At 40.0% G+C, this 72,089-nt stretch overlaps 1 long non-coding RNA gene across 1 annotated transcript; it reads right to left on the reverse strand.

Moving 5' to 3' along the window:
* Positions 1 to 4,935: 4,935 nt before the first annotated feature.
* LOC137447120 (uncharacterized) lies at positions 4,936 to 26,952 on the reverse strand. The gene is made up of 7 exons (XR_010988790.1): positions 26,879 to 26,952; positions 26,174 to 26,256; positions 26,001 to 26,077; positions 15,056 to 15,268; positions 12,438 to 12,572; positions 8,857 to 8,955; positions 4,936 to 5,586 (listed from the first exon to the last, which is right to left on the reverse strand). It is a non-coding gene; the product is annotated as an uncharacterized lncRNA (long non-coding RNA).
* Positions 26,953 to 72,089: the final 45,137 nt, after the last annotated feature.

Raw genomic sequence — 72,089 nt, forward strand, 5'->3', positions numbered from 1 at the left:
AATGCAGAGTAAAGCATAGCTTCACAAACTATTTTCTGAACATATGTAGTGGGGGCAAAAAAAATCTTTTTATGATAAGCTCAGAAATAGAAAAAAGACTTATCTGTTGGATACAAAAAATTATGAACCCAGATCTTTTAAGTGAACCACCTGAAAAGTCTTATAGTAATACAAAACTGTGATGAAAATGAACCTTTCAAATTGGGTCTCTGTTTTGGTTATTTTTTTCCTTCATGAATAAATAGAATACAAAGAGAAAAGTGGAGGAATAATTGCTCTGTTTTTCTTGGAAAATGGAATGTGAAGCATTATCTCCAGCATCTTACCTTCTCTCCCTTTCTCCTTTAGGACCCGCATAGCTCTTAAGACTTGCTGCAAGATCTGTGTGTCTGCAGAAGCGTTTTGCATGGTGTTGGTGTCCAGGAGAGGGTGCTCTTTGGTTGTACTTGGGGCTTTTTTCCTGTTTGTACAGAACGGCTGGTACAACTGAGTATACTTTGAAATCTCTTTCCACACGTTATTTTCTTTTAGGCTCATTAGTGCGAAATTCCATTTAAAATAGCACAGCCTAGCTCTGAAAACTTCAATGCCAGCATAAATTCTTGCTCAGCTATATTAAGCAGAACACCTAACAAGTTTAAATTCCAAAGGTCCTTTGTGTCTTTTGACTAGTTGCTACCTGTATCTTATGATATAAAGGTATCTTCAGGTAATACAGTGGCTGTTCCCAGGGGTTTTTGTATAATTCTCGTGAAAACGAGATGCACATCTTGCAAGGGTATTTCTGTGAATGCTCACAAAGGGAAAAAACAATCTCTGAACAAACCAAGAAATCAAAACATGTTGCACATCAGGATTAGCAGGTTTGCAATTTAAAATAACGTGACTCTCAGTAACATCTAATTAACAATCTTTCCCTCCTTGGAGATGAACATGTTTACCTGGATTTTGCATGTAAGGGGAAACAAGTAAAAGGGGACTGGGCAGTGGGAGTGAGGCTGGAGGCAAATGTCCTCCTCCTGATTCAGCTGCCCAGAGACATGGCCATTTTCAGGGTTCTTTCACCCTTCCCCATGCAGTGCATTTCTAGCTCCACCACTTACAACAGGGCAGTTGTAAATGCTCCCTAACCTGTTTCAGCTCATGTGTTTATGCACTTGATTAATTTTGGGTAGAAGGGGTTGGGAAACACCCAGCCAGCTCTGCTGAAGGGCTTGGAGGCTGTGGTGAGGGCAGGCTGGCTGCTCTATCATAGTTTTTCTGCTCACATAGCTGTTTCAAAGTGCTTTTGCTTACACTCTCACAGCTGCAGCTCAGATTTATAAAAGGACTGTCAGACACACACCATCTTATGGTGTCCTGTGGTAATTATTTAATAATGGGTCCTTAAGGAGATTAAGGTCCCCACCCTGGTTTTGTGGCACACAGTTCAGCTCCATTTTAATTGCTTGGGAAGGAAATAACTTGCTTCTTTCAGGATCACACCTGCTCATCCAGCTCATTCTCTATACACTCAGATAGGCATTTAGTTCCAGGCAAGATTTGTCCTGTGTGCTGGGTCAGCTTAAAGCTTAGGTACTTATGTATTGTACTTTCTTTCAGTCATGCTGAAATTCAAAAAGAGCTTGATGCCTACAATTATTTGGTACTAAAGCCCCTTTGTCTTCAACATCTTCAAAGTTTATCTGTGGTTAGTAACAGTAAGCAGCTACTGTCTACCCTGTAAGTATTGTTTTCCTCCGAAAGCCTGAGAAGTAAGCTTAAATTTGTAACTGTTACTGAATTAGATTGAGCAACTTCTGTGGGCTACTTATTTCATGGTATCTAAGCTGTGATTCATAAGCCGTGCACACACACATTTAAGCATAAAATGGTTGGTTGCCCTTCACATTTTGAGGAAAAAAAAATGCAGATTTTTCTAGCTGATGTCCTTTGAAAATCAGCGGAAGTTTGTGTGGAGTATTTCAGGCAGAAGTGATTAACATTTCCTGGAATTTATGGGAGAAACCAGCTTTGTGTAAGGTTCACATCAGTACCGTCTCCTATTTATGTTCAACAAAACCTGAACTTGTACATGTTGTGGTGCCTTTGCTTTTCAGTTTATGCTGCAGCTGTTCTGTGCAGTAGGTAAAACAAAAGGTTTTAATTAAAACTGACATTGCTGCACCTTGTGCTGCTGGTGACAGTCCTGTTGAAAAGTACCGTGAGAAGTGTGGAAGCCCACTGTACGAGCCTGCCCTCCTGTTTGCATCCCAGCATTAATGTGCTTCTCAATCTGGCAAGTGAAAATATCCCTTGAAATTCTTTTGGTTTTAAATGGAAAAAAGACTTTTCTGACAAAAGTCACTGTGCAAAGCATGCAAACAAATTCTTTTCGCTACTAATTTTTCACCAAAGAGTGAAGGAAAAAGAAGTTAGTCAGTACTTCTGAAATGATCATCAAATGAGGACGTTCTCTGTCCGTTCCCAGTGAAATGTTTCCAGCTTTTCAAGGAAAAATAAAACAGGTTCACAGATTTAACTCTTCCAATTAAAAATCAATTTTTCACAGAAAGCTATCCTGATTAGTTTTAATGAGAGGTAAGCAATCGTAAATGACATCCTGTGTCTACAAATTATGCATTTGGGTTCAGAGCTGCCCTGCAGCCTCCATTTAACACCAGAAGGACCTGGTTCACAGTCTTGTTTTGTACCACTTTGACATTTCAAGGATTCACAGGAGCTGGTTTACTGCAGGGCAATGCCCATTAACCCTGCCTGGCAGGGCACGTGAATTCTCAATTACATGATGCCACGTGCCCTCTCCCCATCTGCCTTTCCAGTTAAAGCTTTGCTGTTTTCTTATAAAGGAATTAAAATATTTACAGGCAACCACTGCACGCTGTAACCGTGCAGAGTCACTGCTGTGATTTTATGTCCTGTTGTTGTGTCCCCAGCATTGGGGCTTTGCTGTGCAAAAGGGAACCTAGTGAGGGACCCAGCAATCTGTAGCTGTAACAATGTCCCATGTGCACTTCATTAGCCTAGAGTTTCCTAATGTATGTCAGAGATGAAGCTTAAATGATCCTAAATTGTGGGGAAGAAAGCGTGGCTTAAACCTGCATTTTCTTGCCAATTCATTTTGTGCACTCAGCCACTAAAAAAAAATTCTATTCCTGATTACATCATTTCTAATTGTAAATATAATTATGACTGCATAAACTGAGCCACTGGGGCATGCATTTAATTCTGAAACCTGAAGGCAAATTTCTACCAACATATTACAGTGAAAAGTCAAATAGAACTTCTGTATCTTCCATTATTCTGGTAACAATCATTTTTGTTTACTGCTGCTCAAAAGCATTCTCAAAAAGCAAGCAAATTCAGAGAAGGCAAACATACCAACAATGATCTAATAAATATAAATTATTAGAGAATACTCTGTGCAAGTCTGTAGTGATTGACTTTTTTTAGTGTCACAAACTTGCCAACTATAAGGAGGGATACTGGACACAATGGTGAATGGACAAGGTCTGCCTGAAGATAGGGCAGCCTCTGGCTACAGCCAGTAGCAACATCTGGACATTTTTGTATGGTTTTATGCTCTTCATTGTGCAGGCAAAACCAGAAAGACAGTCCCTGCCTGGAGGAGTTTACAACCCCTGTAAGATCAGTGAAATGGTAGAGAGGAAAAAGAATGAGGTGCCTAAAGAGAGATTTCACATTTGCTTTCTATTTTTTTCCCCCCTTTAAAATTGAATATTCAACTGCCAGAAAGTTCTCCAAATCTGCCATTTTGCTCCCTCCCACCAAATCTCATCAGTTTGGAAACTGTGTAATCTGGAAGGCACATAACTCTTGATCAATCCTTAACCTAAAGACATTGTTTAGTCTGCAGCTGCCGCACCATGCTGCATGGTGAGAGCGCCTGAATGATTCCTGTATATTGTTCAGAGATCCCTCTGAATCTCTGGGATAAATAGTACAAGAGAAACCTCAGGGAGTTTTTTCATGTTAAATGGGAAGCCAAACAAAGCAGCTACTCTTCATAGATCAAGTGTATAACTGATGAAGAGAGAAAAAAGAAATACAAGGGCTGACCATCACCTATTATCACTTCATTACATGTTATTTATCTTACACGAGCATTTGGTGGCATCAAGCAGGATCCATGGCTTCACTGTACAAGGTGCTGAACAAATACAAGAGACAGTCTGTCTCCTAAAAACCTTGCAAAATAACTGTAAGATGGCAAACAACTAAGACCATATGGACATGTAAAGCAATAGTAGGAAGCAGGAATCAGCGCAGCAGTTCAGCATGACATGAGTTTTGATCTGCTTATGAGTTGAATGGATTCAGGCTACAGTTGATAAGCTTATCTTGAAGTAAGACAGAAGTTCAGCTGCTGAAATTCCTACCGTTTCACTGTCATTATACAGCTGAAAGTCAGGAACTGTCAAATTACATGAATAATATCTATCCATATTTAATACAGCGAACTGTTGACAATTGCCTCTCATCCTTCCCTTCAGTGCATGAGCCCCTCAAAACAGTTAGGAATGATCAGACTGAGTATAGGCAAATCTGTGGCCACATAACTGTGCTCCAGATAAGAAACTCACTGTGTCTAAAATGGAGAAAAAGAGGTGATAGCAGCAAACACAAAAACCTAGAGAGATAATTCTTCCTGGACCACAGCAAGGAAAAATGCTGGAGATTGTGCTGACACCACTGATGTTACAAATACTATGAGGCTAAGGATAATGCAGACTAGACTTTTCCCCCCTCCCCATTTAGAAACAATCACATTATGTCTTCTTATAAGATATGAGAAAGATTGTTATCTTGCATAATGAAAACCAAATGACAGGCAGATAAACTTAGTAGCTGTTTATAAAGTCTTGTACAGTATTCTCAATGGTATACAGATAAGGAAATCACATAATTGAAATGGCTACAAACAGCATTAAAAAAGCATATAAGAAGAAAATAAGGAGATCAAATGCAGAAGGCAGACAAATTTCAGATTACTGATGGAGACATTCCTTAAGGCAGTTTGGTTTCTCATGGGAGCTGAGCACCTACTTCTCCTCTAGGCATGTGTTGTCTGGTCTCCCAGCCCCATTGTACTCCTCCAGTGCATGTCCCCCATCATTCTTGCCCATCAGAGAACTCTGAGGCTTGATGATGTGGCTTTTGGAACAGCCCCCAGGTTTGCCTTTTATTTTAAACTCTTTGCCCTTTAATTTCTTCCCAGATACCTTTGCTCGGACATCTTAAGAAAGAGTAAATGGGAGGCATTGGCTTCTGCTTACTGTTCTCTTCAGAGATTTGAAAAAATCAAGTCCTTTCCTATCTAAGTAAACAGCACTGTATTTTAAGTTCCTCAAGTACAGAAATACCAGGGAAACATTTTTAATTGTGGGTAGAACAACGGCATAAGAGTTTCTGCTTTGAGGCAGATTTCAACTGAAAGTGCCTTGTTAACGTGAGATTTGCTGGAGTTCTCAGACCTCAGAGTCTATGTTGTGTACTCCACTGCAGCATCTCAAAGGAGCCAGAATTCAGGTCAAAGTGGAAGTCCTTACACTGCAATAATCTTCTCTAATGAGAGGAGAAAAAAAGAATTCAGCTGGACAAATGAGCTAAAACCAGGAGAATCTTGAACAAACATCTCAAGCATTAATAATTTATAGAGAAAGAAAAAGAAAATCATCAAAATAATTGAGCAATTGCAGACAAATGCCACAATGCCTTGTATTGCCAAAACCTCATCATTGGAAATGTATACGTCTGATTTCCAGGTTTATTAATGAAACAAAAAGGCATCTACAATGGATAAATAATACATCATATGGAATTCACACAGTCTATTTATAATAGAGATCAGTGACACCTATCAACTCATATTAAATCACATCATGCATATTTTGCCTAGTCTGCACTTTGTCAATCTCTGCTTCCTATTTCATTGCTGTAGTAGCTACAGTTAAGGGGAAAAAAGTAACGCACAGACCAGTTGAAAGAAGTAATTAAAAAAGATCCCTGAAAGAATGTTGGAAAGAACAGCAAAGATCAGCCATATTTCTCTGCTTAATGGCAATAGTGCTCCATCGCCTTTTACTTTTTACAGATGGGTAAGGAGTGAGTTGTGCTGGAAAGCTGTACAGCAGGCATTTAGAATGCAGATTGGCAAAGTGTAATGAAGGTCACACAATGCAAGGTCACATAGCGAGTCAATGTCAATTTTGGGACTAGAATTGGGGTGTCCAACCTTCTGAGCTGTAAAACTGACTTATCTTCCATCCCTGACCAGTGTCCTGGTGAAAAAAACAACCCATGGGATGAAGTGGGTTCTTTGAAAAAGAAGTTAATTTCTGAGTTCTTACAAACATCACCATTAAAACACAACTTGGGTTTAGGAACATCCTTCAAACCCAGCATAAATAAGTTATTTTGCAGAGGAATTATTTACCATAAGAAGAGATAGAAATTTATAAATCACTTCAGAGATCTGTAGGGGAAAAGTTCTTAGTTACATCATCAAAAATGGGGGCTAAAGAAGCTAAGAAACTTGGATTTTGCATGCAGCTTTTAAAATATAATTAGTGATCTAACATAAATAGACGTCACTGGCTGCAGTAATGTCTGTGGCAAATAAATAACAGTTGAACACAATAAAACTCCCTGTAATGTACTCCGTTGTAATATTGATGGCAGCATATGGCAAACATCTGACAGCTGTTAAACAGATGTGGCAATTAGCAAACCTTATGGTCATGCTGTTAAGATTATTATGCAACACGTTCTCCAGTAAAATTAGATGACTTCCTCCTTTCTGTAGCTTTACACATGTGGAGTGCTAGTCTAATGTCCCATTTAGACAATATTGTTAGCTAATGTCTCCTATCCCATATTTTTTTAGTTGATGCCTCATAGAAGATTTAGCGAAATCCAGAATTTAAACAAGAACAATATCAATTCAGCTGTGTAGCAGATACTTCAATTATAATAGCTAATGGACAAATTGAGAGATAAAAAGACTTTTCTATCATGTTGAAATTCAATGAACAGTTTTCAATTAGGCTCTGAGTATAAAAGGGAAAAAAGAAAGATACTTTTCCTTGATGTTAACATTGCGGGGAAAGATGAGAGTAACTTTGCTTTTTCATTATACAGAAGAGGTGCATATAATGATGCATATTTAAATTATAAATCAGGTCACTATCTGCCAAATGAAAGCAATATCAATTAGAGCTAGGGTGGATCAGGCTTTAAAACTCCTTATATTTAATGACAAAAGTATGACTGTTACCCTCACCCAGCCAACAAAGGGATAATTTAAGGCAGCAAGAAATCAAAGAGTGATGTCACAAAAATAAGCCCTCACAGCTTTTTGGATAGTATTATTATAATTAATAGACTTCCAATGACTATTTTTTTTTTTCTTTTTTGCCTGTTATGGGCTTTCACAAAAGCATTTATTGCAGGCATAAAATATAAAACTCTAAAGAGTGGGTTTGACTGAGGTTGACTTGAGGGTCCTTAGCCTTTCTACTACAGTAATTCCTGTAAAATAATAGTTTCATTTATAGGCTCAATTTATAACGTTGAATTTATGCCAGTTCATCTGATATCAATCATGATAATAGCATGATCTATTGTATGTCACTTGTGCTAATGCAAATTAAATATCATTACATTACAAAAAAGCCCTATGTTAAAATAACATTAACTGTGTAACTTTAACCAGAAGAATTAAGGATGAATTAGCAGTTTGGGGGTGAGCATATATACAGATAATACATGTAAAACCAGGCATATCTCATATGTAAAATTATATACATGCTGGCAAAAAAAGAAAAGCTAAGCAAAATACAAAATTGATTAAGGTTCGAGTAGCAAGATTAACAGTGATTCCCCCCCCCCCCCCCCCCCTTCATTGTAGTTAAGGTCGAGTAGCAAGCAGTTCATTATCTTTCTTTCTAACCATCATGGTTTTCAGCCTCCTTCTTTGACACATGAGTATTAGGAATCAGGTTTTAAAAATACCCCTTCAGATCTGCAAATATAGTCCTTTGAATACCCCTATGTCTTTGTAAATTACATACTTACACACTTAGCATTGTATATATGCATTTGGGTATAAAACTAACTCATTCACATGTCAGTTAAAATTATTTATAAGTACAGTTAGATAATGTAGTTCTGAGACTAAGGTGCACCAAAAGGTTTTTTTATCAAATTGTTTAAAAAAAAAAAAAAAAGGAAAAAGAAAAGTATTCAGTTTGTTATTTTTAAAACTGAGAGTCACTGAAGTCTGTTCATTCTTACCTGTGGAAGTGGCAGGGCCCCCTATCTAGATTAAAGCAAGACACACATTTCCTTGCATAATGGCAGGATTTTTTTTCCACGTGGAATTTGGGAATATTGAAAATACTTGTGGAAACCTTCATGCTAAAAATGTTATGCATTTTTTAGGTCAATTAAGTGCTTAATCAACCGTGTCTCTGAATGCCAGACATTGTTTACACTGTTTAAAGCACCAAGCATGGATTGTTTGCATTGACTTCTCGAAGTGAGGAAGTGATACTGCTTTGCTTGAAAATGTTGTTTGTGAATTCTCCTGGTCTTGGAAGTTCTGCAGATCCTCTTGCCTTTCCTGGTTATAACTTAGACATGGGGATTTTTTTTTTCCAAAAGATACTTGCATTGATAAAATATTGCCCATCCTATTACAGCAGGATCTGTGGCATCCTGTCCTGTAGTTCAGGTAAAGTTCCTGCAGATGTTATTTTCCTCACCCTGCAATGGCTGTAGATACTCCCCCATTACTATAATGACTGAACATTTTCAGGTCATTAGTATACCCACCTGTTTCTTGATAGTTATGAAAACATCAGAAAATGCTGTTGCTTTCCTTTATTGATAGGGAAATGAAGCCCAGAGGAGCCCAAGTCATGCAGAAAGCAACTGTGGAAAAGAAGAGCAACTGTGAACCTCCCAAGTCCCCAGCCAATGCAGCTTTCTTCTCATCTTTCTGGGAACCTTCATGGGGAAAAAAAGTAAAATCAAGCCTTGGCTGCTCCAATTAAGATGAGATTAGCTCATGTTTTAATGTTATACCTTTCTCTCTTGCCTGATACCTGGAAAGAAGGGAATGTGAAACAAAGTCCTTGCAGTACGTTCTCTGGGTTCAGCATCTCTGGGCAATACTTTTCCCACTGACCAAGTTTTGCATAATTAACTGACTCCTTATGGGCGTATAGAAGAGACTCAGGAGATCAAACCTAGCAAGAGGCTTTGCACATCTCCTGTTACCCAAGAGACTGCTCTCTGAAGGCATATTCATTATTTCACATTTTTCCTCCTTCAAATGGCGGCACTGCTTGTTTCAGCAGCAGAACTGACACTCTTCACCGTTCATCGCTACAGATGTTAGAGAGATTCTTTAATGTTGGAAGGAAACATAAACCTCCTAATGGAGATCTTGGCAGCTAAGTGAAAGGAAAATAGAGTGTTTTAAAATATATTTATAGGTCTTTTAACATATATATGCTGTGACAGTGATTTGGTAGTTTAAAAAGTCTATTATTATATTTGTTTTAAAATCTCTGTTTATGAAGTCTCTTTTGTTACCTACTTTACAGATTAAAATGCTGGGCTTTCAATTTCATTCGAACATACTTCAGCCTACTTAGATGTACGTTTTGAAAGTTGTCTCCAAAGTTAAACTCGGTGCTTGTGCTGCCTTCAGCTCTTTGCCACAAGATGAAGCCAAGTGTTTAACAGCTTTCAAAAAGGTCTCAGATGTTCATTTACATTTATAGATGAGTAATTTTAACTCTGTCCATGACATAACAAGTGTTCAGATGATAAGGCGACCAGGAAATGATACCCACATGTACTCTTGCACTTGATTCTATACATCTGCTTAACTTTAAAATACATTCATAGAATGGTTTTGGTTGGAAGGGACCTTAAAGATTCCAACCCCCCTGCCATGGGCAAGGACACCTTCCACTAGACCAGACTGCTCAAGGTCTCATCCAATCTGGCCTTGAGCACTTCCAGGGAGGGGGTATCCACAGCTTTCCTGGGCAACCTGTTCCAGTGTCTCACCACCCTCACTGTGAAGACTTTTTTTCCTTAACCTCCAGTCTAAATCTACCCTCCTGAAGCTTAAAGACATTGCTGCTTGTCCTGTCACTAAAAGCTCTTGTAAAAACTCCCTTCCTTGCTTTCTTGTAGGCCTGTTTCAGGTACTGGAAGGCTGTTCTAAGGTCTCTCTGGGGCCTTTTTTCCAAGCTGAACAGCCCCAGCTCTCTCAGCTTGTCCTCACAGGTACTCCAGCCCTCTGATCATCTTTGTGGCCCTCCTCTGGACCTGCTCCATCAGTTCCATGTCCCTCTTATGCTGGGATCACCAGAACTGCACATAGCACTCCAGGTGGGGTCTCATGAGAGCAGAGGGGAAGAATCACCTTCCTTGTCCTGCTGGTCACATTTCTTTTGATGCAGCCCAGGATAAAGAAGTGAGCAAATCTCTGATCACATTATAAAAGTTCAAACACGTGGAAATATCCACCAGGATGGTATTACAGTTATGAAAAGACCTTTATTCCTGTTTCTGCCCAATGCAAGAAGCTTCATATTGGAAGATGACAGAATAAACCAGTTTTAAGGTTTTTCTTGTGGTTTTTCCCTCTAACATCAAGTATTGGCTGATGTCAAGGGCAAGACATGAATGATGCATCTGGTTCCAGGTGAAAATTCTTCTGCTGTAACATACCAAAGTGATACCTTGGAAAATGCAAACTTTCTGAGGTAGCTTCACTTTCCAGAGGAGGCTGACACACTGAATCAAACGCTTCTAAATGCATCCTGGATTTTCCATGAATTATTCAGTCTGCAAATAATTTATTAGGTGAATTTAACCCCCCTTTTCTGTTAATAGATTGCCCCTGAGCATTTTTTACTTTTCTCTTTGAAATTATTAAGTACTTTTTATGAATAATTTTTAGGACCAGATTCTTCACAACGCTAGACTCTTCAGATCTGCCTGATGCTGCATGCAAGGGGTTTCTGTACTGCTGTAGAGGTGTGACAGGCCTGGGGTTTTGCTTGTTACTTGTAAACCTCAAGAAAGGATGAGGAGTCATGGCAGAGCTTCATCATACCTATTTCTGTTCCACAGACTACCCTTCATTAATGTGAAGCTTGCAAGAGGACCCAGCAGCCAAGGCAGATACGAATCTCACTTGTGACCCACTGGTTGAGCACCTTCCACTCACTGCAGAGGAGCTCTAGGAATCCTGCCCTGAGTCTACAAGCCAGTGCATAGAGCTCACTGAGTGTATTTGTCCTGAAATATTATCAGGAGGCATCCTTTGAAGCAACATCCTTGAAATGCCGCATTGCTGTAAATAAGAATCAGGACTTAGGGTACTGAAAATGCCACAAAACATGGCAGTAGCCATCTGACAGGGCTCATTTTCCTACCTGACAAGAGTCTGTTTCTAAGCAGTCGATAGACAGCTCAGAGGTAGCAGCAAATGAGTAACTGTCCAAAACTCTTAGGGAGGTCATAGATACGTATTTCCTCAGGTTTCATATTTGGTTGGTAGAAGCAGCAAATGCACTCACAACTAATTCCATTCATTGGGAAATAAGAACAGAAAGAAGATGGAATGGAAAAGAGCAGCATCAAAAGTGCCAGCACCAGAAGAGATAAAACCAAATCAGTATTCAAATTACATGCATGTCTCAATTTTGCTTTGTTATTGTGTCACTATTTTGAAAAGCCCAAATTATGCTCATAAAAACTTAAGCTATCCATACATATGTATGAAAGTATTCAGCTTCAGCAGAGTTGAGACAGACAAATCTGGTAGTAGGTTTCTTTTCAGGTTGTGAGCAGCAAATAATAATCAAGTGTAGTTGAGTTGTGTGAGATATTGGAGTCCTAGAACCACCTCCTTTGTATTGTTCTTCTCCAAGAGACAAGGAGGAGTATGAACATATTTTGCTGTCCCATCTAGGGACAGTGAAGACAGTAGGAATTCAGTGCATGTGACAATTTTTTTTTGCTATTAGTCATATCCTGTTAAAATGCTTGCCCAGAATACCTAACACACATTCCTCAGGAGCTTGAAGGTGGAGTAATTCATGCAGGATGGCTTTGGTTCCATAGGTTTTGCATCATAAACATATAATGGATATTTTGAAAGGACATAAACCTTGTCTCACATTATCTCGTGTGCCTGGAGTCTACTGGGTGCTGATTTCTCAGAGTTAGGGCCTGCAGCTGTCATCTCATTTAGGATGGCTCACACTATCCTCCCATCATTATGAACCAGAGATTCAGTGCTGTCAGATTTGTTCAGTTAAAAGGCATTTTAGAAAAATTGTCTCTTAAAAACATTCTCCATATCTGTATTCATGTGTTTGTCTTACCTGGTATGCAGTTGTCTTCCCAGCTGAGATGCTTCTCACAGACCAGCTGAAGAGGCTCCTTCTGTGCCAGAGCACAGGCGCTGTCCGCTCCCATTTTTCCTCCAAGGTCTTTGTAACATTTTGTCATTTTCTTCTCTGGAGCGTCAACATACAAAATAGTTAAATCACTTTCAAATAATGTTTTTTTGCTTATATTTACCCCAGGGATTTCGTAGATTCATAGAGAATGGTTTGGGTTGGAAGGGACCTTTAAGATCATCCAGTTCCAACCTCCCTGTCATGGGCTGGCACACCTTCCACTAGCCCAGGTTGCTCGAAGCCTCATCCGACCTGGCCTTGAACACTTCCAGGGAGGAGCCATGCATCACCTCCCTGGGCAACCTGTTCCAGTGTCTCACCAACCTTAATGTAAAGAATTTCTTCCTAATATTCAGTCTAAATCTCCCTTCCTCAAGCTGCAATCCTTTCCCTCTTGTCTTGTCACTCCAAGCCCTTGGAGAGGCTGAGGGAGCGGGGGTTGCTTAGCCTGGAGAAAAGGAGGCTCAGGGGAGACCTTCTTGCTCTCTACAACTACCTGAAGGGAGGTTGTAGCCAGGAGGGGGTTGGTCTCTTCTCCCAGGCAACCAGTGACAGAACAAGAGGACACAGTCCCAAACTGCACCAGGGGAAGTTTAGGCTTGAGGTGAAGAGAAAGTTCTTCACAGAGAGAGCTGTTAGCCATGGGAATGTGCTGCCCAGGGAGGTGGTGGAGTCACTGTCCCTGGAGGTGTTCAAAAAGGAATTGGACGTGGCACTTGAAGCCATGGTTTAGTAGTCATGAGGTGTTGGGTGACAAGGTTAGACTTGATGATCTTTGAGGTCTTTTCCAACCTTATTGATTCTATTCTATGAATAGGAAATGCAAAAAGTCCCTTCCTGGCTTTTTTGCCCCCTTTACCTGAAAGGGGCCACCAGAGCACTTGTCTCTAGAGCACTGTTTTGTTGTATGCTCCTTTTTCAAATAGTTTCATTTTATGTATGACCATTGTGATTGTTCTTAAAATCCAGATGCACAATGACCTCCCCTTAGTGTGCTCATACATTGGTTGCAAGTCAGTTTTGTTGCATAATTTCCTAGCAGCACTATGCCCCTCACAAAGACAAGTTGGAAATTCTTGATACTTACTTTTATTATGTCTAGGACCTGAATCTTTTGCCTGATACAACATCTGTTCAGTGAGTAACATTTGTGTGTATATACTTATTGTTTTTGTGTGCTGGTATACAAGACACTGAGTCACAGAGCAAGATCCCACCAAGCTGTACAAATATAGATCATAGAGACAGTGCCTATCCCAGAGAGCAGTATTTTAGAAGGGATTTTATAGAAATACATTTAAAGTTTACCAAAAGGCTTGAGGAGCAGCCCACTTAGACACCTGCAGCAACTACATTTTGGCAGCACACTCCTGAGACGTACTTACATCTGCAGAATTTCTTTGCCGTGGTGGAGAACATGCATGATAAGGGGCACAACTGTATTATCTTATCAAAACTGCTCATCTTACAATATGAAGTGTGAAAATATGATAATCACCATATTTAGCAGTTCTGTGGATCTTTACAACTTCCAAGAACTATAAACATTCACTGACTAATCTTTACAGCACTCCAGTGAGGAAGGCAAGGTGTTTCTACCACATACATCTTTCTGAAAAGGCAGGATTGTCCTCTGCAGTGATTTCTCCACAGAGAAATAGGTCTCACCTTGAAGGAGGGTGTGGGATTCTTCTGTCTTTTTCTTGTCTTCTTCTTTATTTTTTGATATTTACTTTAAACTTCTCAATCCATAAAAATGGAAAACACATATTTGCATGGAAACGTATTATAGGTGGCCTAAAACATGGGCTCAAATGTGATTGTTTAAAGCATTTATGTCAATAAGAAAAAAATGAGGGAAGTACATGCTGCAGAAAATAAAAAGTAAGGAACAAGTGCAGATTAAGATGACTGGAATTAATACGTCAGTGATACCTATGTCACCAAAACCTAGAAAGACTGATTGATGATCTGTATGACTGAAAGGAAGCAAGTGGGTGGTGAGAGCAGAAAAGGGCTGTCAACCATGAAGCTAATGTTACAAGGACCCACGCTTTAGATTTGCAAAGCTGAGCAAAGAAGTAAGTCACACAGTTCCAAATGAAATTAGTAGAATTTGCATGTACCTCAAGTCCAAACTGCATAGATGGAGAGATTTTTGCATAAAACATAGTTTAATGTGGAGTATTCACAGTGGACAGCATTGAGGAGAGACAACAGATGTCAAGTGTGACTCATGAGCAAATATCCAATTGAGATATCTTTGTTGTTTACTGTTTCCATTCAAACTAACCAGAAGAATGAACTCTTAATTGAGGGTTTGAGTCTACCCCCTTTAATCTCCTTTAACAGAAAAAACTGGAGGTGACTGACTCTCCCAGCTTGTCCACCTTCACCTTCTCTGTTCTTAAAACATTGCCATTTAAAAAACATAAATGCAGTGATATGGCTGATAGTAAACATGGGTAAGTGGTGTTCATCTGCTTCTCATTTGGATGCTATAACGTCACATATTGTAAATGTTGAGCAGGTGATCATACCTGTGATTTTGTCACTGCATCCTCAGTCTTCTCTTCCTCCAAACACCTTACGGGGCCATCTTCATGCTGTCTCTCATATATGAAAGGCAAAGGATTCACAGCTTCTCACTCTTCTTTCTCTTCCCTTCAAGAGATCCATTTCTGTTGAAACTTCTAAGAGAAGGTTCCCACTGTTTGAAAGGCAGGTTGATGGTCAGTTTGAGAGCTTTGAATCTAAAAATTCAAGGAAAAATAGCAAAAGTTTACAAAACCAGTAACTAATGTGTTAAACACATATATTTGTCTGTTTTCTCTGACTTTTATAAGTGAATTGTCTTAGACTAAGGCCTCTAGTTTTGATTAGAGATTTGCAATATAAATATGCAATAATAACAACTGTAATAAAAATGGGTAATGTAGCTCCACCCCTTCCTTCACCAAAATTTTATCCCACTGAATGATTGCAAAGTAACCCCAATTTTAAGTGCTTCTGCTTCAATCTTCAGCATATTTCTTAGGAAGATTAGAATATTCTCCCCTGTTCTGTGATGAATTAACCGTGTTGGGTCGTATTTTTTGAGGGGGGCAGGGGGAATTACCATATCACTATATGCACAAGAGATCAAATGTAGGATTAAAAATATTTATAATACTGATGTGGAAAAGAATGTTAAACAGATAAGCATATAATAATGCATGTCTTACCCATAAAATTTAATTTATCCCTTGGGCAGGGCATAAACTTTGCTCAAGAACAACATGTTTTCCATCTATAGATTGCAGAGCTAAACTGCTTAATTTTACAGCAAATTGATCACTGCTGTAATATTTCAGGAGCAAAATGATCCTCAACAGTCAGTTCAGTTTCAAAAGCCAAAATTTATAGTTCTGCTTCTGATTTAGTGATAAGGTTTTTTAACATATTGGGCATTTCATCACTTTCTATCGGGAGTCAGCGTTGAACCAACAAAGAAATATTTTTTGAAATCAACAACAACAACAACAATAAAAAAGGGAACATAAATAATATACATCCAACTGACAGAAGAGTTTAATATCCCCTTCAGACTGGTAGGAAATTACTCAAATTCCTGTCCTTGCAAACATGTGTCCTGACCCATACAGGAGATGCACTGCGCTGCCACACGGGTGGGATCACGCAGCCTCCAGAGCTCAACCGCTTTCCTGAGCGCTAAGGAAACGATTTCATTCCTTTTCCCAAGTGGCTAAACTTCATTTTACCCAATGCAAATAAAATTTAGTGGATCTAAAGTTATTTGACACTTCTGATATGTTTAAAATAAATGTAGAGAGATTTAATGATGTGAAAGTTCATGACTCAGTAAAGATTGCTCCCTAGCTGGGGTCTTAGGATAGACACCTATAAAATCAAATTATTATAATCACAGGAGTCATGAGAAAAAAGTAGGCCCTGCTGAGCTCTATTCACAGAGTTTTTGCATTCATTATGCTCCTTCTAGTTATGAAACAAAGGGACGAGGTAGGCTGAAATCTCAAAAGGTTTTATCAAGTAATTCTTTGCAGCAGCATTTTGTGATTACTACAGTGAATTTTTAGAAATCCAATTCATATGCCAAGAGAAGAGGAAAAAGACATGTCTTCTTCATTCCCTCAGTGCAGTAGTAAATGCTCATTTTTGAGCAAGAAACCCTAACATTAAGGACACTGGAAAAGTAAAGGTAAATGCGTGGATTCTATTTGTTCCCTTTATCAGGGGGTGTTATTCAGCTACCTCTGGAGTGAGTTACTGAGAAAAATCTCTCGCTTAAAGATATTATGTGTGATACAAAGGTCAGCTTTTAAAAGGCTAACTCCCACTAACTGATGTTCTGTGTGATTTAGGAGAGAAATAGCTTTAAAAAGCATCCTTAAACATACATATATTCCCCCATCCATTTTAATAACTCATCAGCAATACTGCGGGGTTATATTTTGTTGAGTGGCACATATTCACACACAGGAGAACACATATATGGCTGGTTTATAATCAAGAAGATTATTTCCCAAAGCTGCTATTGCCTTTATGCATATATCTGCACACTGACCTGGGACACACTGAATGGAGACACAGTAATTAGGTCATTTGCTTGGGCCTGATATTTCTTTGGAGGCTTAAAGGGTAAAATGTCTCTCACAGTGCAGAGTGTGAGGGTATATTTTTCATGTTTGTGCTTTATCATAAAAGCAAGAGAATGGAAAGGATCAAATGCCAACGGTTTTTTATGAGGAAAACAACAATTATGGGTGCATATTTCACCTGCAATTATTTACAACTGGAGTTTAGATCAGGGAGATGTCTAAGTCCTTGATGGAAGCTCACAGTCGGCAATGCAGACGCTTTGTCTAGCCACAGTCTGTTTGGCTCAATGGGATTATGCTGGGGAAGAAGATGCCAAGTACTCTGGCTCCCTTTAAAAACCGAGGCAAAAGATGTCAGCAACAGGCTCAACTGATTTAAATGCACATGTTCTTCCTCAGTCAGTTACATCCGTTAGTTGGCCGAGCATGGAAACCCTCCCCCCATTTCTGCTAGTAAGCACTTACTCAAATAGTTTAGAGACAGAGGTTCACAGCCTCACTCAACTTCTGCAGTTTTGCTGAGAATAGTGGACAAAAAGTGATTTATATTAGCCAATAGTTCAAATGTATTTTCTAAGGCTCAAAATTCAGCTTTGGAAATACATGCAGGATTTCTAATGGAAGAATGCACTGGAGGTTGTCAATCTTCTTTTAATTACAGAGTTAAGTATAGGAAATCCTTTACCAATCAGTTGCAATTAAAGAAGAACTGTCTGTGGACAATTTACTGCATTTGTTTTACTTTGCATCATCTTTCTCAGGTGGTTTTCACATAATATCTCTTCTTCAGGTTTTAAGTTTTACAGCTGTGCTTAAAGAACCCATCAGCTCTCCTGCAGCTGGGTGCTATAGAAATCCATAATAAGAGGCAGCATGAACAAACGTAAAATCTGGGCTGCTTTCAAATTAGTTCCCTGTCCACATGCTCAGAATTGTCCATTCACAAGTAGCCTCACAAAAAACATGAACACACTGGTGGTCATAAAACATGTACTGTGTTCGACAGTGAATGTCCAGCAAATGATGTTAATGAATGTTAGCTTTCATAATTACTGTGTCTGCACCCGAATCTCAAGGCAAAATTGCTGCATGCTGAGCCCACAAGTTGGAATACAAAATACATATCAAGTCCAGGCTCTTAGAAAATGAGTTCACGTTTGCTTAGTAGGTTCATGAACCCTAAGCAGACATTTCAGTGAACCAGATCACAGTTTTGAAAGTGCCATCTCAAACCTAGTTTCCTCTCAGAGAGGTTTTCTGTGTTGTAACAGCAGTAAGTACAAGGTTAGCTCCTCTCTCCCTTTTCCTTCTTCTGTGCTTTTGTGCATTTCTTGGGTTTTTCAGTTCCCTCGCACTGTATTTCAGGTTGTGTGCTCTCCTTGCGTGAAATCCTCTCTGTCTATAGCTCTGTTATTATTCCCTCTAAACTTTCTTTGTTACCTGCTCTGTCTCCTATTATTTCGCCTGTGTCATCAAAAACTGACTCCATACAGTCTGCCAATTAGCCTTTGTCTGTCAGCACATTCATCAGCATCCTGAGGAGTGATGGTGAATGGCAGAGCATGGAAGTGCTATTTGATATGCAGCTGTGTGCCCTTGCACACAGATACACCATTACTGATGAAGTGGTAGGATGTGGCTTAGATTTCCTAGAGATAAAACTTTTGGTAAGAAGCAGCTACAATTAGTAACAAGTGAAACAGGATGAAATAAAAGAGAAGCTGTTTCAAAATTAACAGTTAAGTGCACAGAACCTTTCTGCATTTGAAGTAGACTGTTATGATCATGGACCTCCTATGTATGCACAGTAAGAAAAGCCTGACATACATATTTTCAGGAAACAAAGAGAATTAACGGTGTAACCTGATATTACACACCTGCAAGTTAGTAATGCAAATAAAGCTGCTTCTCTACTTGTTACAGGGGGAAATGGTATGACTTTGCTATAAGACACACATTGCATTCTTTTGTGGAAATATGTAAGTATGCATTATTCAAAATTCAAATATTAATGATCACATAAATATTCTATGATCTTGGCTATTACTTTCAGAACAAACATTTTAATTTTAAGTTGTCATAGTTGAAAAAGCTGTATTTTGAGTAAGAAAGAGAGAGAAAAGCAGCAGACCCTTTTAAAGGTGTCTGTGTCGTGCCACGGTATCTTTGCTTAGCAAATACGTGGCACGTTTAAGTTTCTCTTAGCTCTACAATGTTCCCCTGCTAAAACATTTACAATACTACTGTTGAAAATAAAAGGTATATATAAGAAGAAATATAAAGCCAATGCTTTAAATAAGTGTTTGGATGAGCTGTGAATGTCTGAAAGTGCATGCCAGTAGGTAGAATTAGATTTATGAGGCTCTGTGTGTGTGTGTGAGCTTTAGAGTAAACTTCAAGGGTATGCATGAGCAGAGCAGTGGGATTATATGAGTAGCCTATAAAACTATATCCTCGTATCACTGCATCTTTGCTAAGGGATGTTTCCAAATTAATCAGAAAGGAAAGCAACATAATAAATTATAAAATATTAAGCACAAATGAGAGTTTTGACTTGTCTAGACAGTCTGTCCCAGGTTTTCAAAGGGAAAGTATAAGAAAATTATATTCATGCCAAAAGTCAGCTTTTGTATATGCAAATGGATAGTTATTACAAATGTTGCAAGTGGATTTCCAGATACTATTTCAAAATCAGCCTGCCAGATCTGAATGAGCGAGATTTTCCAAGTGCTCAACGCACGCCCTTGCAGCCAGATTCCCAGAAGTGCTCAGCAATGGTATCACAGTGGGGTGGGATCTGTGAAGCACTTTGAAAAAGCTGGCTCTTACTTATTTAATTACATACAAACAAAGTGCTTATGGAAATCTTGAGGTGGTTATGAGTAATGAACATATAGAAACTGGCCCTAAGGTGTTCTGAACATTTGCACATAAGTCTTACCTTTGTTGGTATTTGTTCATTCCGATCGGTTCCCAGGGTTACCTGTGGAATCAGAGTGCCTTGCAGGATTTTGTGGTGGGACCTTGAACCCTTTAAAGGCCTGTGGCACCTGGTGAAGATCACTCCATTGCTTTGTTGCAAAGTGCATCAAGTCTCAAGTGCACAAACTTGCAGTGCATGGAGAAACACCAGCCTTGTACTTCTCCTGGAAGGTCTTTACTCATTCTCCTCATTCTTGGCTTCCGCTGCTGGAGTGTATAGGAGGCAGCAGCTTCCCTTGAAGTGGGGGCATGCGCCCTGCCAGTGACCCAATAGCTCCTGGGCATTTTATCCCTGAGGTCCTGTGTCTGGTCCCAAGGAATCGAAGTGCTGGGAACTGAGCTGCGCAGGCAGCCCTGTGCCTTTTTAAGTCTCTTGATTGTGCATAACAGCCCAAAAATCACTAGCATGGAAGACACTACCACAATATCTTCTGCCCACTGCTTCATTCACTTAGTTGGAAAAGTGCAATCTGCAGTTTCACATGATATTTAGAAATCATTATGCCTCTAAAGGTTGTTTTAGTATGGCTTTCTTGATCAACATTCGTTTGGTTGCACCCTGAGCATCACCCTTTCCTCATAGTAGGACACAGTGAGTTTTGAAAGCATTCTCCAAGAGGAGGAAGCCATTTCAAAGAGCTTGTTGGAAACTCTGATGTTCAGAAGAATTGAGATTTGGTTGAATGTATAAAAGAATATCTAATTAGTGCATGTATCTGTCATAGTGATAAACAGGGATAGTTACAATCATTTGTATGCATAGAGGCAAGAAGTCACTTCTAATACTGTTAAAGATATTGAAAAGTCGATCTAAGGAAGGTTTCCACAGGGGCCAGGGGGACTATTTGAGAAACAGATGCCTGGAGAAAGATGTGTTGGATTAAGATTTTATGACAGCCTGTGCATATAGATACTGCTCACACTTTGGTGGCCACAGCAGTTACAACAGCCTGGGTACGATGGGGTGTTGGGCACACAGGTCTGCCTTTGGCAGTGCAGGGCTGGAACAAGCCCAGGAGCCGCGGGAGGCTCCTGCAGGTTCCCTGTGGGATCTGTGTCTGCTCATCACATTCCTCCTGCCTCACCCTTTTTATGGGCAAAGTGCACTGTGCACTGAGCTCCACAGGTCCCAAATCTGCATTTGCTTTGCCTTGGGTAAGCATCCAGGCTGCACCCAGGTAATGACTGCCTGAAACTGAGGAAAATGGTGAATGTTTTGGTTTCCCCCTGATATGATGGAGAAATAATTTTTCTCATCTCTGCATGCTTCTTTTTGTCATATTTGTGTTAATAGTGAGGTTTTCAATTATTTGCTTATAGTTCTGTCCCTTCCTGTTTGTCTGTGCAGAGAACATGTGCTTATTATGCCATATTTTGCGTTACTGAGCATGTTTCTGTTTCTTCAGCTTGCTTTACATCATTTACAAATTCTTGGCAGAAATCCATATCATCCAGTGACTGGTTAGTAGAATTAAGAAATGCTTCTTGTATTTGCTCCACAGAGAAGTGATGGTTAGTGTCCTCTATAAAATGAGCCATCAGCATACTGATAGCAGGAGCTTTTTATTGCTTGACACTGCTAGGGCAAAACTAGACTTCAAGCTTGCAGAAATAATTCTTCAGCCAGTGGGGTTGACTTCTTGTTCATGCTGTTAGCATCTGAAACTGCTGCTGACCAAATGGTGCTCAACAGGGTCACACCTCAAGGATGCAATTCGTTTTCCTTATAATTACTGCTCTGTTCTCAAAGCCCAGACAGTCTCTTTAAAGACAGTTTATTTGCAGGTTCAATAAAATCTCTCAAAACCACTGAAGAAGTAACCTTCAGAAACTTTGCATCACCACAGACAGGATGGATTCACTCCAGGTCTCCTGGCAGGTTGCCTCCTATTGACTGCTCTTTGGTACACACAGTAGTTAACACCAAATCTACTCAGCAGAGAAAGATGGTACAGTGGTGACCAAATACTTCAAATGATTTACAAGCTTGAAGTTTGTGTTAGGATAGCCCTAAGTTGCACTAGGTGCACAAACTGGCAGCTTGGTCTTCTCAGCACTAATTAGGAAAGTGGAAATGCAGAGAAGATTTTTGATAGTATTTCAGCCATGGATAAATGAAGCCTGTAGTGAGGGGTTGCTGCTGGAGGCTTTCATTCACATCTAACACAGAAGCAAGAAATGCAGTCCTTCCACTTGCGGATCTCTCTCAAAACCAAAATCTTACAGGGTGGGTTTTGATCTGGTCACCGAAACTTGCCTCACATGTAAATTCAAAAGTATTTGAGACTGAATACTGGGTTTTGACCATTCTGTTGTCTCCTGTAGTTCTGACACTGCTGGCTTCTTCCAGGCCAGATTTTTGTGCTGTTTGTTTTCTCTGCAGCAAGCAGCATACCGTTCTGCCATACATTTTACCTTTGCATTTTCATCTCCTGTAATCCCTTCTGATGCATTTCACCACATGATCTCCAGATAGGATTTGTATTTGCTCTTGGGCTGTTTCTACTGTCCTACATATGTCAGTAACTTTTTGCAGAGTCAGACTATCTTCCCTGAAGAATTTTCTATTGTCATCACTTCTGAGCCCCACTACAGTTGCTTCCCCTGTTAATTCCCTTAAAAAGATACTCAGTTTTGTCTCACCAGCAGGGCTGCATTGCGCTGGCTGCCCTCTGTGAGCTGCTTTATAGCTTTCTTTGGCACATAACTTGAAACATATTTTCTGGACATAAAACACATATGACTTTTTGGGTGACATAAATAGAGATAGTAAAATCTTAATTTGTTATTATCTGGTTAATTGTGTACTGCTATAGAGATACTTCTACTTATATGTTGTAAATACAAAGCTTCTGATGTAATAGCTGTTATTTTCTTTAACTCCTCAAAATAAGTGCATGCATTACATTCACATTTCTGTGCATCTGCTTTTCAGCCTAGAATTGTAACACAGCACATTATAGAAGAGAGATTTTCATAGACACAAATGGGAATTAAGTGTCCAATTCAATTGACTTTTAATTGGAGTTGAACAACTACAAAGCCTTTGAAGAACTCTGCTACACTGAGCCTCTTAATATAGCCTGAACCTGTTTGTTGATGAAAATCCCAACTCCAAGGCAGCAGGGAAAGTTTTCCTTTTGCTCCAGTAGTCACATTACCATTCACAAAATGGTCAAAGAGTTTGGTCTTTGTAAAGTTCAAATCTGGCAGAGCAATAAAGATATTCTAATTTTTCCTTTGTGGACAAGCAATATAGAAATGTTATAGTTAGCAGGAAAACCAAGGATTTACCTCTGTTTTAGCTAACAAGTTATATATTTCAATTAAATGGAATTTCCTATTACTATAAAATCTACCTGTTTGGTAGAGGATATGGACAATTTTTACCTAAAGTTTGGATAATTTGAGAATAAAAATAATTCAAAGTTATATAGTTAATAAATGGATAAAATTAATATAAATTCTTAATCATATTAAGAACACGTCCCTGGAGGTGTTTAAGACCAGGCTGGATGAGGCTCTGGCCAGCCTGATCTAGTGTGGGGTGTCCCTGCCCATGGCAGGGGGGTTGGAACTAGATGACCCTTGTGGTCCCTTCCAACCCTGAATGATACTATGATACTATGATATTAGGAAGGCAAACATAAGCCCTAAACCAGTTACTACTGAGGAGTCAGAAAAGGAAGTGTGTTTTGCATGCTCTAATGATGAAAAGATGACCAGTATTTTGGAGATTCTGGCTTAAGTCACAGAAGATTTTCTAAACCAAGGAGAAGGTGGAAACAACTTTTGTTTTCAACGTTATCTCTCATTGTTCTCTCAAATTCTTCATGTCACAATATTATTTTAGGACATTTTCCTGTTTGCTTTCATTTCTATTAATGTGATACCTGAGGTAGTGGTGCAGTGGTTGGCTGTCAGGTGCTGTGTTCAGTTCCTGGAAAAGGCAAATCCTCCTTAGGTTGGTAATGTGCCTGGCATCTGCACATGTACATCAAATGCATATTTTACTTTCTTCCTTTGTATTCCACGTATACTGCAGCAGATAAGACTAGACAAATGCACTTTCATTGACAAAGACTCACAGAGTGCTTTGGGGTGGAAAGGATATTTGGTGATGGTATCTTGCATAGTTTGTCCCTCTGCACCATGGCAGGATTGATTGCTTTATCACTAAATGATCCCTGATGGATGAGTATTGGGTCTAGGCATCAGTTAAAAGTGAGGACGATAATTCAGTTTTACTGATGCCACCGAAAGGGGAAGTTAATCTATTAAATTGTTTAGAAGTTTTACAATTTCCCATAAAGAGTTTAAAACAGAGCTTCTCAACCTTTGCCACTGCAGGACCTACTCTTCTTATCCTCTTTTTTATCCATGCATATAGCATGGAATTAACCTGGTGGCCTCCAGTATAGCATTGATGGAGGCAAGGTGACTTTTTGCCCTGCTAAGGATGCAAAGGACCTCACTTAGAGATCAAAAAGAATGGGGAGATTTGTTATAAGTTACATATTATAAGGGCTAATAATCTGAGGTGTTTTGAGTCACATCTGAACCTGACTTCTCTGCACCCAGAAACGTCTGTTTCTGAGCTCTGCAGTGCTGGCTGGCTGACACACAGGGTGGCAGAGTCACACCAGCCTAGTCCAGCTGTCCTTTGACAGGGAGGAACAGTGTAAGAACTGGGCCTCATGGAGATGCAGTTTCTTCCCTATGATGATGTTTCTCTGTGCATCTCAAAGGCAATGCTTGTGCAAAGCCACCCCTGCCCCAGAATAATGAGGCACGGGGATAGATGCAAATGAGAGAAAATTAGAACAAAATAAATTAATATTTGACATGTACAAGCACATGCACATAAATACAAATACATTCATATCTAAAATCAAATGGGTTTTCCCCAGAGTGAGTGAGCTGTATTTGCTGCTTGGGTTGTGCTGTCACTCGTGGAGATGATTGTAGAGCCCCTCAAATTACAGTGCAGCCTTTTACCCACACTGGTGCCACCCATTTTCCCACTGTGTCTGATGTTGATTAGGAAGGTCTCTGAAAGCTCAGCAGAGGAAAAAGCTAGAGGACAGAATTATAATAATGGAGACACACAAAGATACAGAGGAAGAAGAAGGGATATTATCAACATCATACATTTTTGTGCCAGAAATCATTCAGTATTAAGCTGTTTTGAATAATGCGACTGACAGCTGTCATGAAGAGAATTTGCAGCATTCGACTCCACCCCAAAGTATCCAGTTTAGTTCATATCTGACATAAATGCAAACATTTGTTTGAAACAGGCCAGAGATGAGATTCAGTAATTCAGTTTTGCTGGGAAAACAATGGAAGAGCATCCTGCTCTTTGAAAATCAGTGAGAACTGCCACAGGAAAGTTATCTGACTTGCCAACAAGTGATCAGGTTGCTATTTCCTCTATTAACTGGGTTAGAAGATTTTTTTCAGAGAAGATGAAAAGTGAATAATAAAAATGTGAAAAATTATGTAAAAATTTAAATACAAACCCAACAGTTGGCTATTGATGTGATGATGTAGTAGGGGATGGATTGCTCAGACAGATGTAATGGTCACAAACCAAAGCTCCTCTGTGGATAGTTTGTCCTCTTAATGAGCTGAGAAGGCCTTATCTAACATGTGCTTAGTTATCACTAGCAGGGCAGGATTAAGCCAATTAATAGAGCTATCTGGCTATTTTTTTTCCTGAACAGGTTTTCTCTGGAAATTACTGATTATTGAAACCAAATTCTTGTGTGGAAACATGGCAGTTTTGAGTAAGTCCTTGTCAGAATGTTTTCTTGAGTTTTGAGGACATTTTCTGGTCAGAAGCAAATTAAACCTCTGAACCAATGGTATGTAAGGTACTCACCAGCAGTGGAGATGCAAGTTCAAATGCCTCCTTGATGTTGGTTGCTTGCTAAAATTAATCTGTTGTAGGTTTTCCTTCTACAATACAAATACAGAGAAAAAACAACTAGAACTCAGAATATTTGGAGTATTTCTTGCAGCACAGAAAGTATCAGACCTTTGCATTCTCTGTACCTGTTCCGGTTACACTGTAGTGACAAGAACCCCGCTGTCCATGCACTCACTTCCCGTGTCCCATGTAAATCTCACTGCCCTCTCTGGAGTTGGGGAGAAGAAAGGAGACACTGTCAAACAGTCACTTCCTCAGGTTCAGAAAACAAAAAGATTTATTTCTGATTCTTTTGCCAGGACAAACAGAAATCTGGCACTGTTGCTCCGCACTCAGCAGGCTCAGAGGTGTGCTAATGGATCCGGGAGACCACAGTGCTAAGTTAGTTGCAAGTAATTCTACCGGTGAGAGATGTGGGAAGCAGGCAACACTCCCTCATCACCTTTATTTCAACAGCAGCCACCAGTGGGTACAATCCCTCTTTCCATCCTTGCACTGGTCAACATGCATGTGAATAATTGTGAAGAATAGTAATAATAATAAAAAAAAATGTTTGGGAATGCATTTCTGCCATTTCCAGTGATGAAGACAGAGGGATATTGTGTCCTTCTCCTCCTCCCAGACATGGACATCCTTCATAAATGGAACCAGATAGCACCGGTCCATTCCCATGGGCACCACTAAAATTCATGCGTGTGTAGGCGAGTGTTGCTCTGGAGAATATCTTCTTAAATCTGAGCTTACTAAATTGGTAGAAGCAGGAAACTCTTTTGGGTTGGTGATTTTGCTTTTTGAACAAGCATTTATTTGATCTCTCTATCAGTACTTACCTGCAGATCATCAATGGTCTGGGGGAAATGCGGTATCTTCAGAAACCACTTTTAAGCAGCAATAACAAAATCAGAATGATGGTCACTGTTCAGGAAGAAAACAAACCTTCACTTCAGATTAAACATACTGGTGTAATAAATACAACTAAATAACTAAAATAGTTTGTTAGCTCAAAAATGCAATTAATTATTTGCAGACATCCAAGGACATACTCAAGGAAGAGGACAAGAATCAATGGCAATGACAACAAATAAATTTGTGGAGGAAGATATGGTTCAGATATGGCAAAACTCTGCCTACAACTTTGCCTCAAACTGTTTCAGAAAAGTTTGACTATTTTTTTTCTAGAAGTGAATAAAATTCCTGCTCTTTCTTTACTCCCTGATTCAAGTGGAGATTTTAAAACAATATAGTGAGCAAAATGTTTTAAGGAGCAGAGAACATGAAAGGGCATCAAAAGTTCAGGGAATGAGGGAAGAGTCTGAGATTCAGAAGACCTGGGTTGGGTTTGAAGTCCTGTTCCTGAGCTGCTGAGAGACTGGGCAGAATAATTAATGATCAAAACCTTAATGTCCTTTTCAGCCCTTATTTATTTTAAATATAAGAGATTCTGGCTGTAGAAAGGTGTGTCCCAAATCCTTTCCTGCTATTGTAACAAAGCAACAATAATAATTGCAGGCTTAGAGGGTTATTTTCTTCTGTATATACAGATTTACAGTTTTTCAGTTGACTTGCAGATGACATGCTCAGCTCCCTCCTACATGCTCTGATATTTGCACACACTCAAATCAGATAAACAGTTATAAAATTCTGACTCAGCACACATTTAGAATTAGGGGTTTTAACTCAATCTGAACCCATAAACCTTTTGAATTTCCCCCCTAGAATCAAAGGCAATGAAATGCTGACGCTATTCAGTATTTCTAGTTTTCAGCTGACAGATAGCTGCAAGGCACAGCGCAGTGCCTTGTGCTCACACACTGAACATGTTTTGTTCCCAAGTAAGCCAGCCCTTCAGTACTGTCCCTTCCCTTCTGTGCTGATGGGGCTTTGGGACTGCACTTGCTACCTCTGTCCTGCTGTCACAGTCCAAAAATCTGCATACACAATACCACATTTTCATGTTTTGCTCAGGGTATGAAGACTTCTCCGTCAGGGAACAGAGGGCACTCTGGGACAAGAAGGCTGCTGGCATCCTAGCAGGAATCCCTGGGGAGCTCAGGTGTGTGCTCACGGCACACATGCCATTAGAGGGCAGCCAACACTGCTTCCAGTAGCCTCCCGTATCATCTGTTTCTCTGCCATGTTTAATAGGCTTTGTCTGGTTCAGGGCAAACCCCATTAGGCATGAAAGGCAGAGCTATGCAAAGGAACTTGCACTGACAGCCTGTTAAATGAGTAAGATTCTGCAGGGTAGTGGGATTCAGCTGTTTTGGAAAAAAATATACACACATTTTAGATTTTTTTTCTCTTTTTTATCAGTATGAAAATAGGATCTCAGTTTGCTGAGTGTATTCTTAGCTGCACTCTGCTATCATTCATTGCTAACACTGCAATTGCTGTTTTCTCTGTGTTGGCCCAACCACATGAAATAATACTCCCATGGCATGTCTTCTGAGTATTTGATTTTACTGTATTTTATGCAAACACATCTTGTCAAAAAATACTCTTGGAGTTGCAGCAATTAATCATGCAGGTGGCCCAGAGCACCTCTAAGAACTCACTTGCACATGCAGGTTTCAGCCTCTTCAAAGGACTACCTCAAGTGACGTCCAACCTTGCAGCTCCAGTCCAGGTCTTTGCATTCAGTCACAGGTAGCTCCATCCACAATCATCAGGCAGAGTCTGTAGAAAAGAAAGCTCAGGGGAAAAGTTACTGCTCTCTACAACTACCTTAAAGGTGGTTGTAGTGAGGTGAGGGGCAGTATATGGACTCAGGTTGTGCCAGGGGAGGTTTTGCTTGGACACAGGCTTGCCTTGAACAAGCTGCCCAGGGAAGTGGCAGAGTCACCATCCCTGGAGGGGTTTGAAAGAGCTGTGTAGATGTGGTGCTGAGGGACAAGGATAGGAGTGACCTGAAAGTGCTGGGATAAGGGTTGGAGTTGATCATCTTAAATACCTTTCCCAACCAATGCTATGATTCTGTATGGGATAAAAGTGTGAGAATGACAAAGCAGAAGTGTGTAGTTACAGATGTGAGGTTTAAAGACTTGAAGCATCACATGCTGGTGATGTGAATATAAGACAGCTTATGCACTTGGAATTTATTTTAAGAAAATGCCTTTTATTTCTTTTTCACTTAAAGCCATGGGTGATGGAAGCTGAGTTTTTGCTGAGCTTTCCTATGCAGTTAACGGGCGAAATGTGTGTGAGTCTGACCAAACTCCCAGTGATAGCAAGAGGCTCAAGAAAAAGGGATCCTTTAAGCACTTTTCTGTTTCTACAGATCTTGTCACCAACACTGCATGCAGCTGGTGTAGTTAAGATTAGGACTGCAATTACTTTTTGCTGACTCTATCAGTCTGAGCGTTTCCAGCACAATTTCTCTAGAGGGCAGTAAGGACTCAAAACTGCTTCTGTATAAATACAAATATATATATAAATATTTTGCAGAAGTGACAGATCATCTTTGCAGAGCAGTAAAGGTTACAAGAGTGGGTGCACATGTTGCAGTGTAGGGTAGAACAGCTAAAAGCACATAAAGCATAATGTACACTCTTCCTTCTCATAGCATCACCCAGGCTGATATTTCATTGCACATTTGTATTCTAAATTACTTGAAGTATTCTGCTTTTAATCTTGTCGAGAAAGAGCCTTTTTGTTAGGGAAGATTCAGTTCAGACTAGCAAAGGGTATGATAACAGTGAAACAAATTGGAAAAATAAGTCAAGGGGCAAAAAAGAAAGGGTGGGGGTGGGGCAATAATGAGTTGGAAAAATAAGTCAAGGGTTAACACCCTGCAGTGCTGAGGTTAGAACTGCCTCTTTGATTCCTACCTACTATTTCCAGAAACCTGGGGATACTTAAGGTAGATGTGATCATTCTCTGGCTCCAGTGTTATATTCAACACTGGCAAATGTAAGAATATGTGTATAATGTCTGTTGTGAAAGACATAATGCCTGCTGGATTATCACAAAGGTTGACTTATTGGCAGGAAAGACATGAGGTAATATTGAGGCTGTGAACTTTTTAGAGCTCTCTTGCACCATCCCCATTGTCTTTGCCACACCCTACTTGAAAGTGGTACAGCGAGGACACCTAAGGAGATTAAATTCACTTTAGCACCTTATAAATCTCATGTATCACTTAGCAAAACAGTTCCACGCAACTATTGTTTCCAAGAGTTCATAGCCCTATTCTCCTTGTCTTGTCCATACATCTAGTTTTGAAGCCTCCAGACACAAAACAGAATGTATCGCTTCGTAGGTCAGGTTCTTCTAGCTTTTCTGTCAGTGGGTAGTACCATAACCTCCCAGTACAAGTGCCCTCAGCCAGGAGGGTGAGAGGTGAAAGTAGCAAGGTCTACACATGTATATTTTCAGTCTCGTGGTGAGTGCATTGCAGTAGTAGCTCTGGGCCCATATACCTAAGGCAGCCCTAGATTCGTGTGTGGTTGTGTTCAGCAATGAGAAACAAACTTCTGTATCATGTGATACATTCTTTAGACTACCCCATTCTTTGCCATCTCCATTCCTATGATTTCATGATGCTGTATTTTAAACATGGAAAGGCTCTGGAAGTACTTTATATAAAGTTCTTCCAAGAGAGACTAAAGCATCTGCTTGTGCCAACTGTCCATGCTATAAAGAAGTCTGATTGATGCATATAGAGGGGTTTCAGTTCTTGTCTTCACTGGGCTAGCAGAGCAGAAGATCCAGAAAAAGAATCTTTGATATAGTGGAGCAATCTAGGGGTCAGTCAGGGTACACCAAAGACCGTGCAGGAAGAGATGTGGCCAGAGAAGTTCAGCAACAATTGTATCATGGCCCTTACCTAAGTCCAAAATTGAAGTTGTTTATTAGGCTTGGTGATACCATGAATAACAAAGGATCTTTGTGTCATTCTATGATATCTTTACATAACATAACAGAGGCTATGTCTATTTCAATGCAATAACCATTTACCACTAGTTTTAAATAGGGCAGGTGTGATTAAATTTGAGACGTGTTGTTTTCAGCCAGATGCAGGCAGGCTCATGTTTCTGCAGGTGCCTGTTTTGTTGTATAATGAGACATAAAGCTCAGAAGTACAAGAGGTATAATCAGATATAAAGCTCTGAGATCTGGTTGTTTATGGTGCCTAAACAAAATAGCTGAAGCCTAAAATTTGAATTCACCTTGGTGTGCAGATTTGGAGAACCTACCTGAAAATGTGTGTAATTCAGGAGAGCCCATGGATCTGTTACCTCTGTTACAGCAATGAGGTTCCCTAAATTCAGCTTGCTCAAGAGTTTGCAACAGTGACTGCTACTGCTTGCAAATGTTTTAATTTCCAAGGTCTATCCTTTCCTTTTTCACCTTTACTGTATTTTAATACAAACTCCCCTCTTTCCAGCAGCATCTCCAGACATCTCATCTACTTGTATTCTAACTACTTACCCAACTACTTGACTCGTTGTCATCTCTTGCAAGTCAAATCTCTCCAGGGACCATGTTGCTGAATGCTCAATGCGCAGATTGCTCCTGAGTGGAGCTGCCGAAGGATCTTACAGCCACTGGATTGCTGCTGTGTGCCCCAGGCAGGCACTTAACCCACAGCTTAGGCAAGGGCTCTATGTAGGAAGCAGGGAACTGCCTCTGCACATCACATCTGAGTGGTTCACACACCAGCCGTAGTGTGCCTTCGTGTTTTGAGAACTTCAGACAGACGTATATCATCATCAACATATGTGCAAGTGTCGTGCCAAAAATCGAAGTCTGGGGCAAAAATACCAGTGGGGCACTTTAAATAAGGCACAAATTTTCAAAACCACCAGTTCAAACAGAAAATTGGAATGTTATGAACAATATGAGAGTGGGCTAGATTTTATTGTAAGATTATGTTTTTAAGGAATACCAAATTTAGGATCTAAAGATGTTCATACTTGAATATATTTAAATAATTACTCTGTAAAATATTCATCCTACAATCTGTATTCTTGCTTTTCAGGTGTCTTAGCGTCTAACAAATCTGTGTTCCTGACCTTAAAAAGTATGTTTCTTGCCTGAAACAAATTTAAACAGTAATGTAAGATGCCATGAAACTTGAAACCTATGTCAAGTCAAGAGGAGGTTCATTCAAGATAATCCTTTCCATATTTTCATGAAAGTCTGGAGTTGTCTAGCTCAGCATCATCCAGCATTTTTACCTCACAGGCCAAGTGTCCTCTTTCAGGCTGTGGCATGGCAAGCACATTTTAATTGTAGGTTAACAACCACAGTTTAAGCAGCCCCCAGCTCATTTCAGAAGCAATGCCCTGACAGTTCTGCTGGTGCAGTTGTTTGAACACCACTTAGGGAACTGTACGAACGATCCAAGTCCATGTAAACCCAATCCAGGTTAATTCCCCAGTTGCTCACTGGGAGAAAAGGCACTAATGGAAAAAGTGCTTGGTACTAGAAATGATGTCAGGAACGGTTTCCCGACCCAGGGTCAGGTTTTGAGGTTAGAACTTTCCTTCAGCCAACACAGAGATAGAACAGACACTCTTCTAGGATTTTCATGAAAAATGGATCATAGCCTTGTGGTTTGGTTCTGACTAGGGCACCCAAAGTGACAGCAACACTGTGGTGAAAAAAACCTGTCCCCTTTTCACCCAACACATTGCATGTGATGAAGATCATTGTTATGCATTTACATCAGAAGAACTCGGGGAGCTTTCACTCCCCCGTTCAGTTATTCAGGACGAGCAGTGAGGCTCATAAATAGGGTTAGAAGTACCCTTTTGAAAGAGGAATATCCACCTAAAATAGATCTATTTCAAAGGCAGTGGCCCAAGAGCAATTGCTGTTTGGGGTCCTCAATATAATTCAAACCACACTGTCTCCCAGAAAAAGCTTTTAGTTAAGGGGCTATGATTTTAAGAAGGCTTTATACCCCATATGTGCACTATGGATCATGGAACTAGGAAGCAGTAAAAGTTGAGTACAGCTAGTATACCAGGGACTGACAGCATTATGACTTTTATCAGTTGTGTGAGAAATAAGTCCAGTCTTAGTAAGACAGTTAAGCTAATATGACCATACTCCTATGGTACAGATTTATGGTACACAGTCCACCCTATAAAGCAATTGTTTAGAAACCAAGGTCTTGAAAACCCTTGTTCGGACAAGTAGTCCTTGTTCTCGAGTTCCCCTGAGCTCCCTTCACTTCAGCCTGAGCAGTCCTCCAAAAAAGGCACCAAGCAAGTAAGAAGATTGTGAGAGTCCCAGGTCAACCAACACACAGCCTTTCATGTCCTAGGGTAGTCCAGCTTGCCTCACAGAGGCATGCAGAACAATAAACCAAACACTACAAATTCATCATCTGGAAGATACATGAACCCACAGAGCAGACCAGACCTGGACCAGCTTATTCTTGGCTCAGCTGATGACATCTTCTATTGCTCATGCCTCAGTTCCCCCACCTGCATAGGTAAAGCTATTTTGCAAAGCCCTTTTATACGTGTAAATGAAAACCATATAAATGCTGAACGTCGTTGTAATGAAAAGTATTTTCCTGGGCTGTTCAGAATCAGTGGGAAATCCAGATTGGACTCTGCTCCTGGAATGTTATTGCAGTGGCACTTTTACAGCAAGAGTGCTTTCCTCCAAAAATATAAAGGCTTGAGAGGATAAAGTAGATCAAGTTTAGTGGTTTAGGATCAGTCAGTTACTCAATGTTACGGCAGTTAGAAGGAGGTGAAGGAAAGATGGGTGATTTCAGTAAGGTACCTACAGGGAGCTGTGTGCCAGGATTCAAGCCTGGTGATTCATAAGCTGCTCGTCAGTAGCTGTTAAATATCTGCTTTTTGCCAACGCTCACTGTTTCAGTCTGCCAAAGATACTGGATAAACAGTCGCTGTAAAAAATTTATAGTTTCTCTGGGGAAAACAAAAGCTTTTTGTGGCATAATACAACATCATAAATTAAAACTTTTTTTTTTTCTCTCTCTTTCTTTTTTTTTTTTTTGTTTTAAATTAAGAAGTTACATCATGTTTTGATGTAATGTGATGTGGCAGGTCATGCTTTTAATTTCAATAAGCTCAAAAAGGAGAGCGAGAGATTGAGATTTGGGAATATAAATATTGTTTCTGAACCTGTAACGTCTCTTGTTGGAGGCTAGCAAAGCAGGTTCACCTCTGCCAGCTGGGTTCAAGTCTTATTTCAGGAAAACAATTTGAAATGATTTCTGGAGGTATCAGATTCAGTTAATGAACTGAATTTCCACTCCACAGACCTTCCAGGAAATTGCCAAACAGCATTAGCACTTCTATAGTATTTGTCATGCTTAGGTATTGCTGTGCTTTGAAAACCACCATCACCTCCAGCTTGTCTTTTTTTTGAAGTGTCCTGTAGCTTTCAAACCTCTTCAATGCTACAAAATTCCAGTACAGGAATGTATTTCAGTGGTTCTTACGGTAATTGCCCACCAATTTGAGGAGCAAGTGGAGTGTTCCAAGTGCATCTCTGAATAGTTGGCCCCTAACCAGAGACATCTCACTTTGGAATTCAGGATGGGAACTGATCATGTTAGCATCCACTTGACAATGCAGGTCGTCTTGGCATCGTAGGGTTATGAGAGAGAGCAGAATTCATGTATCTTTAAACGGATGGTAGCTTTCGAACTAGGCCAGTAAATAGGTGCCAGAAAGGTGAATAGCAGACCTGGGTCCTCTTTTCCTTTCCAGAATAAAGGAGTCATTTGTTTGTATGCATAAGCTAGCACAAAAAGGGAATTAGCCTTGATTTTAACCTGTGGTCACTGCTGTAAGAAATGCAAAGGGTTGGGCATCCTGTAGGACTACACAATATGAATCACCTATCCAGCACTGTGTTAATTTCCATTTCAGCTCAGTCACTGAAAGATGTGATCTGAACCCTGCACTTATTCAGTCATATCTGACATGACTTTACTAGATGGCCATTGCTCTGTTCTCACTTACTTGGTTTGATTTCAACAGATGTGATTCCTGGAGGGAAATTGCCCTCATTCCACGTTGACTTTGGCTGCAGAGGGATCCCGGAGCTTTCACTGCCTCCCTTGGCAGAAACTTGGCACTTTCTGGAGGAGTCTTGCATAAGCCTTGGGAGAATGAAATAGGAAATGACTACTGTAACACAGCTGAGTAATGTGGTTCATTTCAAGCCGCTCAGACAACCACCTCACTCTCTGCTAAGCCCGAGGTAATTGGTTTGGGGCTGTTTAGGGCACTTGTCTTTCATTCTCATTTTTGATGTCTCTTTACAGTCCTCTTATTTATTATCCTAATAGATTATTTTTCTATTCTAACTCTCATTTTTATATTTTTAATTATATTCAGAATACAGGCAAAAGGGTGACCCATTGTGCTCATAAGTGACATCTATTCTATGACTTGACTGACAGGAGGTACCATTAGAATAAGCATCCCATCTCTGACTGAGACTATCCATGTTAACATTTCTGTACTCTGGGCTATATATTTGATCTTACATAGCTGTAAATTATGAGGGACTCCATCAAAGTCAGAGGCATTACTTCAGTGCTAACATTGTGTAGGTCATCTCAGATTCGTGCTTTCTGTATTACAGATGTCTCACTAGGGCTCCTCTTGTCTTGCTGGCCACTTCTGCTGTTCAGGTGTGTATGCAGTTAGACTCACCTGACAAAGGTGATTGATACATGAGCTTCTCACAAGAGTCATTGCCTTGAATTTCTTGAAGATCAAGTTCATGCTGGCATTTGAACTTGGCTGTGGAGACAGAAGTGTACAGAACATTACTACATCATAAGTCATATCAAGACGATATCAAAACACAAAAAGAAGAAAACATTTGAAATAATTTCCTCTGTGTACACAGAGTATATCTCCTTGGGGTAAAACTGATCTTTCAATTCAGAGTTCACATGGAAGGTAAACTACTGGAGACAAAGTTCAACATAATCAGCTGAAAAACAACAGGCCTAGATGAAACATTACCAAAGTTAAAATGGAAGCATGAGAAAGATTTTGCCTTCATTTCCACAACTTTACACTCATGTCCTGTGGCTGGTTTCTGTCCTGGTAATTTCTTTCCATCAGAGGAAAAACAGGGGTGTTATGGAGAAGGCTGAACTGTTAGAAGAGGGCTCAGTGGGATGGGAGGAGGAATGCATAGTTTTGATTCATGTGAGAAGGAATGTTCTCACTAGGAATAAAGTTTACAAAACTCATTTCAGGAGTTACAAAACCACAATGAGATCAAAACTTGCATGATCATACTCTTTTGGAAAACAGAGTAAGTAGCTGCAGAAATTGGTACGTAGGGAAAGTGGGGAGGGTCAAAGGTGGGGAAGCTCTTAAGTCTCTGTAACTGATAGAAAACAGAAAAAAGGGTTTTAAGAACTTCATACTTCATATTCTCTTAGATAATGAGAACATAAAACGTCTGGTTCTCATCTTTTTTACACTTATGTAAAATTAGGATCAACTCAACAAGTTAATGGAGTTACATAGGTTTAAATCTGGCATAAGTGAGATAAGAAACAGGCCCATCAGTTCATTAAGGACTTCATTAACTGTGACTGGAATATCTTGCAGAGCCTGTGTGCCTGCAAATAAAAAACCTGCGTTTGAGGCCACAGGAAGGTATTCTGCATGCCCTAATGTGCATGTGTAGGACCAGCTGTCTATTTCAAAGCCAAAAGCTAGAGGGCTCTGTATAGTTGCATCAGGGAGTGGGCGAGTATGAGTTCGTACAGCCCCAGCACTTATGCATGCAGAAAGGGTGATGCAGACGCAGGTGGGTCTGACCTCCTGTCAGCAACCAACCCAGCAGAGAGCAATCTGCGCAGGTCTGCATGCACACAAGAACTTCCACTGCATTTAACTTTGTCTTGACTTCTTGGCTTGCAAAATGATCCTGTTTATGTTTATTTCACGTGTAAGTAAGTTAAATATATAACTGCTTTTCACCATTCTGTGTTTTCTGGCAAGGGATATGCTTATGGTCTTATGATGCCACTCAACCCACTCAATACCAATTTTACTCAAACATCAAAATAAATGTATATTAAAAAAAATCCCATCCACAGGAAGGATCTGAATAGCAAAGGAACAAGCAGATCCCTCAAAAAAACTTTATTCCCCTGCATGATTGATGGGCTCTGTTTCTTCAACTTTGCTGTTTGATCAAATGGTAAATCATGTAGATATATCATATGTGAGTGTCAGAGCAGTTTTGAAGAAGTGAAAGTTTTAGTTTAAGTTATAGGTCAAGCAGCAATTTCCCAGAACAACTCCTAATGAAAGCAAAGATTTTCTTCCTTTAAAGCACACATCAGACCAATCTAATTTACTAGGGAGAAAATTCACTTTAGTGCAGAAGGACAATCCAGACGTATACACTACTTATGTCCTTGTTAAGTGAAAATTGGGATAAGTGGTACTAAGTGGGTGCATAGATCTTAAGCTTGTCCTCTTCAATAGGGTGAATTTTACCCTTAAGAAGTGTAAATAGAGCATCAGTGTTGTCTAGATCCTTATGAGGACCATTAACACAGCTGAGTTTCACCATAAAGATGCAGTAGAAAATGTAAATTAATTGAGAGCTGTTTTACTAGTTATATACTTCTCACTTATTGCTTCTCTCTTGTAGACTGTGGACTCTATAATGTCTTGTCTAAATTATGCTGGGAAAAAAAAGCTTTTTGAATTCACTACTATCAATCCTTCATGGGATTTCCTTATGCGTTTCTACTAAATTTCCGCTATTTTTTTTCCTGCTGAAAATTTACCATATCACAAAGAAATCCTGCAGACACTTAATTCAGCCTTCATGTGACTTGCTACATTTGCCCTTGAAAAGCAGAAGGTGAATGAAACTCAGATGTATGTATTTGACACAGGCCCTCAAAACAAAGTAGATCTCTCCAGCCACAGTTCCAGTAGTCAGGGTAGGACCAATGATGGCAATATTCAGCATGAGAAAGATTCAAAAACACACCTGAGGTAGCACTGGAGGACAGCTCAGCTGTGTTTTCCAAGCAGTCCTTCCTTCAGATGGCACTACCAGATGTATAGAAGGCCCAGTTCTCTGATTACTCTTACACTCTGTTACATGTTCTCAGACTGGTCTAACTCTTGTGAAACGAGCTGAATTTCAGAGATGGAGCTCTGCAATGGAGAAGGATGGTATCAACTATAGGTTCCCACACTCCTGCCTTGGAAAAGAGAAGTAAAAGGATGGTTGCAGAGCAGTTCTAACCAACCTTGTCAAAACTGTGGGCTGACTTGCTTCTTTCAACTTGATTATATTTCTGGTTCCTAGAGATGGTCACTTCCATTTTCTTTTTCTTTTTTTTTTTTTTAACAGCTTGACCCCCAAATCAATTCTGTATCTGGTTCAAAAAGCCTCGTTGTCCCAGGGAAATGTAAATGACACCTCTGCGAGAGTTAGTGATTTTGGCTCATGGCCCTAATGTCATTTCATTGCTTTGTACATCAAAAAAAGGTCCCCTGACACAGGCATTGGTTTACCTTAGCTGGAGTGACTCATCATTTTCCCACAATTAAATTTTTGAGCTCTAATGCAAAGCAGACTTATCTGCTTTGACAGGACAGTACAGAATAAACAGAAAAGACTAAATTTGTATTGGCAGCTACCACTGCGCTGCAGTTATGAGTAATACAGCATAACTAGAAAGGACACCAAGAAATCAAAATAGATTCTAGTTGCTGGAGAACCAAAAAAAGAAGAAATCCCAGTAACTGACTATTCAGTACTGTATCAAGACACTGGATGGGAAGCATAGCAGTAAATGTTTCTGCTCCTTTTTTATTTTCTCCTATTTTTTCCCCCTTCCCTTTTTTATTTGCTAAGAAAAACTCTTCCACTGTGGGTAATTTATGTGTCCTACATATACTAAGGACAAGAAAATATCCTTACCATTAGGACCATTGTTGAAACACTGATTTCCTCAAGCCTGTGCTCTGCCTTACTCAGACCAGCACTTCTCAGAGTCTCCCATCTGCTCAGCTTTCTTTTTTCCCCACTAGCAAAGTGGGATGCTCGGCTGCTGGTGGTGTGTGACCCACGTGAAGCTACACCATCAGAGATGCTACACACTCTGGTGGGTCCAGGAGGCCTCCCTGGAAGCCCTACATGTTTAAATTCAGATTTAATTTGTTCTGGCTACATCCTGAAGACAATTACACGGTGTCACAGATGCTTTCTTGCAATGTGATGGGGGACATCTGTCACACCTGGAAATGCTAGCAGAGGTGTGGTAAGAGGAGGGATGTGTTTTTGAATCTTACCTTGGAGATACTTGTTTGTGGAAGGGAAATGATTCATAAACTCAGCATCTCAGAAAAAAGGTATTGTCAGTAATCTTCTAACTGAGAAAAGACATGCACTGAATTCAGATGAGTTTAATTCCATCAAGCCCATAGGCCTAGTGTTTCTGACTGGCTGGCAGTCAATCAGTCAATCAGAAACACTGGGCATGAGGACATACATGGAATTTTGAATTAGGCTCATATCACTTTGCTCCAAATTTACACATACAGTTACTACCTCTGCACACACAGATCAATGAACAGAACTCATTGGCATGTGCTTAAGCAAATTAGGACATGGTTGCATAAAATTAAAAATTGGGATTCTAAACCTTTGTGCACTTCTGTTGTGCTGTTTTGTAATTGCTAATTGCAGCAATATCTGTGCAGGATATGTAATTCAACATGACAAGTGTTTTTAGCAGCAGGTGAGTAAGATCAGTTATTGAATCAGCAAAATTATTGCCACCCTTGAGAAGATTAGATAAGAATGAAAGATCCAAAGAGCCTCATTCATATCAGATGTAACACAAGATGGAGTAAACACAGAAAACTGTTAACTTTACATGTCAATAAATAATTTAAATAGTTTATAAGAGAACAAAATGGCTTGGCACTGTTTTGACTCTTTGTCATTATAAGCAGAGTAGTAATACCATACAGTTCTGCTCAAATATATTTATATTTTGGAATACTCACCTATTATATTCTGTGTTTAAATTGGAGAATTAATATGCCAGACACAAACCTCTCACTTTAGAAGCTCAATACAGAGTGCATATGAAGCAGTATTGTGCTGTTACAAAAAAGAGCATGTGAAATCTGATTTCACTGCTGGATTCCACCTAGGCAAACTTTTTGGTCCTTAAGCAATATTCGGCATCCTTTCTTCAAAAGTAATGCAAACCCTCATCTTATGCTGCCCATCACATAAGAAAAGGGATGTCTGGAGAAACCTTTAAGTAACTTTAGTTGCACTGTGGGAGTGTGAGTTTTAACCTTTACATCTGCACTGGAAGCCTTGGGAACTTGATCTGATAGTTGTTATATGAACTAGACAAGATATGCCAATAGTGTCCAGTGCCATCAGTATGCAAAGAATAGTTCTCTAGGGAAAGATGAATGGATGTGGCCCCATGCCAACCTGTTTTTTGGGCTGTCATGCAGAGGTCTTCACTTTTAATTAATTTTTAAATACAAAGCATCAAGGACATGATATCCTTAATGAAAAGCACAGGACTGTCTTCCATTTCTCTTGTACTCCAAGACAAAATAATTGTTGCAAGAGCACCTCTGTGCGCATGTGTTTGTGTGTAACATAACATACAAGATACAGATGTGAGCAGGTCAGCACATGTCCTGCAGGACTTACGGTTTGAGATCTGCTTCACAGATCATAGAATCATTCAAGTTGGAAAAGACATTTAAGATCATCGAGTCCAACCATAGCCCAATTGCCATGACTGCTGAACTATCCTGAAGCACCACATCTACATGCTTCTTGAACGCCTCCAGGGATGGCAACTCCACCACCTCCCTGGGCAGCCTGTTACAATGCCCCACCACTCTCTCAGTAAAGAAGTTTTTCCTAACATCCAGTCTAAACCTCCCCTGGCACAATTTGAATCCATTTCCTCTCATCCTATTGCTAGTTTCTTGGGAGAAGAGACCAACATCAGCCTCACTACAACCTCCTTTCAGATAGTTGGAGACAGCAATAAGATCTCCACTTAGCCTTCTTTACTCCACACTAAAGAACCCCAGTTTCCTCAGCTGCTCCTCATATGGCATGCCCTCCAAACACCTCACTGGCCTCTTTGCTCTTCTCTGGACATGCACCGGGACCTCAATGTCTTTCCTACACTGTGTTGCCCAGAAATGAGCTCAGTGTGCAAGCTGTGGCCTCACCAGGGTGAGTGATCAGACAATTTTCGGCTTCCATAGGCCACATGCATCCTGGATCTGAGTCTACAACCAAAATGATGAGCAATGCAGATTCTCATGTTAGACTGCGAGCTCTGCCTTTCTTTGTGGCAATTTTTCTGTTAAAAGCAAAGATATAGCAAAGGATAAGTGAAAAGGATTAATGTAAGTAGTCTGTCTTTCTTACCCAAGTTTTACCTAATGCTGGGTACTTAAGATCTATTATCCCTCTGCCTTGCAAGACAGTGATTGTGTCAGTTTGCTCCTCATAAATAAGTCCCTGATAAAGTGACCATCGCCTTAGAACAGAAGGAGTTTTTAACAGATTACAGCCCTTTTGATCTGTTTGCCCCTTGTCACGCTGGAACACCTGTATAATTTTGGCTGGAGCCTGGAAGGAGTATTTCACAGCTCATAGCTCATGTGTTGTTTCTTAACCCTCTGCCCTGTTTACCAGAAGTAGTTTTAACTAAAATTTTTGGTGTTGCCTCCCTACTTGTTTCCTAGTGATCAGTTAATAAACAAGACTCCAATGTACATACGTGTGTGCAGAGAGTAAATGCGGGCACACAGTAAATACTCATCCCCAAAGTCAGTCACGTGCAGCATTCATGAATTAATGCCACAGCCCCCTGTCCTTCACAATTCTGTTTTCACTTTAAGATTCTTTCTTAATAAGGAATAATGAACATCAACACCCAGTTATTCAGTAAACCAAAGCATATAAGCAATTCAATCAAATCAAATTAAATTAAATTAGCACAGCCAAGCAAACAAAGCAGTAATCATTCAAGTCCTCTATTGAGGCTGCAGCCATCATGATAGACTAAAGAATGACAATACATTCCAGTAAAGACAATTAGTATTAAGTTTTCATTCTTAAAAATCTTAAATATTAAGTAAATACTATTTGTTTTTCCACAAAAGATTCCTTTTAAATAGACTTTCCCTCTCATTTCCAAATGTGACAATTACCAGACACAACTCGTCTTTTATAAGCCTGATGTTACTGGAGTAGATTCAGCATTATCTCCTCCACAGAGTTTTAGCTCATAATCTCCTGGGAGTCTCCACCACTTTCTTTGAATGTACTAAAACGTAGCTTGGCCAGTCCAGAACAGTAAAGGATGAGGGCTTTAGAGAATAGTCTTGGGTCAAGAATTATTATTGCTAGAGGCATCCAAAATCTAGTTATGGGTTTCAGCAAACCCTGTGGGCTCTTATGATAATGCTTTTCTACAGTATTATTGTTATATGGCATTAAATCAGTCAGATTCATGAGCAACAAGAGGTCAATGTCTGATTGAAATTCATAAGGTCAAAAAGGAAACTAAAAATCAATTTATAAGATATGAAGATTTAGGTTCAAACTATATCCATGAGCAATAAAATTTCACATCCATAAATGTAAGAAATCAGTTATTAAACTTGGGGTGGGGGGGGAAGAAGACTTATTAAGTTTTACACACACATAAGGCAGCTAACACATAATTTTATCAGACATTACTGAAATCCTATGTGTAATATAAGAGATGATGGGCTAAAATGCTAAATGGTTTAGCACTAAATTATTAAGTGATGTATCCCTGAGGTATTAAAAAGATAAGAAATGCAGAGCAGGTGTCTCTCCCAGCAACTCTCAGTCACTAGTTTAAGTTATTCCCCACATGAGGTTTTTTTTTTCCTCTCATGTGAGTTTTTCCCACAGGAGTTTTCAACATGAGGTTTTCCCTCCATATGAGCTTTTCCCATGTGAGTTTTTCCCGATGCAAAGTTTTTTGCCCATGTGAGTTTTTTCTCCATGTGAGCCTGTGCCCATGTGAGTTATTCTCCTGTGTGAGTTATTAGCGCACAGGGTTTTTCCCCACGTGAAAATGAAGGAAACAGAAGCGTGGTAAGTACATCTTTGAAACAGAAAATACTCATTTGGTAACAGCAAATGCCATTTCTGAAGATGTACTTGCAGCAGCCTGTGGAGCACATTTTGAAGGGACCTGGTTCCTTGTGGATGAGAGTATTGAAAGACATCAATGAAAGCTTCCCAAAGCTTCTAGCAATTTGCCATTTCTGCTCTCATTTAGAACTTTTCACAGAGAGTGCCTTAGAATGAAAGTGTTCTCATTGCTCCCTTGTCATTTTTCCACAGATGCTGTAGGTATGAAGTTAAAACAGCCCATGGAATGCATGTTTAAATATACCCCACTATAAGCAGGTGAAATAGGAATTTAAACCACAGATCCCAGCTGTTGAATTACTTCATGCAGCAGAAAAGGGATGTTAGTACCAGGGAACTGACCACTACAGACAGGTAAAGTATTTTCACTGGAAGTCCCTTTGTTTGTGTACCTCTTTTCTATCTAGGGGGAATGGAATGAAGCTGGAGGTGGGGAGATTCAGGCTGGATGTGAGGAGGAGGTTCTTCACCATGAGAATGGTGAAGCCCTGGAATGGGTTGTCCAGGGAGGTGGTTGAGGCCCCATCCCTCTAGGTGTTTAAGACCAGGCTGGATGAGGCTCTGGCCAGCCAGCCTGATGTAGTGTGGGGTGTCCCTGCCCATGGCAGGGGGGTTGGAACTAGATGATCCTTGTGGTCCCTTCCAACCTTGACTGATACTATGACACTATGATATTCCTGATCATGCACTTCAGTTTATGTCGGTAGGGGACTTTTGGAATTTTTCTTCTTCATGGTTGGCTTTTTCTTTCCTTTCCTTTTCTTTCCTTTCCTTTCCTTTCCTTTCCTTTCCTTTCCTTTCCTTTCCTTTTCTTCCCTTTCCTTTTCCCTTCCCTTTTCCTTTTCCCTTCCCTTTTCCTTTTTTCTTTTTCCTTTTCCTTTTCCTTTTCCTTTTCCTTTTCCTTTTCCTTTTCCTTTTCCTTTTCCTTTTCCTTTTCCTTCTCCTTTTCCTTTTCCTTTTCCTTTTCCTTCTCCTTTTCCTTCTCCTTCTCCTTTTCCTTCTCCTTTTCCTTTTCCTTCTCCTTTTCCTTCTGCCTGAGCTTTGTCCTTTTTATTTCAGTTCATATCATAAGCGTGATGACTTAACACTCATGCAGCATGCAACCAGTTTGAATATTCTCAAGCACGTTGTTCTGAAGTATCAATTAGAGATTTTCTGCAGGTTTTTAATTTGTAGAAAGTTAAATTCTAAACAATGCAACCTCTTCTGTTGTGTAGAAAAGTTCATAGATACCAAAATGCCATGAAATTCAGCTTTTGCTTTGCTTGAGAGAAAAAAAAATCTTCTTTCTAAGCATTTGCTCTTCCTATTTAATACAGCATAGTTTTCAGCTTAAAAATCCTCTGCTTTTAGATTTTGTTCAAAATTTGCATTAACTTTGTCACCGGTTGGGGCTGTCCCCTTAAGAAAGGGAATATGGTGGACGGAAGTTGGTAAATGAAGAGAACAATCTAAACTAATTTCACTGGTAAAGTGGGAGGAAGCACCCTCTGAACTGGGAGTGCAGGAAGGTATACTGGGCTTTCCAGCACTCTTCTATCAGTCTTGCTTCCGCTTCTCCTTCGGGCAGCAGCTTGCAGCTCCTGGGCTTTCTGCCAAGGCTTCGGCCTTGAAACTGATAAAGGCCTGTATTAACTCCCTTCCAATTAACACAAACTGCTTCTAACTTTTTTTTTCTCTCTTTTCTTTCTCTTTCTATCCCACTCTGGGGAAAGGGGGAAAGAGGGGAGAGCGGAGGTGGGAAACCCCCTCAGCAGAGGGGGGAACTCTCATTTCTGTGCCACTCTATTGTATGTCTTTGTATATATTGTACATATTGTAAATTTGTATATATTCCCCTGCATATCCTACATTGCTTTGTAAATATACAGCTCCACTGCTTTGCTAATTCAGCTGTGAGTTTCTTTTTCCCTTTCCCTTCAGTTTTTTTTCCCTTTGCTTTACAAGGGGGAAGGGAGAAGGCTTCTTGGCCTTACCCTTCCAACTCTCGACAAACTTTTACATTCAAAATGCTTTTGGTATGCTGAAGATATTTTCCTCTATAAACAGAGAGATTTTCTTTAAAAGGAATGTTGAGATGGTCTCACATCTTTTAAATGTTAAGTAAGTAATAGAAGAGCTCATTGAGTATGTCTAAGCTCATTTGTGTGGTCAAATGAGTAAAGAAAAGAAGTCTGGTCTGAGTAATGAAAGGCTGAAGCACAAAACTTCTCTTTAGAGGTAAAATAGAAATATTTTAGTGCATGAAGTTCTCATGTCAGAATGAATAAAAGTTCCTACCTGACAAATAAATGTTCATATATGTGTCTGTATATATATATATAGAGAGATAAACCACATATATAAATAATAAAAAAATCACATTAAATGTTAGCTCCCTGTAGAACAAAACTGAAACTCTAATGTACCAGAGTTAGTTTGATTCTTACAGACAAGTAAATAATGTAGGTGGAATAACAACTATATCATATTGAGAATGAGAATTACAGCAAGCACTCTTACCTGTTCTGAGATGAAAATGCATTTTTATTAAAATTATGGATTAATGCAGATTCCTGTATGCCAAGGAGTATAAAAATGTAATACTGCAGACAGCTGTGGTTATTGTTAAGGCTAGCTGCTGCATTTCATAAGAAATCTTTTTTTCCCCCTCACTATTAACTTTCTAGGGGTCCCACTTTTGGATCTCTTGCTTGACAGCAGAAGGCAAGCTGCCCTCTGCAGCACTAACAGCCTCTCCTGTGGAAAGGGCTGGGGGGTGATGTGTTTCTGCTTGCGGAGAGAATGGTGTTCAAAACTGGTATTTTGGTCTCCTGATATATTTTTAGCAAACTGAAAAAGCCAGACACTGAACTCCTTCCTGCCTCAAAACCTTCTTTGTTTCCCCTTGTTTCAAACAACTTCCTAACCTCCCTTCAGGCTGGGTATTCACCCATTGTTTCCACACTTGTGAAAGCAGAGCTGCTCTACGCTGCAGTCCCAAGCTCACCCAGGAGAGCCTTCACCTGCCACCTGGAGAGGCTCTTTGCCCAGGTACAACAATCTCCATCTGCCGTGGGAGGAGGAGGAGGCACAACAAAATGAGGCTGTTTACAAGAGAAATGCAGTGGGAGCAGCTAACCTCAGGAATACACCATACGTTGGGTGCTCCTCAAATCCACAGGAACAGTTTCTTTCATTTATTCCCCTATTTTCTTTTCCTTCCTTATTCAGAAGGTTAGGGATGCAGCTCATCCAAGCACTTCTGCAAAGATGCCAGTGTCTGAACTCTGACACTGAGGACACCTTGACAATTGCTTCCTAGTCTAGCTGAACATTATTTTACAGCACTGTTCAGATTTCTTCTTGATGTTATTCACTTGTCACCACACCAGAAATGAGTAGGATTGCCTCCACTTACTCTTACTTTGAGGGTGGTTCAACTCAGCTCCGGTTGCTCAAGTTCAGTAATTTGCCTGGTCATGAATTTTGTCTTTTTTTTTTTCCTAATATTAACTTTTGTATCATCTCCATTCAACACAGAACTTGGTACTTGACATGGTTTTATCAAGAAATTGTTTGGGGCCTGGGTTGCTGAAGCCAAGATATTCTCAAAGAATATCTTTCTTTTAAGAATAGCAGTAGGATATTGCTTTGTAGCTCTCCATAAAAGAAAAGGTTTGACAGTGTGAACTCTGCACAGTCTGAAGACTCAGAAGGCAAATAAGCCTGTCAGTATTGTTTTCATAATCATGTTTGGGGTTAGGCCATGACATTTAGAGCTGGATATATTACAGCACCATTTGAGCTGCAGCTTTCATACACCTCCAACCTCTTCTCTTCAAAACATCCTTCTTCAGTGAGAGTGAAGAATCTGATCATGTTTAATCTTGGGTAATTCAGTTAAGCTGCTATCTAATCTTTCCTTAATATAACCTTTATTCTCTACTATTTAGTTTTCACTTTTTCCGTCCAGATCTTTTGATCCCTTTTAGTAAACCATAGATGGGAGCTGCAGAGGCTGATGGTCCATCATGTGCAGCTGAATCAATATTGGATACAAATGGTGCACGTGGATCATGCAGACCTTTGCCCAAGACTTGCTTATGTCCAGGCTCATCTCTGATGGTGGCATCACAGTATCACAGTATCACTTAGGTTGGAAAGGACCTCGAGGATCATCGAGTCCAACCTATCAACACAGACCCCATGACTAGACCATGGCACCAAGTGCCACGTCCAATCTCCCCTTGAACGCCTCCAGGGTCGACGACTCAACCACCTCCCTGGGCAACCCGTTCCAATGCCGAATGACTCTCTCGGTGAAGAACTTCCTCCTCACCTCGAGTCTAAACCTCCCCTGTCGCAGCTTGAGACTGTGTCCCCTTGTTCTGGTGCTAGTTGCCTGGGAGAAGAGGCCAACCCCTTCCTGGCTACAACCACCTTTCAGGTAGTTGTAGAGGGCAATGAGGTCACCCCTGAGCCTCCTATTCTCCAGGCTAAACAATCCCAGCTCCCTCAGCCTCTCCTCATAGGGCATAACCTGTTCTGGGCCAAAGCACCATTTCCATTTGTTTCCTAAAGCATCTTCAAAGGCTACACGCTGCTGTGAGCACCAATATGATGATTTAAATGAGGTAAAAATGTCTGGTGATGTTTAAGGGTATAAAAAAATATTCAGAAAGTATGTTTTATGGCTCACCTGAGTGAAAAGAAGCAGGCTACCTTCCTTGGATTGAAGCAGGTTGAATTTCACAGCAGAATTTTTCTAAGCTGGCCATTTCATCAGAGACAACAAAAGTTTCCAACTTTCTTTCCAAGTTTCTTCGCCTTCATTTCCATAACTTTCAAAGTAGAGCACAAAGAAATTCAGAATTACTCTTACTGAGTTTGTTGCTTGCTTAGCCTGGAGAAGAGGAGGCTCAAGGGTGACCTTATTGCTCTTTACAGCTACCTGAAGGGTGGTTGTAGACAGGTGGAGGTTGGTCTCTTCTCCCAGGCAGCCAGCACCAGAACAAGAGGACACAGTCTCAGGAGAGGTTTAGGCTGGATGTTAGGAAGAAGTTCTATACAGAGAGAGTGATTGCCCATTGGAATGGGCTGCCCAGAGAGGTGGTGTAGTCACCATCATTGGAGGTGTTCAGGAGGAGACTTGATGGGGTGCTTGGTGCCAGGGGTTAGTTGTTTAGGTGGGTTGGATTGGTTGATGGGTTGGATGCGATGATCTTGAAGGTCTCTTCCAACCTGGTCTGGTCTGGTCTGGTCTGGTCTGGTCTGGTCTGGTCTGGTCTGGTCTCTTCTCTTCTCTTCTCTTCTCTTCTCTTCTCTTCTCTTCTCTTCTCTTCTCTTCTCTTCTCTTCTCTTCTCTTCTCTTCTCTTCTCTTCTCTTCTCTTCTCTTCTCTTCTCTTCTCTTCTCTTCTCTTCTCTTCTCTTCTCTTCTCTTCCTATTCTATTATTTTTACACAGTGGTCTCACTCCAAGTATAATGTGAGTCAGACCACCAAAATTGGAATTTTGAATTTAATTCTCCTTAGAATAAGGAAAATCAAACCCCCAAATGAACAGGGTTTATTTATTTTATTTTTATTTTAGGCTTTTTTTTCCTTCCTCCATGTAATAGTTTGATTTTCATTAGCCTTTTCAAATTGGAGACTAGCATATAGATTTCCAAGCTTTGCTCTCTGGCTGGGAATGCTAATAATTACTTCTGAAAGATAAAAATATGAAACTCTTGGATAATAAGATGACTGTAGGGATTTAATGAATTCCTGTGGGACTACCCAAACTTCAAGACCAGCCAACATTACATCACTTGATGGAGGTACAAGATCTGTTGGGAATACTCATGTAAAATTAAGGCAAGTGATAATTTTAGTGGTTTCCCCTTTATTTTCCTCTACATGAGTAAATTGCTATTGCTTTGGGTTTGTTGATGTAATAAGCAACCAGGAAAAAAATAATCAGATTTTACAATGAAAAAGAACATTCTTACGCTTGTTGCTCATGATTCATTAGTAAAATTACCTAATAATGTGATTGTTACATTAGCAGCATTTTAATGTAGTAAAAGTTAAATAATATTACAGAAAATTATAAATCTTTATGTAGAATGATGTATTCTGTGGCTAGCAGGATACCTAAACACTACTGTAAAAATGAAATAAGGCTCTATTAATGCAATAAACTTACTTAATAAAAGTTGCTTTCATATTCAAAACCAAAATATTAAAGCATGCTCCATATCTGAAAGTCAAAAGTGAAAGAATAAATTAACTAAGGTTAAGAACCTTGTAGCAGCTGACTAACAAAGCTCTAGGGCATTATAAAATTTCATGCTCTTGTAATAAAAAGGATAAAGAATTGGCTAGAAGACCAGTAAAAGTTAAAATAAATGAACATAAAGTAGATGAAAAAGCTTGACACGACTGAGACCACAAATGTGTAAAGACCAAAGACACAGTTTTAAGCCATTAGAGGACTGAATTAAATGCAAAATGAATCCTAGCAGTAAATTAATAGAAAATTACAAAGGTAAATGAGCTCTCTTTCACAGTTACAGAAAACTTTTTATATCATTCTGATATAATTTTTTTTTTCCCCTCCTCTGGTATGTGAAAACACAGAAGTGTGATGAGTTAAATTCTGGCACATGCCCAAACCAGAAATAATTCTTAATGTGTCTGCATGTAGAAAATTCACATTTTCTGGAACAGACAGAAGCATGACCACACAAGACATTTTCTACTTAAGGTGGGAGCAATCACTATGTAAATTTTCATTAAAAAATTGCTTTACATACTGTATTAAAGTTTTGCCCTCTAAGCCCAGCCCCACCTTCAGCTATGGAAATCTTTAAAAGTGATGATGAAAAAAAAAATATCAGATTTTTAGATTTGGTTTTATTTCTGAATTAGTGGATCAGACTGGGAAAGGCAGATGTTAGGAAAAGGATAGAGGAACTGCAAGATAGAAGTAATAATAATAATAAAAGACAACAAACCAGGTTGGAAGAGACCTTCAAGATCATCGCATCCAACCCATCAACCAATCCAACCCACCTAAACAACTAAACCATGGCACCAAGCACCCCATCAAGTCTCCTCCTGAACACCTCCAGTTATGGTGACTCCACCACCTCCCTGGGCAGCCCATTCCAATGGGCAATCACTCTCTCTATGAAGAACTTCTTCCTAACATCCAGCCTAAACTTCCCCTGGTGCAGCCTGAGACTGTGTCCTCTTGTTCTGGTACTGGCTGCCTGGGAGAAGAGACCAACCTCCACCTGTCTACAACCTCCCTTCAGATGCTGAAGAACATATCATAATCTAAAGCAAAGAAATGTTTTCCTCACAAACTGCATAGCAGCCAAAATTTGTGATGTTTGGAAGATCAAACAGAGCCCAAAGACAGAAGCAAACAAACCTCTGATATTGATAAGTTTTTTGTTCACCAGCACAAGAGGTTTGCCTCTCTTGACCGCTTTTGTATTTGGAAAACTTTTTGGTGTGAGAATGGACAAACATGTGCTTGTATCCATGCTGCAGGTGGTTGTGAATCCAGCCTGACTCCCAAGTTATGAAAAAAAAGGGGGGGGTGATGGAAGGGGAAGGAGGGGAGGAGTGCTGGTGAAGGAAAACACCTTCTGACCTCAAAGCATCAGTGCTTTGAACCCCCAAATGCCCAAAGATGGTTTTAGAGATGAAGTTAGATCCCTTTGATCTCATTACAGTGCCTAGAAATCTTCATGCTCTCTATTTCTGTGCAGTATTGTCTTTTAAAAGCAAGGTCCTATGCTGAAAGAGATTCTGGTTTGATCTTTGCAATCTAATGTGTTAAGAGTGTAGTTAATCACCCAGGTGTAATCCATCTGTCTGCAAATGTCTATTAAAAGACTTTCTGTGTAAACTGAATCTCATTTTCTGTTTTGAAAAGTTCCAAGTGACAGAGGACCAAATCACCTCCATCATACTAAGCAACAGCCAGATGTAAGGCACTGTTTGTTGTCTTAAAAATCCATTCTACAGCATGCTCTTCAAAATAAGCAAACTGCAAGTTTTTCTGAAGTCATGAACACGCTACAGTCACATGAGTGACTGGAGACAAAAGATTTATGTGTGGTCTATGTCTGTCTCTTTATAAGCATTAGTACAGAGGGCTTCTAGGGCTCAGTAAAATTTCTGAACTTTGATTGCAGCTTTTTTGAGAAACTCTCTAATTTTTATTTTCTGTAAATTTTATTTTTCCCCTTCAGGTTGCTCTACAATAAGGATGTTGGTGTTCCATGTCACAGTGCAAATTCGAGTTTCACCTCATTGCCATCTCCACTTTCTTTCTTTTTTGTTTTTTTTTGGTGAGAAAAATCCTAGAACCTCTAAAGAGAAAAATGGAAGCTTTCACAGTAAGAATGTGTGCTTTGCTGGAAACGAGCGGCAGCAGATCAGGAGGCCTGGATCTGTGGCTCATTGCTCAATGTGCTGTAGCCGACAGTAACCATTATTTAATCACTGATTTACCTGCAGGGGTGACAGCATGACAGTAAGACCCTCCTCAGCTTGCTTCATTACTTTTCTCCTTTATAGAGCTGCAAAATAGCTTTTTTTGAGTGATTGAGAAGCCACATCCTAATAGTAAGGTCGGTTCAGCCATGTGTGTGGATGGTTTACTGGACACCATGAGGAATGCAGAGCAGCACCGAGCTCTAAAACATAGCAGTGCACTCCTGGGCAAGGATTCCCTCAGAGATATAGAAGTACTGATCTAGAGGATGAATTCTAGATTTAAAATTACAGAATCATAGAATACATGGGGTTGGAAGGGAGCCCCTGCAGTATGCAAGGATATCCCCAGCTGGATCAGATTGGTCATAGCCCCATCAAGCCAGATCTCACATGTTACCAGGGATGAGGCCTCTACCACCTCCCTAAGCAATCTCTTCCAGTGTTCTACCATCCTCCTAGTTAAGAACTTCTTCCTAATGTCCAATCTAAACCTACCCTGCTCTAATTTAAAACCATTGCCTCTTGTCCTTTTGCCACATGCCCTTGTACACAGCCCCTCCCCAGGTTTCTTGTAGGCTCCCTTCAGGTACTGGAAGGTGGCTATGAGGTCTCTCTGGAGCCTTGTCTGAACAAGCCCAACTCTCTCAGCCTGTCTTTAAAGGAGCAGTCCTCCAGCCCCCTGTTCATTTTTTGTAGCCCTTCTCTGGATGCTCTCCATATCCTTGTGTTAAGAGCCCCAGAGCTGGACATACTACTCCAGGTGAGGTCTCACAAGAGCAGAGTGGGTTTCATGACAGCTACAGAAATATATGAGACAGGAACACATTTTTTTCCCCCAATTTTAGCCAGATTCATCCAGGTAGAAAAGCTGCAGTAAATGTTGGGTGGAAAAGTTTGATAAGTTTAAAAGGAGTAAATTAAACTCCATTTGAAATTAAGAAGCTAGTGGAAAAAGTTCAACAATGTTAGTGATAATGGACTCTTACACAGGTTTTCAAATTTTTAGCAAGACTACCTCACTTCTCTTCATTAACAAACTGTCCTGTACCTTTTTCTAGACCAGAGGTAGCACATCAATCTGACCATTTCTAATGAGATATAGGATAATACTGCATGGACCAGACTTGCTTGTCAGCCACTGCCTGATGGGTTTAAAGTAAGAAACGATCCTTCATTAATTAACCTTCACTTTCTATGTAGATTCACTCATTGAGATGCAGGTAATTAAACCAAGGTCATTTCAAGGACTGACAGAGGAAAAACAGCAATGCAAAGGTGGTGTGGTTGTTTTGATAGAGGGCTCTCACTACAATTGTTTCAGTGTAATGATTACATACACAAACGTGGCCCTTTTAGCTAAAAAGAAAACCACCCTATTTTTTAATTTGTCACTCCAAGGCTAAATAGGTTTTGGACCTAACTTTACAGACTTTGCATGGCTTTCAGGGTGGATTAGGAAAAGACAATATCATTAAGCTCAAGAAAATTCAAGGGGGAAAAAAAAAAGGAACAAAGGCAGACATGAACTTACTAGGAGGGCTTGACAGTGACTGAAATATCCCTGCAAAAAAGACTCAATCTTCTGTCTCCTTTTAACGCAATACTCACCAATTAAAAGAGAACTACTTCAGTTAGAAAACTTTATGCAGAAAATAGAAGTCTAATTTGTCTTAGTGTTCAGATTTCATTTCCCTGACTTTTAACCCTTACAAATGCAATGATGCAAACCTATTGAGAGCTGTGCAAGGCAAGCAGCTGCTCCCTCATTCACAAGTATTAGACTCCAATTATGAAAGTGCTGTAGCTTGGGGATATAACAGTATTTTTTGCAGCTCCTCCAAATTAGCTCTTACACCAGTCCAAGGCATGTGGAGTTTCAAACTTTGATCACTGTTGAGAGCAATGTGAATATATTGAACCTGCAAATAGCCTTTAGCTCTTTCCAAGTGGTTCCCTTATAATTTGAGTGTTAGATTAAAGTTGTATGTTATAGATTTTAATAACTATCTTCCATTTGGTTTGCTGAGTACCACTTGCTGTGGATTATATGACCTCCTCACCAGCATGTTCCATTATGAGCACTTAACCTTGAAAGTTGTAAAGACAGAACATTTAATCTGTTAAACACAGTCAGAATCAGAAGGTTATATAATTACAGGTAATTTGGTTTAGCACTTCTAATACTTTCCAATTATTAAAATAAATTTTGCTGCAAATTTTCTTCTCAGGAAATGGAAAAGAAATCATAAATATTGAGAAACTTTAATACTGGGTAACACAAATATTTGTTGAAGTGCATACATAAATTTGTTTCACTTAAGGCCTTCAGTAATCAGCATGGTAAACTTTTACAAGCATGGATATGCAAAGATCAACATTTAGCTATGCAGGAATTCTAAGAGTAGATAAGAATGAATTTGAAATTCTTTTCCCACAAATATTCCTGATAGGTACATATTGTAGTAGAGCTGCTCATACAGACATCATTAATCCACACACCAGTCACAGCTTGTCTTTTGATATTTGAGTGCAGAGCAGACATAAAAAAAGTGAAGAGCATTCAGAAATCCCTGTCTCTTTATAGAAATTCCACAGCTAGGCAGACAGCAAATTGTTTTCATCATTAAATTAAAAATCAATAAAAGTAAAAGCTTATGAAAAATAGGGAACCATCCCTTGCAGGATAAAAGACCAGATAACACATAAGATAATAAACACGGTCTTCAAAGCTCTGCTAGAAAGCATTCAAATTTTATGGTGATGAGATATGACAATTCTGTATAGATTACAAAAGATTTATTGATTCTTGATTTAAAGCTAATTGATGTTTGAATAAAGATTTTTTGTTTTCCTGTACCATTTTACCATTCACAGGTGTTTCTGTAACTTTAAAACAACTCACTGGAGTAACTAACCTCATGAGGTTCAATAAGAGCAAGTGCAGGGTCCTGCATCTGGGTCGAGGCAATCCCAGGCACAAATACAGGCTGGGCAGTGACTGGCTGGAAAGCAACCTGGGGGAGAGAGACTTGGGGGTGCTGGTGGACGAGAAGCTCAACATGAGCTCCCAATGTGCACTTGCAGCTCAGAAAGCCAATCAAATCCTGGGCTGCATCAAGAGAAGTGTGGCCAGCAGGTCAAGGGAGGTGATTCTCCCCGTCTACTCAGCTCTGGTGAGACCTCACCTGGAGTACTGTGTCCAGTTCTGGAGGCCCTATTACAAGAGGGATATGGAGGTGCTGGAACATGCCCAGAGAAGGGCCACGAGGATGATCAGAGGGCTGGAGCACCTCTCCTATGAGGACAGACTGAAGGAGTTGGGGTCCCTTCCAACTCTGACTGATACTATGATACTATGAACTACAGGATATTATTGTAAATCACCCTAGAATCTGATTTAAGGAGATGGTCAATCCTTGTAACTCAGTGTGTTATAATCTATAAATATCACTCTAAAAATGCAGGTGGAGAGTGAGAGCATCTACTTAAAGATGCCTCTCTCCACTGCAGGAATGTTGGACAAGATGACCTTTGAGGCTGCCTTCCTACCTGGTGTATTCTATGATTCTATAAATTAGCTATCAAAACCACAATATCTCATAATCTCAGCCTAATTGTTGATTTTCCACAAGGAACCAACAACATGCACCGAAAACAGTGAAGCCATCCTGTGGCCGGAGTAACGTGGAGTGGGTCTTAAATGTGCTTCACACACAATGTAGTTTAAGACAAAGAATAAATCTTTATTAGAATAAACCAAACCAGGTTGGAAGAGACCTTCAAGATCATCTTGTCCAACCCATCAACCAATCCAACCCACCCAAACAGCTAACCCATGGCACCAAGCACCCCGTCAAGTCTCCTTCTGAACACCTTCAATGACGGTGACTCCACCACCTCCCTGGGCAGCCCATTCCATAGCGCAATCACTCTTTCTGTATAGAACTTCTTCCTAACATCCAACCTGAACCTCCCCTGGTGCAGCCTGAGACTATGTCCTCTTGTTCTGGTACTGGGTGTCTGGGAGAAGAGACCATCATCCGCCTGTCTACAACCTCCCTTCAGGTAGTTGTAGAGAGTGATAAGGTCACCCCTGAGTCTCCTCTTCTCCAGGCTGAGCAATCCCAGCTCCCTCAGCCTCTCCTCATAGGGCTTGTGTTCCAAACCCCTCACCAACTTTGTTGCTCTTCTCTGGACTCGTTCCAGCAAGTCAACATCCTTCCTAAAATGAGGGGCCCAGAACTGGACACAGTACTCGAGGCATCAGATGATACCATGGTGGGGTTTCCATTTTGGTCCTCGAAGTCAAGCCCCTACTTTGTAAATCAATTTGTTAAGAAAACTGTGTGCAGATGCATTTCAGGTAGACACACCTTGTCACTGATGGTCCAACACACCACGGGCACCAGTTCAGTGACGCTTGTACACACATGAGTATGCCACAGCTGTGAAACAGTGGCGTGCGGCTAGACCTGTGTTTGGCATGCATGTTTCATGTGAATTACAGAAACTGCAAAAATGAGCAATTAGAACTGCATTTCATTTGGAAATTTGAGTTTTCAGCACCATGAACATTTTTTTTTTTTTCCTTAGGAAGGCAACACTGTCAAAATGTTTTGTTTATGCAAAGCTCTAAAAGGGAAAAAAAAAATATATGCCAAACAAACTAAAAATATAAAGTCAGCTGAACCTGAATGGAGCTCAAATTACACCCATTTTTTTTTTTAAAGCTGTTGTGAAAGTGTTTGAGCTTAATTAGGTTAAGCTATTTCAAAGCGTGCCCAGTTGTTGTAATTTGTTTATGATACGGAGCTGCTCTTTGATCATGAATGTTCGTTTTTATAGAAACCCTGTTATCAGTCTCAGGGTAAGAAATGAAATGAACAGTGCTTGTGGTAAGAAAATTTAGAAAAGTTTAAGAAGCTCAGAAAATAGCTGTCTTATTCAGAAAAGCAAGGCATGACTTCATTTAGCACGTGGTGGGAGTAGGGTAAGCAAATTATCTTATAGGAAACTAAAGTATGTTCGCTTAACACATCCAGCCTGAGATAACGACAGCCATTGGAGTATCTTTCATAACCTGGTATCTAGTCTGAGTTTGAACTTTGCTGGCTCTTGGGTAAAGCCCTTACAATGCCTGCTCGTAATTTCTATCCTTCAAAATCCTTCCATTCATCCTCAGACCCAAAGCACTTCCCTTCCTTGCAGCTGCTCTTTGATTCTAGTATTTTTAAGATGAAAAAACAAAACAAAAAAAGGTTAGAAAGCTACGATATAGTCTTTAGGTATCCCTAAGGAAATACTCTGGCTCTTCATTTTTAAAGAACAATCCTTAGCTGTTGTTGGAATTGGGTAATAAGAACATACTCAGACCATCTTTATTTAAAAGCATGAATCTAGGTTAGAGGCTGTAGGCTGGCTTTTGCAGCTTCTTTCTTATTTTCTTTCTTTTTGTTGGTGTTGTTTAAATCTTTTACATGGTAAGATGGGTGCATTAGCTGCACAGTTTTCTAGCTGAAGATCATCCAAAATACATGACTACATCGTGGCCTTTGGGAAGGGCTGTATTCACAGAGCATTTAAATGAGGGGTGGGTTTTGGTATTTTTTTTTTCCCAGAGATTGCATGAAGATATTTTTGCACTCATAGGGGAATAATGCAGCTCTGTCTGAGGTTCCCTGTACCAGCAAAGCGCTCTCTCTCTCTGGAACATGCTACAGAATGGATAAGAGCTTCGTATGTGCAAACTGAGAGCTTTAAGACTGTGCTTTTAAAGCTGTTTTAACATGCAATAGAGAGAGAGAGTTGCCTATGTGCATCTTTGCACATCCAAGGATGCCATGATTGGGCATCCTTGTGTGATCTCACCTGATTCATACACATATTAGTCACTGATGCAAATGAGACATGCAACATTTGTATATTTTTTAAAATGCAGGTCTTAATGACTCCCCTTCCTAAACAAAACTAATGATGTTGAAAAGCAATATGCAAATATTTGCTCCTTCACCATATCATCTTCAAAAAGCACCCGAGAACCCTGTGCCATTTTATTAAGGCAAATCAATTTATTCATAGTAAACAACTAAATCAGTGAGCTCAGTCTCTTCTGTTCACAATTAACTTTGAATTACTTTCACATTTTTTCAAATGCATTCAATACCCAACACTTATTTTGAGTTATGGCCAGATTTATGAAGCTATTTTCTCACCAGGAGATGGACACATGCCCTGCTCAGGCACTTTTTCAAAACTCACTAAGCACCTCCTAACTTTTGTCTGTGTCTGGTCCTAATTTCTGGTCTTTAGGCAGGGTAGAGACTTCTTTTGTTAGTGGTCTCTGCACTTTCGGACACTGAGATGGGTTGCTTAGACTGAGTGGTCTCTAATCACCTGTTATGATTTATGCTCTAGTTAGACTGCATTTAATTACTGGATCCATATTTAAAATCTGCTTTCCATAAAAGTTATGCAACATTCCCTGAAAAACTGCTGCTTCAGTTAACATTTCTGCCCATAAATCAGTCACTGGAATATTCAGAGAAAGCAAATATGAAAGGGGTGTGAACACAGCTGAAGGCTATTCAACATTTTAGTCAAGGGATTTTTCATGGAAAATATTTTGAGGTATTTGCTTAGTTCTAATCATTACCATGGGACACCCTGGAAATCCAATAGTATCAGAAGTGCCAAAACTTGAAAGCAATTAAATATGTTTGAAGAAAGAGATTTTCATTTTACGTTTGTGTTGGAATTTTGGTATAGGAAGGAGGCAGGCCAGCTGAGGAAAATTCCACAATTCTCTCAGCCTTCAGTGGTCTGGAAAGCCATAGATCTAACCTAGGCTCTGTGAGACCTTCTCTAACTACAGGGAGCTTTTGTTTTCTGTATTTTTGCCAGGAGCTTGCTATTGCTGCAGTTGAACGAAGGCAGGCTGTTTACATTTCTTGAGACATACTGCAGGCAACAAAAGTGTGTTGGGATAGAAGTCATGGTGGAAAACTGCCATATCTTACTTTTGTCTACGCTCAGGACAGCAGTATTCTGAAGCAATATCTGAGCTGGTGCTGAAGTAGCTCAAGTACTAAGAACAAAATAGCCAATAAATTTGTCACGGACAAATTAGCCCAAGCAGAGTGTCCTCTCTATCAGAGGTCAGGCACCTTTAGGAGACATAGATTTTGCAAGAACTAAAATGTAGTGAACCTGTGAGGCCCTTATTTTCCATTTTAATGGGAGTCAAGGAAGCTGATCAGATCGCAGATGCACTCAATAATGTGATGAATGGCACCTTCAACAGACTACTGAAAACTTTCCATGGTGCTAGGGCTTCACTGTGCCTTCTTTTATTGGATATTAGCAGCCAGAGATGCTGTATGCACTGAAATGTGAGAAGGATTTTCATGCTTGTGAGAGTTCAGCATCAAGCTACAGCTGAGCATTAACACTTCTCTTACTTTACATTCAAAGAGTCCTTTGTCTGGGCTGCATATTCAGAGAGATAACAACAGTGAGAATTCATGGAAATTCAGTGCGCTGTTCCTCTGCTCTGATAAAGCAGAAGATAATAAAGACATTGCATCTGAAACATATTTGGTCAGATTTTGGAAGGCCAAAATAGGAAGGCATTTCATAAATTAGGATGGATGGCTGAAGTCCTGTAGCATAAAAGAACGCCGAAGAACCATACAGGTTTTTTTTCCCTCCCACTTCAGGATTCAGCACTTAGCAGCTATTCAATTACTGTTTCAAGATAAAGCACGATCGCAACAGCTACTTTACACTGTGCTTCATATTTTACTTCCTCATGAATATAGAATTGTATTGCTGATCACACAAGCATCACACATCTAAGTCCTAATATCCACAGCCTCGAAAACAATCTGATGCCACAGAAAAGGCTTCTTTTTTTTTCATTCATTGTGTTTCAGTTGTCTGAATAGTCAGAGAACTGTAGAATCTCCCAGTTTGGGGTTTGTTTTTTGTTTTGGGGTTTCTTGTTTGTTTGTTTGTTGATTTTTTTTTTAACAGGAGGCTATATGTATATGCTATACATTTTGGGAGCTTGTTTATGGGGTGCAAGAAGATCTTGGCAGATTTTGTTAAATATCATCAGCTAAATTGTGCAAGCCTAACTGCAAACCACAGATCCATGTATTCTGAGAGCAAATCAACACAGTAGACAAGCAACATTTGTTAGCCGTACTGACATCTTCCTATGGCTTTGTAAGTCATGATTTATGCTCACAATGTTCTTTGCAAGTATGAGCTATGGTATTTGCTTCATATTTTATACATGTTCTAGCATGCTTTGTTTATTGGGGCTTGGTTGGCTCTGGCCATAGGTATTGAATTGGAAAAACATCCTAGTTCCTGGGAGTGCTCAGAGTCCCATGATATCAGTAACAAAAACCTCACTGTTTGTCAAGTGCCTCTCAGCTTTCATTGTAGCTAGTCTCCTAACACTGCTGAAATTCCTGGGAGTATTAATAACGGTTGCTCAGTGGTGTCTGATGAAGCACAAAACCATCCTACAAAACCAGCAAACTGATTACTGGCACCTTCTTTGGCACTGGATTGGAATGGTTTCTACACAGACTGAAAAACCTGGCTCACTTGGAGGTGGCTGCTCCAGCCAAGGAGGTGACAGGATCTCATCAATGGGGAGAAGGTTGTGCAAGAAGGACTTGTACATCACTGCCTGCACTCCAGCTGTTTTCTGAGGAGACAGGTCAGTTGCTTTAATCATTCTCTCTTTTTCTTTTTCTTTTTTCTTCTGGGCAATAGTGGTTTCAATGGAGTTTAAACACCTGGACTTGGACGTGGCATGAAAAAACACACTCTTGTTTCCTTTAGGAATGGGACCTTCAATAAAACATTGTAATAGGGGGTGTTCATGAGACATGCCCTCCAGGCTATACCCAGGTTGTTATTAAAAAACCTATCAGATAACAAAGGATAACTGTCTCATATCAATAGCAGACACTAACGTAGAACATGGTTACATGAGTAGAAATAGGAAATCAGCATAAAAGCTACATCATATTCCTCACTATACACAGTTTGGTCTCAATTCTGCTATCAGTTGCAGGGTACAATGACTTTACACATTGTAATTGAGGGAGTAATTGAACCAATTTTCTGTAATTTTCTATACATTCCCCAAACAAATCCTGAGCTACCCCAGAAACACATACACATTAAATGTCTCTAGGCTCCACTTTTGTCATAGATCTTTTCATTCCAATGTTTAGTTTATAGTGGTGTCATTAGGAAACATTAGAAAAGTTAACATTTGAATATAATGAGGTATATTTTTTCCCCCTTTTTTTTCCCTCTTTTTTTTTTTCCCCCTTGCAATATCAACTTTCAGGAAGTTATGGAAACTTGAAATATTGTAATAGGCAAAGAAGTCAAAACCAAGAAACAATTGAGAAGGGGACCGGTAGATCCAGATACTCAAAATGCTAGGTGCTGAACTGCTGAACTCCTGGATAAACTTTGCTGCTTCCTGAGGTGTGAATGAGCAATTAATCTGCACATTGGTCCAGGGGAGAAGGAAAACATGTCGCTTTTTCTTATTCTAAATTCTCCTTTTAGATATTTAGATGCTGAAGGCAACAAGGTGCTTCAACACATGCCTGAATCATGGCCCAGTCAGCTCTACTCGATGACATAAAATAATGTTTGATAATTTGTACAATGCTTGAAAGATAGCTAGTGATTTGTTATCCATAAATCCAATGAACTTTTGACATATCCTGTTGCCTGGGTGAGGCAAGACATCCATTCAGTTACTAATGGGGGAAAGTTGAGGCACAGTATGATTTGTTTTACTGATGTAAATGTCGCACAGAGCTATATTTTTTGAATGGATGATAGATCTAATGAAAGCATTATCCCTTAGCCACAATGCTGAAGTGAAATGAAAAGAAACATTTGGAGGTGTTTAGGTAGTCAAAAACACAGGTAGGTGCTAATAAAAATCCTTTCAAGCAACTGCTGGCGCAGTTATGTGCTAACATTTTGTAAATCTGGTTGGTCAACTAATTCTCTGTGGATCCTTTTCTCTTCCAGCACTCAGTAGAATAGTGTATTCTGAGGATGCTGAATCATGCAAGATGCAAGTAAGCAAAATTCTGGGAAGATTTGTCAAACTTCCCCCCCCCGCCCAATGGGGAAAATTCAAATTGTAAAATTCTAACTCACTGTGGAAATCTGGGAATTTCAGTGAGGCATTAGTTGGGAACGTTTTTTTTAGGTCAGCCTGGGATTTTGGCTAAAGGAGGAACGAGGAACACCACCTCTGAGTAGCTAATGCCCTTGCGACTGCAGGATGTTAAGAGAGCAGGCGCAGCCTTGTACATCTTATTTAATCAAAGAATATATAACTTCATCAGAGCTGGCTTCATCTTTCAAGTAAAAATAAACCAATTCTATTACTGGAAATCATTAGGTACTCATATTACAGGAAAACATACAAGATTTTTGCCTTTCTGGATTCACAGCTGAAAAAAGAGAACAAAAGGAAGCAAAAAATAAACCACAAAAGAGAAGCAGCAGAAAAAGCAACAACTCCACAGTATTGGGAGGTAAATCCTGTTTATACTTTGAAGGAAGTGCAAGCCTAAGTTGGCAAATCTTTTCTGTTGGGTAGGCTATAAACTGGGAGGAAATGGTGAAATCACAAGCTCTGAAGTCATCTAGAGGCTTGAAAATACTGAGTGATGCAATAGTTTGTCACTGTGGCACATGCTGAAGGGCCAGGCACACAAGGTATATATATTAGATGACATTATTCAGACTTAACCAAGAATCCACGTGGCACAGCCTTGTAAAAGGGAGCTGGGAATGGGCACATATTGACACATATGGCTGTAAGACAACTTCAGCTTTATACAGAATCACTGGCATTCAGGGAAATGAAGAGTAGCCTGGGCCAAGCCTGAAAATAGCTAATGCACCATGTACCCTTGAATATAGCTAATACACAATGCACACTTGAATAAAGCTAGTATACAATGTACATTTGAATATAGCTAATACCAATACATTACCTAATGAAGGGGTGGGAATCACACCCCTTTGATCTGGTTTCAAGCAAACTTTCCAATAAATGTGAGGGCTTTCTCTGCATGCCTGCAGTCCTGCTCTCACAGCCCCTCCTCAGAGAGCTGTTTCTGAAGTACCTTACTAAGAGACGTTTACAAGACATTTAAAATAAAGGCCATCAAGTTCCCCTTCCAAAGTGTGTGAATCCATGGTCCTACAGCCAAGGATATCCATCATTATCTGGAACCTCACCCCCTGCACATATGCAGCCAACTATCCAGTAAGAGATCTATAAACAGAAAACGTTTGCAGAGATTCAAGAGAGGACAGTCTGTAGTCTGGTGTCTGTTGTGACTCCAGAACAGGCACTGTTGAAATAATCCTTGAGATAACCCCAGCTGTCAAAAATCAAATAAGATTTGTAAAATGCTTTAGGATCATTCTGGAGTAAAGGTGCTATAGAAATACAAGGTATTATTATTATTATTACTGTAATAAGACAAGCTCCCCATGTCCCTTGGTGATAATGCAGCTCACTGGTAGGGATAAACTATGGAGCCAACACGAACCAGATTATTGCCTCATAAAATGGGACACCTGCCCTATTATCCCTTAAATAATAAGTACATAAAACAAATTTGACTGTAATAATAAAACATAATGGTGAAATATTTATGGGTAATTTTTCAATGCAGCACGCAAGGATTAAGCCATACAATTTCTGTTGGCTTTTACAAGAGTTGCACTGCTAAATCCTCCCCATGAGGTCCAAGAGAAACCAACCTCTAATATGTCTGTAAGTCTGCATAGTGTATGGTAAAATTAGATGGAAATTTTAAAATATGATGAGCAGTCACAGGTTCTATCCTTACACTCAACTTCCGGTAAGCAGAAAGATGTGCTTCAAGCAATCCAGCCAGGAACATGCTAATTAATAAGCAAAACATTCTAGTCAGGTCCATGCTTTCATACAGGTGCATGCAGATAAAGCAGTTGTGCAGGTATTCACAAGTGCAAATGGTTAATTAAGCCAACTTGTGAGCTTGCTTGCTGGGACTACATTCAATCACAGCAGTGACTAAAGAACTGCTATTGAAATGTACAAATGCAGACCAGTACGGAGACCTTAATATAAACAATACCAAGTCCTTAATACAACAAACTAACAAATACTATGAAGAATTACTTAAGGGACATCAGCAGCTTACATTTTTTACATCTTTGAATGTCTCACTTACCTCTCATCTTTTCTGAATCCTTGTACCTGGAAAAGCCACAGGGAGAAAGAAAAAATAAAACCAAATCACATGTTGTGGTTGTTCATTTGGCAGAACACTGCACGTAAACAGGTTCCATCATTTCTTTCCTAACAGCTATTTCCTTATTAATTTCCCTAACTCTTCTGTGGATTGACTTCTGATAGAGCAACAGAGAGAAGGAGAAATAATTTTCAACTGTAGAAGTGTATTTCAAAGCAAGAACATTTGTTAAAGGCATGTGAGGCAGGAGAACCTCTAACCTGTGAGTACTTTCAGCATACTTTAGATTTTAAGTTGTCAGGGTCACATTCCCAGTTTTTGAAAAGCACTCATGTCTGGCTCCTGAGACAGAGCCTGATTTAGTCTTTTATAGGCACATAGTACATGCTCTAATTAACCCAACTTAATTTTTGAGAGCAGTCCCAATGTCTGATAGCCATGATGCAATATTTAGCAGATTATATTACTTATTATTTTATAAGACATTGGATAAAAATAAAAAGAATATCTGAACTGCACCTTTCTTTAGCACTGTCTTCCAAATAATTGGATTATTTTGATTTGCCTTTTTAAGATAGAGCTATTTAAAGTCTGTCTCATTTGGTGGATTCATATCACTGGCATTTTTCCAAGCAGAAGGAACCACCTAATGTTTTCTGAGTATGTTCCTTGCCACTCCTGCAGTGTAGCCCTGAGTATATAGGTGAGCTGTACACCCCCCCCCCCCCCCCCCCCCCCGCCCCAAGGACTCTTCCTGTAGCCCTGAGTTGCAGTTTGCACTCATGGATGATTACCATTGCTGCCATCCTGCTACTGCAGTTATTGCCTGCACCAATTATGTGCATTTTGGCATGTGTGCTTTCACAAGCATGGCTCTAACAGAAAGTCAATTTTATGCCAGCTGAGCTGATATACACATGATGTGAGTGTGTGTGCGTGTGTGTGTGTGAAAATCTATTCATGCCTTTCCTTCTTAGTGTGCTACCTCACTGCTTGAAGAGTTTCTGTGTTTTCTCTTTGTATCATTCTGGCTCCAAGTACTAAAAGCCACATCCTGTTATGTTTGGTTGCTAGGTGGAGAAATGTTATCATGGGCTTCAGCAATAATTTATCCATAGAGCTAGAGGAGCTGTCATGTACTTCTGACAGTGAGCTGCAGCACTTTATCAGCTTGCCTGTAAATCAACCGTGTGTGGGTGAAGATGCCAGCAATGTTTGATCTCTCTCAGACACTCTAATAATCTGCTTTTGTCTGATTGATTCCTTCACATCACCAAGCACATTGCAACTGAGAGTGGAGTGCCCTCTGTTTATCTCCGTTGGTCATCTGCTTGAGGGCAACAGGGCAGAAAATGCTGTTCTCGCTGAGATGTAAGAGTTTTTTGGAATTAGGGGCTTTACATCATATCCTGGAGCAGGTTTAGTCCAGTAAATCAATGATAGCAGAATTGAATGCACCATAAATACCTCAAACCGTATCTCTTACAAGGATGTAAGAGTAATTCATAGAAACAGGAAAGGTAACTTTGCTGGAAAGAATTACGACCCCTACAAGCTCAAGACATGCAGGTCTTTTACGGCCTGTGTTTACATCTACCCTCTTGAACTTTGGGAAGAAATGTGCTGCATGCTGGCGTTTGGTTCCAGGCAGTTCAGAGATAATATTGAGCTGAGCAGGACGCTGTCAGAACTGATCGCTGCCTCTCAATACAAGCCCCAACTTTTTCTAAATGTCTGTCAAGTCCTGTTGCAGGCAGGAGATGGGGATGCACCACGGCGTGCTCTGCACCGCGTTCAAATGGAGCGCAACGCCCGCTGCGGTGCAAGGCCTTTCTGCCAAAAATACACTTTAAAAGGATGCAACCTAATGAGCAGCCAATGTCCCTCCAGGAGGAGGGAGAAGCGTATGCTCGTTCCAATGGATAAATAGATCTGACTTTGTTTTGTTTTGTACACCATACTGTTCCCCCAGTTGAAAATCAAGAGCTTATTATCACTCGGAGCCTGGCAGCAGCTCATTGTGCAGTGACCTGGGAGCAGCAGCAGACTTGGATTCCTGACCTCTGTGAAAGCTGAGGTCAGAAGATATTGTGGATGTGATTGACTAAATCCCATCAGGGGAAGCATTTGGTTGTAGCATCCTTTCTCTGGGTCACAGTGGGATGGCACAGGCAGCAGGGTATTTGGGGAATGCACTAATTTCAACCCAGTACACTAAGGGGAAAGGATGGTGCTTCATAGCACTGCTGAATGCTAAAAAAGGGTGAAAATTCACACTGCATAATGTATTTGTAATTGTGCTTAAGGCAATGAGAAGAGAGAAATTCATGAAACAAATCTGGCATGCGATGTAGACCTCTATGGATGCTGGAGGAACAGTTACATCTCCTCCAGATTTATTGCACTGAGTAGCAGAGCTATGAGACAGAGTGGATCCACTGCGTCTTCTTTGGCCCATCACAGGGATTTCCCCAAACCATTATATAAATTGTTATGGAAACTAGTTTGATGGTGAGGAGGCAGTCCCTTCTCTTCCCCAGCTGGCTGACTACATAGGCAACACCTTCTGTGTGCCACAGAGGGGCCCATACTGCTTCTCCACATTTAATAACCCTTGCAGTGAAAGCTAGACTTACATTCACAAGAGAGTTTTTTTCTACTGCACACTTTGTAAAAGCAAGTAAAGTGATAAAAGCAAGGAGACCTGAAGTTACAGCATGTAGCAGGGTGTATTCTCTGTTCTTTCACCATCAGGCACCATCAAATGACATTTAGTTTGACTGAGTATTACAAAACACACACTGTTGCTTCCTTTAAGACCTCAAGCTGGCATTCTTTCAGCATTGCAGCATTTGGAATACAATGTGCATATACAGATAAAGATGTATATAGACAGATGTAACACCAGAGACCTCATGGCTCCTGTACATACAGTATACTAGAATAACAGAGACAAGTTAGGAGCATTTGAAATGCAGAGCTGTATTCTAGTTTGGATACACTACTTGTCCTCTCCTTTAAGCCACTTATCTGTTAGCATTAGATCTCAGATTCCCAAAGTTTGCCAGCAAGCAGAACCAGAACACTACCAACTGACTTAATCCAGCAGAAAAACTCCACTGAAAGGCCCCAATTCTGACTTGACTTCTGCTGATTTAGTGATAGTGAACATCCATGAATTCTGGCTCTGGCATAGATAACTGAAGTCTAAATCCCCAGTGATCTTAAACATGCTTATTCTAAACTGCTCTTAAGCATTATATTGCAAATCAAGAGCACTTTCCAAAGGAGAGCTAAGATATTAAAAAAAAGGAGAAAATAACAAAAAAAGGAAGAAGAGAACTTGAAAAGAGGAAAATGGAGCATGTGTAAGAGAACTAGGCTTCCAATAACATCAACTTATCCTCAAGGGAGATGTTTAAGTAGAAGATATTACATGGCTGAACTGTAAATATCACATTTCTTTTTACAAGCATGTTTCTGCATTTTATTATATCTTGACTGACAGATCCATAAATTTTGAATATCCACTGTAAGAAACCAGAGGGTTAGGATCTGCATAGCATGTTCTGCAAGGGCCTAAATGGTCAGAGGCATTTTGTTATTCCATAACAGTTTGATTAGTGAACTACATTCACATCCAGAAAATTTAATGTGCATATTCCTGAACAAGTTAAATAAATTAATAAACACTTGCCTGCATGCAGGAATTTAGTTCTAAAAAAATAATAATTAGTAGCTAGTTTAGATTAATAATTACTGTGCAAGTAATTTGATTCCCAGGTTTAAGTGATCCATACTGAAGTCCTCTCTAAAATAGATTTTCTAGGAAAACAGCTCCAGTGAAGTTATTCTGATCAGCAGCTGCAGGTTTCTGCTCTTGAGCACTCTCCCTCTAATCCCATTGCTGAGTGCCTGGAGGCTCTCAGTGGGGCCCAAGACTAACCAAGGGCCACTTCTGCCTTTTAGCTTGGCAACACAAAGAATTCAGGCCCTGCTGTGAAATGCTGTCCTATTTATGGTGCTTGGCAGCACCCCACTTCAATGCTGCATGGGTTTACCCTGCTTCTGTCACTCTCTGCAGTACCGCATCCCTTCTCCTGTCTGTATAGCTCTTCTGGGAGGTCCAGTGCTGCTTTGGAAAAGGTAAACAATACTGAAATTTCATCACCATTAGGAATCATGTGCATACATGGCACTAAATAGCTTTAAGTTCTCTTCCTGACACTTGGTTTCCATGTGGCACTTTGTGGCATACACTTAGGGGTGTGTAAATAGATGCAGCCTCAGAAGCTACAGAAAGGAACTACTTGGGTAACTCTGGGTTATCTGACCTCCTCATAAAATATTTTGCTACTGCTGTCAGCCTGCAATACGTTATTTCCTGAAGTATAATTGTGGTAAGTAGTATTTCTGGATCATCTACCAAAGCGTTGGCCAATGTTGAGTGATTGATTGAGGTTATGACATGACTTTTACAGACAGTACTTTCAGAGATGACACAAACACATGGGACTTGCTTGTTATTTTGTGGTAAAGAAAAACACTTGGAGATGGGAAGTGGAATTTCTGGCAGCTGGGACACTTCAGTAATTTGACATTGGACAATTTTTTGTTTGATGGTGGAAGACATCATCAGTGTGTTAAAGGAAAAAAAAACCTCACCAATGTAATGTAATTGGAAGATACATTTACTACAGTTTTGTTTTGTCCCAGCTACCTACCCTTGTGCTTAAAGAAACAGTTTTCTCTGGTATAAGCCTAAATTGAGACTATTCTAGTAAAATCACACGTTGGTTATGCACTTAAACATACTATAAATTACATGGGGTCAACAAGACCCCTGAGAATGGAACCAAAACCAGTACAATGGAAGAGCAGAAGCTCAGGCTGTCCCATTGACAAAACAGCAGAGGTATGGATGAGACTTAAATCCTGCCCTTAAGAATAATATTCTTGTCTTTTACCACTTTCTGCCTGGCAGGTTCCACCATCCAAAATTATCTCCTGATTTATTTTGGTATAGGAGAGAAGGGCTGAAGTTCTTCCAGAATACAGAGTGGGAACACTCAGGTACAGATGGGGATTCAGTTTAATTCCTTATTATTGGAAAGTGCCATTATGGCCAGTTACAGTAACTGACTTAGAAAGAAAAGGCAATTTTCATCTTGAGTGTCACTTGACTGAAAATTGGGGAAATGGAGATGGAAGGTTTTGAAAAAAGAAAGCATGTGCCTTCCTTTTCACCCTGATGATTACTGCCAAAGAATGGTTCCACATTTCACAGTAGAGGGCCATCAGATAAAACATAGTTTGTGAAGGAGTCACCCAAACCCCACAGAAGGTCCTTTTCCAAGCTGTGTGCCCTGTCTGGGAAGTCCCTAGTAAGTCTTTTTCTGGCAGTGTAAATCACAAGTTGGTGTTTGCTGTTTTTTTCTTTGTCTTTTTTTTTTCCTGCACAGTAACACAACTTCATCAGGAAAACAGGAAACCTTCTTTCTCTAGACAAAATAATGAAAGTTTGAGGTGGAAGGACATACTTCTACAGGCACACCTGGTGCATTTCAGTTCTTCGTATCAGAAGTGCTCAGCTCAGGTCTGCTGATTGTCAGGCAAGTCCTCTAAGGAGGAGTTACTGTGTAAAAAAGTGGAGATCTTGATGCCTTGTCCTACATTTTAAAAGAGGGCACAAGCTGCAGTACATTTTCTAAAGGAGAACATAGTAGTATGAGCTGCAAACCTCCTGAAATGAGTCCCACCAAGAGGGACCTGCTTACCAGAGACCAGCATCATGCCTGTCTGTGAGGTGAGTGTGGGTCTATTCAACCCTGTCAAAATGGAGGTTGTTCTGTATCAGCTCAGAGTTAGACCCAAACCATGGGGTTTGGGAAGAGGCTGTAGGATGTGTGTGCTCAGCAAAACAGGATTTTCATGGCTAAATTCCCCCTTGTTCTGGACAAGAACTACACAGTGCTGATTTTCAGGACTGCAAAAGTATTTACAACTGACATATCAAGCAGATCAAAGGAAGCTGTTACTGCTTAGCATTTCTGGCCTATAATCTGCATTAATGTTTGTGCTCTTTCCAGATTTATCTTAAATGTTAATGAAAACACTGCATTTGCCCCAAAGCACCAAAAATTTTGAGAAGAAAGTGGGATGAAATTTTCCAGCAGTATTACTGGATCTCTCAATGTGGATATGAGACAGGCAGGTGGTGGGTTACAAACCATAATGAACTGACACCTTTTCTTCACAGGATGTGTCACAAAGGTGCACCAAAGTGCTGCAGCTGAACCTGGTTTAGACTGCAAAAGTGCAAATGAACTGGCAAATCCTTGCAGCTTGGTGGATGCTACAGAAAGTGTTTATTTTTGAATACATAAGTTCAAAGGTATTGCTGTCCTTGCTTCTACCATTAGCAAGCCACCTATTTGAAGAGAGAAACAGGCTGAGACACCACAGCAGGCAAGCCCACTCCTCTCTCCCTCCCTGCAAGCACTGGTGGGGTGCCAGCATCGGTACGGGTGTGTAACAGACCAGCATGGTGTTTGCCCTGGTGAAAAGATCAAATATTTGAGTAACTGTTTCTGAGAGCAGATTAAAGAAGTGGATTTTTTTTTTGTTATTAAAGGAAATTTAATGAGAGATATTCCACAAACAGAAATTAACATCTAATAGTTCATTTCTTATTATCTGGTCAGCTCTTAACATGCTTCCATAGTGGAGAGAATACGGTGGGGTGCATCATCACTGATTGAGACCACACTGTAATGTAATGTAAGGGAAAAGTGTGGCAGCTTTTACTGCTTCTTGAGATCTAGGTGTGCAAAATACATCAGTGACAGACAAGGCATCAAGGACTGAGAAAAGAGAATTTCATTTCAGCAGGAGGTATTCTCAGTGAAAATGAAAGCTGTTCTTCTAGATGTGGTATTAGAGATACAGAGAAACTGTAAATTGAGTATTTCGATAGCTATCCACCCCTAATTTTAAGCAGTTAAAAAAAAATGAAATAAAGAAAAATGAAGGGAAGCTTTTTTTGTTGTATTCAGAACAATCAAACACCACGGGGCTGGGTGGCTTAGGGAACTGCTAATGGGATACAGAGTATTTCAAGGTCACTGGTTCAACTCTGTCTCAGCTTACTAGTAATTGGAAGTCATTATTACTTGATGGCTGTTCAGTAGTTAAGTGACATGGGTTGGTGGTCTTAATGTAGCATCAAGTGAACACCTGTCTCTACTGCACATACAAAAAAAAAGGAGTTTCTACTGATGTCAGTTTAGTACTTTTCTTCAGGAATAAATGTAAAGAGAAAATATCAAATAAATGCAAATAATTTATAAACAGTCCATGTCACAGGTTTTTTAAAACCTGGGTTTGGCACCTCAAAGGTGGCATGAGCCTGTAAGGCCCTAATGTGGGATAGGCACTGCCTGAGAGGCTTTCTCTTCTCTTTGTTAAAGGAGACAACAACACTTGAAATGCCTTGGTATAAACCAAGGTTGGAATGTAAACCAGTAATTAATGACTTAGATCTTGCAATGGTCAGTCCAGTCACAGACATGGTAACCTTTTAAGCACAGGGCAAAACTGCATTCATGGGTCTAGAAAAGGATGAATCATTACCCTATGATAATTTAGAGAAAAAAGTATTGTGCAATGTATTTGGCGTTTATGATAGATCAGTAATAACAACAGACTCTGGGCAAAACTACCTGCTTTGAATTTTGTTCACTAGGTTATGACAAAAATTCTGGACAGAGATATGTATTCTGCACAACTTAAATAAAGGATTTCATTGATTTTGAAATTCATTCAGCTCCCCCTGAAAGTCTTGCTGTCTCTAGGTTTTATGATTCTACTTTTATGAATCAGACTTAGTTAAACTTCACATTTATTTTGAATTTAAATGTGCTCAACCTTATGAAAAATCTGAAGCAGTTTCTTCCAAATAATCCCAATTACTCTCAATGCTTAATTGGTATTCGTTTATGTAATCTCAGTTATTGCTGAAAGAAATGATTGAAGTGCTTTCTTTGGGATAGAATTCTGAATGGAC

This window comes from Melanerpes formicivorus, unplaced genomic scaffold (genome assembly GCF_026170545.1).
Source record: "Melanerpes formicivorus ecotype bairdi unplaced genomic scaffold, bMelFor1.0.p_v2 SCAF_19, whole genome shotgun sequence".
NCBI classification, from domain to species: domain Eukaryota; kingdom Metazoa; phylum Chordata; class Aves; order Piciformes; family Picidae; genus Melanerpes; species Melanerpes formicivorus.